Source organism: Pagrus major, chromosome 21, assembly GCF_040436345.1.
Source record: "Pagrus major chromosome 21, Pma_NU_1.0".
Lineage (NCBI taxonomy): Eukaryota > Metazoa > Chordata > Actinopteri > Spariformes > Sparidae > Pagrus > Pagrus major.
The window spans coordinates 22,927,485-22,999,573 of NC_133235.1; the positions used below are offsets into that span (position 1 = coordinate 22,927,485).

Sequence of the window (72,089 nt, forward strand, 5' to 3'; positions counted from 1 at the left end):
CAGAGCGTTTCAGACAGAGGGGGAATACAGTGCTGCAGCACTGGACTGTATGAGGAAAAAAATGTGTTTTTAGAGCAATGAAACATGTAAACATATTCTAGTAGTAACTAAATATAGAATTATGAACCTGAAAATAAGCATCATATGTCTCCTTTACAAAAAACAATTCTCCTTGTCCATAGATCAACAAAAAAAGACAAACTTCCTGTTTTTTTCCTCCTTGCGTCAATCCTAAAATCCTGTGACTATCACTCTACCAACATGCTGCAGAACCAAAACCAACAGAGTGGAAAATAATTTAAGTCCTCCTTCTTAATGAATGATGTCAAGCTTGTCCGATTTGATGACAAGTATTTATTTATTGTTTTACAGATAACATACTTCACAGGGTTACCTTAGAGGTAAAAATCTCCTGACAGAACTCTGTTTCTGACTCGTCGGGAGACAGAGGGGGAAGATGAACATACTTTTTTTTTTTATCAAGCACACATTGTAAACAACTGAGCAATATTTAAGTCTAAATGGCGTACCATAGAATAGGTGAGAGACAACAAAATGTAAGTAAGAAGATGTGCCTCTTGCTTGCAAAGACAAAAAGTTTCATTTTTACAAAACAAATAATGGTCACTGACATATTTTTTCTACTTTTTTTAGTGGCTGAGAGGTAGAATGACGTATTTTCAGTTAAAACCAATGATTGGATTTATTTAATTTATCATATCATTTCATCATTATGAGTGAAAACATTATGAGTGAATAAGTAACCCCAGCCCTCGGAATATAATGTGAAATCTGTACAAACGTCTCCATTGACTGCGGACTTTTATTGTGAAACTTTTTGTTTGTATCCCAAATGTCCAACGTTTATAAGTTTCTTTTTTTTTCTCGTTAGGATTTCACAGTACCTCTCCAAAACTGTGGGACAGATAATTCCTTTGTTTTAATACTGTGAATAGGAAGGTCAGTCCATGTTTTTTTTTTTTTTTCTTTTTCTTTTTGTAGATGAGGCGCAGAGATGGATATATTCAGTTGGAAGTATCCGAATGAACACTCCCGGGTCCTTCTGTGGGCGATGTCACTGACGAAGGAGTCGGAGCATCTTGCCAGCCACCATTTGTCTGTGTGTCGAAAAGACAGGAAATAGTTTAGCGTCATTGGTTACACATTGCACTGCAAGACGCAGTATTGGATTTGTCTTTAAGGATAAAGCTGAAATTATTTCATATTTTTCTTACTAGAGACAAATCCCATGAAAAGACTGAATAAAAATAACTTTAAAAACCGGAACAATTTTAACCTAAATGGCTAATTAAACAACTTCAACGATGACACATTGTAAATAACCCACATCTTAAGGCCACCAATCATCAACACACAAAGCACTGATTTTGAGGCAGCAGTATGGTGCTTTTATGGGAGGTTTAAGGGTTTTATAGTTGTCATTGCAAAATGTGCCAACATGAGTGGCCATCGGGGGCCTCTTTGTACAGATTTCTTTGGCCCGGCTTGCCTCCCCTGATGGTGCGCCTCTGGTCGCTTCATAAAAATGAACTTCTGGGAACAAATGCTTACATTGTGTTTTTGGCTTGTATGTGAAAAAAGAAATAATCTACACCCCAGCTGAACTACAGTATATTTGTATTTACACCTTCAGCCGGAACACATCCTTTGTCAACAATAACAACAATGTAGAATCTCACCAGCTTTATCCTTGACTTAAAATGAATGTAACAGGATATACTGCTTTTTAAAAAATATTCAGAATGTAGAAAACAGCTTCACTTTTAGATATGTAGTAGGTTTATAAAATACTACATATGCACATTCAACAAACTGTCAAACACTGTTTTCGAGAGACTCTTCATTAAAAATATCATTGTGCCTCATTCTCCCTCCGAGCGGCTGACATAATGTGAGATAAACAGAAGAGATGAAACAGAACACGCAGACCTTTCATATATCTCAGAATATACCCCTGAGCAGGCTGGTAAAAGAATAAATTATCACAATAAAAAAAAATATCTCTTTAAAATGGAGGCCCTTCTCAAATCATGATAAAAGGTTGACTAAAGACCATTAAGGACATTAATTGCAATTTCAACGCTATTAGTGAGAGCTGGGGACGTGCTTTGGCAGCCTCTCATTTCCAAACCCTGTTATTTCGCGTAAAGACTGTCTGTCATCTTATTCAGAGGCAAGAGAGGAAAAAAAGAAAGAGAGAGAAAAAAAATAGCATTTCCAGCCTTTTCCAGCAACACCCACCAGCAATTTGAGGGGTGTAATTGCTGTTCAAGGATAAAGAAGGAGAGGTGAACCGCGAGAGTTCAGTCAGTGGATCTTAGAAAAAGTTTTTTATTTATCTGGACTAAATAAACACGAGCAGCAACACTTCATTCACAAGCTTTACTGAAAATACTGCAATTTCTGTTTAAAATGTATTCACCATATAAGAGCTAGAAGAGACTGATTATTATCACCGAAACGGACTGAAACTGAATGTTCCAAAAAACAGAACGTTTTCCTACAAGCGCTGGATAATGTAGCCTAAAATCTATGTCACAGTAAGTGTCACAACTATTAATGTAAAGTGTTTTTGTAATGCATTATTGAATGATATTTTCATTTTCCATTGTGGCTCATTTCTGATTTGTTTCTCCTGATTATTACAGTATAACTGCGGGCTCACTGATTGTTTGAACTTCTGGTTATATGTCACTGGTTGTTGTAGCTCTCCTCAGTTTATTTTATAAATTCAGACAATTTATTATTGAAGAATTACACATTTAGTACATGCAGAAAAAAATCATTCATTAGCCCCAGTTTTTAGCCTCATGTTTTACCATTACATTCAAGTCACAGAGCTAAACATCTGGTACTCTAAATATAAATATCTGGCCATCTTTGGAGAACCAAGAAGGTCGTTTGAAGACACATACTGCTGTTCAGATTGTCTCTCCAATCCTCAAATAGTCTTCTGACTACCTGGATAGACAAAATGATTATTTTTTTAATCTTAACCTGCTTTTCAAGTTGTGCAGCTTTCCTAAGCCAGGTAGCTGGAAACGGCGTACAGTAAGGTCCAAAAGTCTGAGACCACTTGTCAAAATACTTCTACTTGTCATTTGTTTCGAAAGTGTTGCTATGTTTTTTTTCTCATTACAAATGATAATATCAGCTTAACAATAAGAGTAAAAGGTTGAATCTTTAAAATAATGTCCATGAATTTCAGAATATCTTAGTGCACCTTTTGCTTTAATGTCAGAATGCACTCAAGCTGGCGTTTCTTTTATTAAACACAAGCAGGACATTAAATTATTTTTTTAAAGTGTTATTTTGCATGAAACATTAAGATATACAAATACAACTGATAATAAAACATATAATTTTGGTTCATTGCATTATTTGAGCAAGAATAGATGTGATCTCTGGCTAACATTTTGTTTGAATTGGGTAAAAGGGTCAGAAATCTCTTTTTTTATTGTGAGGCAAACCACATTTTTTCACCCAAAAGGTTAGACGAGTCTTTCAGGATTCAAGAATTAGTTTCATAACAGTGGTACCTTTTGTTGAGCAACCTCCTGGCTTTTTTTTTTTAAAGATCATTGGGTATTTAGCTCTGCGACTCCAGTGTGAGGAGAACACATGACAGGGACGCACTGAGGCAAGAGATTCAAGTCAGTAATCAAATAAATGGTAATCAAATAAAAGAGAAAACATGTTGCTCTTTGTAACACAATGTAGATAAAAATTGTCTTGGGTGCGCTACTTTAAAAACTAGAAGCAATCCAGGGACTCCAGATGTCATTAAATGTATCAGAGCAAGGAAATAATAAAAAGCTTTTATTATGGTGAGTAACATATTAAATCTAATCCCAACTTCCTACAAACACAAAGTCTGGAGGTTAGTATTTGCACTTTTTTGCAAAAAGATATCCGTCTAACACACCAGCACAATGCATTGAACACTCGAGCCTGTTGTATGTTGTAACTGGCTCGATGCATCCATGTTCTTATTTTAGCACGAGGGGTGTTGCAGGCTTGGCTGTCAGTGCTGCTGTTCCTGTGGATAAATGATCTGACCAATGTGCTTCGACTGTTAGCCCAAAGCTCCGCTCTTTCTGTCCCTGTGACTGTCGTATTGATTCTGTTCAGCCCTGCGCCGCCTGTCGCTATGGATCTACATGCTAACGCACTGCCTCCAGTGTTGGCTGTCCCGCCCTGCCCAGCCCAGCGAGAAGACCTGGAAAACTGGCCCAGCCTTTGACAGCATAGTTAAAGAGTTATTTTAAGAATTAGCAACTGGGAACTTTTTTTTTTTTGTCTTTTGGAAGGGGTACGACTTGTCCTATGGTGCCAACGCGAGAGCAGCTTTGGGAGGGACGATGACACCTGTGTCCTTGTTCCTGTCGTCTGCAGGTGTCTCACTAACGCTAATGTCCTCTGACAGGCTAGGAGCGTGTCCAGCTTCTCCAGCCTGGTAGCTGCCTCATTGCCTGCCACCCAGGGCAAGGCTGGAGCAGGAGGGGGGGGGCAACTGGCTGGACAACAGCCCAACACCCGCAAACTCTGCTAAGTGGCATACCAGTGTGCACACAGATTACACAACATTATACACATCCTGCAACTGGGGAATCATCGCACAGTCAGACAGCAAAGAAAACATTGAGAAAGGGACAGAAGGAGATTGTTTACAGGTCTTACGTTGATGCCCTGTGGACTGTACATCTGGCTGGCTGCGAGGCTGTCACTGTATCCTCCGGTCTGGCTGATAACATGGCGAAGGGTATCCACCTGGAACAGCGGGGACACACAGACAAAAGGCCTGGTCAGACAAAAGCTCTGGATAACAAAGACAGCCATGCACAGGGAAAGGTCAGTCTGATAGTAAAAGGGTACCGTAAACAGGAAAAGGTTACAAACAGAGAATCTGAATGATTTGGCCGCTATTACAAGCTTGATAACAGATATTTTCAGAAGATGAAAATACAAGAAAAATGACAAGAAGTAACTAATTATGGATGTATTTGTAGTCGTGGTTGAATAAAACATCAAAATCAGACATTACAAAAAAAACTTTACAACTATGCAGACTTTTTTTTTTTTTTTTACAACACATGACACTAAAGCATGTGATGAATGTTCACACAACATGGCTGCCAATAAAAACTATGGTGAAGTCACATCTTGCATTATTTACTTATAAAACCTTCACAGATTCACTGGACCGGTTCAGGGCTCCAGCGTGCAACGGTTTTGGTCGCACATGCACTAAAAGTACTGTAAAGTGCGACTAAACTTTTTTTATCGTCCATATTCACACAGCGGCCATTTCCTCCTCAGGGTGTGAAGATCAACTGTGGTACTGCAATATTCCAGATCGCAAGACGTATAAACATAGTGAATCTGACAAAGATTGATCAGCAACTGAAAAGACAATGGATAGTGAAAATCATGCGGGACATCAGGCCATTTTTTGAGGTAAAACATCATATTTGATTACCCATTAGCTTCTAGTATACAACAGCTAACGTTAGCATCCAACCACTTCCTAGCTAGCATTACTGTTTGATAGCGTTACACAACACAGTAGGAAAGGCATAAATTAAGTTCTAAAATATCGACACATATCTTGGACACATTTATTTAAACTTGGAGGTGAAACACACTGGATGTAATCAAACTGTAATGTTAGCTAGGAAGTGATTAAACGCTAAAGGTAGCTCATGGGTTGTCAAATAAAGTTTTACCTCAAAATATGGCCCGATTATTCCTTTTTATAATCATATACAGAATGTGTAATAAAATAAAAATTTAAATGTATTATTGGGTGCACCTAAATTATGTGCTGGTGCACCGAATTAAAAGTTAGGCGCCAGAGTGCAACCAGTGGAAAAAGTCAGTCTGGAGCCCACCAGGGTTATGCAGGAAAACACACCTGCTGTATGGATTTCACAACAAATAAATCCAATCTACTCAGGAGAACAGTTGAGTGGGAGTTGTACTTTCTCTTTTTCGCTTTCATTTAATTGCGCAGCCCTGAGAGCGAGGCCGTTCTGACAGAAGAAAAAAGAAACATTTTAAAGGAACATGAGTTTCACTAATTAACGGCCGACCCTGAAGACCTCTTTACCTCCTATAAGAGTCGTCCCTTTTACATATTCATGAGTGACCTAAAGCATTCGGAGAGCTGATCTGAATAGAAAGGGCTGCATGCGGGGAGAGAGAGAGAAATGATGCCAAAAGCTCTGAAACCAAATGAGACTATCACCTCGGGTGGTGATTCCTTAATCTATGGTGAGAGATGTAGCACTCAAAAAACAGTGCGCTGGTCATCACTGTCCACTGGGGCAAGGTCAGGGAGCTACAGTACACCAGTGGCTATGTGAACTCTTGTCAGGAGCGCTGATGAGTGTTGCACCGTTTCCAAAACTGTCTGCAGTCGTCTACTCAACTGTGGGTTGACAATGGCTTCCACATTAATGTAAAGCTTCAGGCTAAGTGTAACCTCTGCTTCACGGTGGAGGTCAAGTGGTTGTGGGCTCCTGCACTCCAAGACTGGACACTGGTTGAACAGTTCTACGAGCAGGACGCTACTGGGGCTATTAAATGCACATGTGCTAGCTCAGCTTGACTCGGTTTTATTTGGCGCGTCAGGTTTAACCCCATGAAGGTTTGTCTTTAACTGATGACGCACTCGTCATGAGTTAAAAGCAGCAGCGGGCTGATCCACGGCTGTGACTTGTGGTCGAAGGAGCAGCTGTAAATACTCTTCTTCCCCGCAGTAACCACTGAAGAAGCAACGCTTACAGAGCTGCTAACAGAGAGGTGAAGTTACGAACCTTCTGGTGGACCTCGTGGGACCTTATCTCACAAAAAATATCTATGGTAGAGAAGCAAGAGACAAATAACGTTTTGATCCCGTTTAAATGTGCCATGAATTACATATACTGTACGATGTTTGTCAATTTAAAAGATTATTTTTCAACTTGAGAAAGTTGCAGTTTATCATAAAACTGTAAAAGTGTAAAGACTGTGACGTGACATCTCGTTTAGCACTCACACACATTATACAGTACATTTTAATATCAGATACTTAAAGATTTTTACTCAAGTATTTTTTGTATGAGTGACCCAAGGTAATATTTTACCACAATATCTATAACTTTTGTGTATTCTTCATAACTTTTAGAAAAAACGTCTTTTTCTCTGGTCTCCTGCACGGACATGTATCGCAACACATGTAGACGGGGGGGTTGTCACAGGTTGGCCGCTGTTGTGAGCAGTCACCGCAACCCGTTTGGAGGCGGGTCGGGCACGCTCTGACCCCACACAGCTCGACACAACTCCTTGCATGGTTAAAGTGGTAATGGAAACTCAAATAAGTGCCACATGGTTTGAAACCACATAAACTTGAAGAGGCGCCTACCTGGGATTGTATGTTGGCCCCAACCTGCCCCCCTTGGTACGAGTCCCCATTGAGGGACTGCACACTCATGAACAAGTCTCCGGAGTTTGACATGTTAAAAGAGCCAGCAGAACCTGAGAATACACAGAGGAGGAGGAGGAGGAGGAGGAGGAGAAGAAAGAGAGCGAGGAGAGGAGGACAAAGATAAGAGGAGAGAGAAAAGAGGGAAGAAGAGAGGAACAGAAAAAGGAGTTAAAATGATCATGCATAAGCAAAAGTGCACTGAGTGGGTTAGTTTGGGAGAGCAGCGAGCATCATTTTCTACAAACTGCATGCTACAGATGCAGAACATGCACATTAAAGTATCACTGAAGCATCATTTAAAAGGAAGAATCAGCCAACGAGAACCATGAGACAGATAATCATCATAAAACTGTTTAAGTCCAGTTTAAACGAGCCGTTATGGATTATATTCTAGTTAAACGTCCGTGCTGCTAGTGTTTCATTAAGGAAGTAATAATTGATCTGCAGGAAGACCCAAAGAATCGTCTTCGTCCTTTAATGGACCCCAGCTCCCCAGATGTAAAGAGACCATGGCGTAACTTGATTTCAACACCCGGTCCTAATCCAATACAGTTGCGAAAGTCTCTATATGACAAAAGACTCCGCTTGCCCTCCGAGCAGCTTAATGGCATGCACAAGGTCAACCGGACAAGAGGCAGGAAAAAATTAACGTCCACGAGACCAAGAGGTCAATAACAGGGACAGAGAGAGAGAGAGGAAGAAGATGAGTGAAAGAGACAGACGGCAAAAAGGCAGAGAAGAAAGAGAAAAAACGGAACAAGAGGAGAAAGAAAGCCACTCCATATAACTGGGTTAGTTAAGGAGATTCAGCCTGTTAGTCTGAATGAAACAGCAACAGAGACTGAATGCCTGAGTTGGGGCTCAGGTAGGAGAACGTCTTGGCTATCTGCTCCGGTATAAAAAAAGAGTACTCCATCTACAGAGCTTGTTTCAATGTAATCCGCTGGTCTGGGATCAGCTCACCTGCTGAGTTGGGAGTGGATGGGGAGTTTGCCTGGCTGCCGTGAGCCGACACGCTTGTCGCGTTGACTGCGGTCCTCGCCGCGTACATGTTGGCCTCTTCTTGGAATTTGCCGATGTTTTTCTTGTATCGGATTCTCTTGTTCCCGAACCAGTTTGATACCTGTCGAGATAGCAACGAGAGGATACAGGAGCTGAGTTAGAGCAAATTTAAGATGACACAGATACAAACCAACAAAACAATGAAAGATAAAAATGAACATTGATACTTGACACCTAAGCCTGGATCATGATTTCTGGACAGTCTTTGTGGCTATCAGATCATTGATTTCCTCATTATTATTAGTTTTTGTCATGTGTGACACACGGCTGACTCCTTTATAATGCAAAACGTATATATTTTTAATTGTCATGGATCAGACCATAATATTACTATCATTTTCTTTTTTTTAAAATAAGATTTTATTCAGATTTCTCAAGATACAATGTCCACTTAAACATCTTTGACATCAACAAAACAAAGACCCACAATCTTAACGACAAAGTGAAAACAAACAAAACATATGACAATACACACTTCAATAATATTCTTATAGTTTTGTTTTCCGCCAATCTTATGTAGAATTTTCTTGTATTCCAACGAATTCAAATGACAATGATTAAATGTTCATTGATAGTCATTGATCTACATGGTTTTATTATGTGTGTGCAGAACACTAATCTCTATGAACAGATATCTGCATATGAAAGTTTTTGGTATCGGAAGCATCGTGGTTTCTGTTTGTTTAGGCTTTGGTTGCATGCAGGTCTGTACGGAGAGCCAAAGAGGCTGAATGCACTAACTAAAATGTGTCTTTATTAGCTTTTTAAAATATTATCTGCACTCATACGCAGATGTCTGTCTAAAGATATTAGCGGAGATGTTGTTTCTTGCACCTTAAGTCGCTAATTGGACTGTAAACAATGACAGGCGCATGGAGGAAGAAGTCTTGGCCTGTTTTATCCAGATTAGAGTTCAGCTCGGGGCAAATGTTTCTGTCTGAACATGACATCTGAGACAGTGGTAACCGAGCCTGAACCAAATTCGACAGGCAGTTAAGGTAAGTGTGCTACCCTGTCATGCAGTTGTTACCATGATTACAGACATGTAGGCCGATAATGTAGATGACTGTGAAAAGATATGTTTGGTCTACACACAGATATAAAATTAAATAAAACATATATACACAGATATATACAGACATATACAAACTGAACTCAGTCTCTAAAATTTAGGGATTTATGATAAATTGAAAAAGTAAAAATTCACATAAGAAACGACATAAATGCACCAAAATTTAGTGTTCAACCAGTGTTGGCTCATGACACATTTACCAGCGTTTTGGTATTCAGTGATTAAAAGCTGAGATTTACTTGAGCCAGTGTTGATATTTAATATAAAACTGTCCCTTGTTAATAATACTTAATTCAAGCTACTGGAGGTCACGCTGGACAGACAGCGACCATAACAGCAGCACTGCGAACCCCAAAGGTGGAGTAAAATCTCAAATCCTGCAAGGCCTTGGCTGAGGCTTCAGAGTGACATTTATTACTCCTCACCAAATGATTAACCACACAATCCAAGTAGACTGCAGCTCTGTTTATTCTGCTTACCTGTGACACTGTGATGCTGCATTTCTTGGCCAGCTCTTCTTTGGCCTCCTCGCTGGGATAGGGATTACTGAGGTGGGAGTAGAAGTACTCGTTTAGGATCTCTGTCGCCTGTTTGTTGAAGTTCCTCCTCTTTCGTCTGGAGGGAGGAGAAAGGAAACAGACTGATCAGAATTTGAGAGATACTTGGCGAACAATAACAATAATTCTTCAGTGCTGAAACATTCAAAACACCACTTAAAAATAAAGAACGCTCCGGAGATGAAGATGTTTTAAAACTTAAAAATAGTTGGAGACACACAGACCTGGCGTCGAGGAAGCGTGAGCGCAGGATCATGACGGCCTCGCAGGTGCTCTGTTTCAGCTGCATCTGGATGGAGCTGAACTTGCGGTGGATGATGCCGACCATGCGCTCGATCTCTTTGGGCGAGATGGGTCGTGTTCGAGACTGCTCCCTCAGCAGGTTCATCACATGGGTGGTGAACTCGTTGCACGCCTGGATGCACAGACAGACAGGATTCATAAAAAGAATTACTATCGTGGAGGCATGAAGGCTTCAGACAGAACAAAAAGGATGAAATTGAATTCTGGAGAGGCCACACCTTCGCTGGTAGGCCTTGGCCTCTTAGAAACAGTGCTGGCTGACACTGTAGCAGCGGCAGCGTTGGAGGTAATGGGAACAGTCTAAATTAAAGCGGCAGACGGTGCGACTCCAAACAAATGTGGCGGCGGAGTCGTACAGTGGAGGCAGCAAGACACGCGGTGCTCTCTGAATATTAAAAAGACTTCTCTTCAATGGAAGAGAAAATGTGACAAGTGAAGAGAAATCTAAAATGACAGCAGGCTTTCAGTCCCGTTAACGTTCAAGAGGTTTAAACTGTCTCCCTCTCTTTTCACTCCATCTTTCAGTCTACCTCGTTCTCCCTCTGTCTGAATCAGTCACTGGATATGACTGCATTCAGAGTCAAGGTGTCTGTTGCTTGTCAACACCAGGGTTACGTCAGTCAAAGTGAGGCACCGAGCAGCCGTTCTGCTTGCACACACACGCCAGACACTACTCACTCACACGCGCGTGAGCTGCCGTATGTGGCGCGGTGACACAAAAATGCTCAGGTGTGTGTTGACTGTGACAGTTAGCGATGACTAGCCTTCCTCGCAGAAGATGACAAACCCAGAACGCTTTGACTTTTTCCGAGGGAATGACAAGACGTTACAGTCTTTTGGAAAAGAGCTGGTGTGTGACTGATATAATGGCTGCTTGCCTGCTGAAGATAACATCTCTGAAAGCTTGGCTTGTCATGAGTTGGCCTGTAAGAACTGATTTCAGTGAGTGATATACTTAGTTAAAAAAAAACGCATCATTTATTCCAACTTATTCCTATTTAGCTTCACAGATGGAGCCTGTTCCAGGATGCGTCGGAAAAAGGGCAAGAAAAAAAAACCTTGGACTGAAACATAATATTCACTCTGACATTCCTAACTTTGGGAAATTTAGAGTCTCCAGTTTACCTCAGCGGGATGTTTTTTCACAGCACGAGGACTCAGGAACTAGGGGGAAGTATGAGAACAAGTTTCAATATTTATTTTCTTGCATTTATTCATTTTATTTCTTTTATCCTAGAAGAGAAATTTTAAATTCTCCTTTTGTTAAGTAAATAATAAGGATTCTGAAACCAAGCCCGAGACCAAGACTGAGACTTAAATCGAGGCCGACTAGTTCAGCCTGTCTCCCGGGAAAAAAAAATATAAGAATTAAAGCTCAGGTTGGACTGTGAACAGCTGCCTGCTACTCTCGACTAACTGCGTTCTACATGATGCATTCAGGGGCTGATTGTAAATTCAAAACGCTGTGTGTTTGCGCTTAGTTAATATGTAGACTGGTCTGGAGAAAAGTGTTTTGTATTTATTAACTAGTTTATTTTGTTTACTTATTTTGTGTACGTAATTCAAGTTTTTAAAAATATTTTTTTCATTTTATAAACGAAGCAAAATGCATCGTAAGTCAACACATTACAATAAGTGACTGAAGAACAACTGACAAAGCAAAAAGGAGATAAAAGGGGTCAAATATGTAAATAAGCTAAAATATGACAAAAGTACAGGATAAATGAAGTCGCACATTTTCCTCAAGACAGTAGAAATCTTTTCATTTTCTTACATTAAAAAATTTGACCAATCTGAACCAAACCGTGGATTTTGTTAAACCCTGGCAAATAAAATACAGGAAAAAAAGGGTTTTAAAACAATGCTTGGCTCGTGGACACATCAAATTCCTATTTTAGGGGGGTTAAATTGAGGTTTAGTGGGTGTGATTATGTGGGAATCCTACAGATGCACTTTTGTGTTTGCGGATAAAATACTTCAATAAAATGACAATATGAATATCTGTTGCAAAAGGAGGAACTCAGCTGAATAACTGAGAAAATGAGAGCTGATAGTAAACAACTATATTCCTCCTCCCCACCTGCTCATACTTCTCCAGCTCCGTGTGGTAAATTTGTCGGATCTGAGTCAGCTTGGCCCGGTAGTCCGAGTGCTCTGCTGAGTTGTCGGCGCCGATGCCGCCTGTGGCTGCTGCTGCTGCCGCCGCGGCTGCCGACCCGCCGCCTTTCTCCGGCCCGGCCACGCCCTCCGCCAGCAGCATGTTGTCCAGTCGCATCAGCTGAGGATCTGGAGGCTCCTCCTCCTGGGCGCCACGGATACTGAGCACTGCGGAGGACAGGAGAAGAAGATTTACACGGATGTTCAAAATGACCGAAAAGCGAGAACTTTACTTTGATTAAGAAAGAGTCTTAACTATTTCTCCGAGTGAACTCTCTGAAATATGGCCGTCGTTTAGATAGTTCAAGTCTGAGCCATAAAAACCTGCAGCCTCACAGTGGCTGGCAGCTCGGCAGGACCATAAAACTATAATTTTATCGATTCAGGCTATCATTTCATGTAAAAAAAATTAACACAGCCTTCCACCAGAGTTCATCTTTCATTGCTCTCCTTATGCTCAGACTATGTTTAGTTTCTGGCTGATGGCTTTATTATCTTGTCAGGTGCTGTCTAAACAGAAAAACAAACTAATAACACGCGTTAGACACAGCATATTAATGCAGCGACACCTGGCTCAAATAAATCATGTGTGGAGATTCGAGCTGAATCAAGATGAAGATACACAAATAAAAGGTTAATCATTTCGTTCGTGATCGTTGAAGTTAATTATTTTCACACTCTGAGCAGGAATCAAACAACAACCACTAAATTACCATTTTAACACCACGCCTGCGACACCAGTGCAGCATTCGCAGCGTTTTAATCTTATTTTAGCAGGACTGAGGATGCTCTTACAGCTGACACCGAGGTCGTTTACACACTTGTTTGGGGGTCTGAACCTGCACGCACTCACACACCTACAGGCGCTCGGCACTCGACTGACGCTCAGCTCCCATGGTGTGGAGAGTGAAGTGTAAACACAACAAAGACAGGCCTGCTGGGATGGACAAACAAAAATCCGCCTGACGTGCGCACATAAACAAAAGCAGTCTGGATATTCTGAGAGGTGGCGCAAAAACTACGCTGCTGACTGTGTTCTCGAGAACAAAAACACACACAGATGTTTCACCACGAGTTTTTATTTAAAGATCAGCTGTACTGCCCTGCCTCTTTCTGCCACCAGAAGGCTCCCTCGGTAAGGCAGCAGAGCGTCCTGCCTTTTTCTCAGAGGTGCTGAAAACAGCCGACCAGGTGCAGCCCTCAGCTCCATCCACTGTCTTCAAGGACAAAGACAAAGCTCACGCTGCCGCCACGACATTTTTCACACACACCTTTAATCCACGCATCTATCAAAATGTTTCAGGAGGACGATCTAATACAACATCCTGCAATGTCTCTTCCATGATGACTGTAGACAGTGAGGGTAAATGACAGGCGGTGTGACGGAGCAGTGAAGCCATATTGTAGCCCACAGTCTCCGGTCACAGCGGCGGCTCTTTTGTAATGAGGATGTAAGGCTGAGTCGCCCTGTGACCTTTGCTGGTGAGCAGGGGGGGGGGGTGGACGGTCCAGATGGATTCCCGGGGCCGCAATGGGAGCTTGTCTACCCTGATCCTCCTTTTTTTTCAACCCCCTCCACCTCTCTCTCTCCTGTTTCCTTCCCTCTCTTTTTCTCCTCCAGCAATAACATCATCCATTCCCATCAGCTCCAACACGTGAGCAAGCTCAGCTCAAGAGGCAAATGTCAATGGCTATCAGACGGCTGGAAAAGGTCAGGAGTTCAGATTGGGAGCAGACGCACATGTGTGTGTGTGTGGGCGCATATGCACCATGTGCCGGTAGATGGATATGTGGATATTTTTCATGTGAATCACACCAGCGGGAAATTATAACACTCGCCAATTTAATTCTGACAAAATAGTGGCACATCCCAACCAGAGGGGGAATCTAATGAGCCTAAGAGTGATTTATTCATTCCCTCCGAGTCCCCGAGTGCACAAGTAAAAGCATGAAATGGATTAAATAAATACAATTAATAAGGAAAATCAAACAATTCACTGTGCTGTGGCATAATTACCCTAACCACAGCCATCAGCTTTATTTATTTCTGTTCGGTAATAGCAATGAAATCGATTAGACCTCGATGTGTGCTCTTTGTGAACTCTGCAACCATGGCCTATACATTAACATAATCACCTGACGGAGGGAAGTGACCTCTATTACGGTACATCACACGGAAAAACCTTTTAAATGCACTTTCTAGTCTATTGTAGCGACAAAAGCATCAGTCCATACTGCTCTGCTGCGATTCCCTGATTCCATGGACAGTCACAGATTAGTATCTATAAAAGGAAGATGGCCATCATCTAATCTTGATCATTACCGACAGACTTAATTGAACAATGAGAGGACGCAATTCCCCTCTCTGTCGCTTCCTCCCACCCTCCCTCCCTTCCTCCTCTCTTCTTCCCTCCTCCCCCCATTGTGCACGCTCTTGTATAATTCCTTCCCCGAGATGTGGGGCACTAAACCCAAAAAGGCTGAAAGTGAACACGCGTCATAAAACAATTCCTGAATAATGAATGGAATTCTAAGAATAAGCCTTTGTTTTGCTTATTGACAAAATTAATTTCTGCTGTTTTACTTCCTTAAGAGCTGGCTCATACCCATCGCCACACTGCCTGCTGTTTGCAGACAACGGGAGTGTAAATAAACATGACGATTAAGCCACCCACTCATACAGGGAGAATCAAGGTGCACACACACACACACACACACACAAACACACACACGACGCAAACATACACTTTGTGCATGAATGTAAGCACTCAAACAGGCACACAGGAAAAATACACAGCTATGCACATTGGCAGGCTACCCTGAGCACCCAGGCGGGCGCCCTGCGAGTGCTTTTAAATGAAAACATGTTTAATTAATGATGTTGAAGTATTCTGTCACAATTAGGAAGATTTACGGTCAAACAAGGCAGCAGTGATGTCCCTGACAGCCATGATGAAAGTTTGCCCTGCTTGCCTCTGACTGGCAGCTAGCAGCCAATGCTGGACTGGATCCATTTCCCATCAATACAGTAATGCAATACACTCCTCAGCACTGTAGTGTATATATATGTGTGTGTGTGTGTGTGTGTGTACGTGTGTGTCCTTCCTTGCCTAGCTCTTGTCCGCATCACGTGACCCCGGAGAAGGGCAGGCAGTGGCTGTGCTCTCTATTGATTGTGTGGGCACACGTCATCTAGGGTTTCAGCAGTTAATAAATCAGGCCTGCTTCTGACACAACCGTGTGTGTGTGTGTGTGTGTGTGTGTGTGTGTGTACATCCATGTGTGTGTGGGCCTGTCACAGACCAGTCAGCAGGAGTGAAAGCGACAGCCACATGATAATGTAACATCACCACCATTCATCCCTGCCACACAGCATTCTGAGACAAAACAACAACAACCCAGGAACCTGAAAAAAGCAGCGTGATTTACAGCAGACATGACAAGTATCACTAATACAAATCCTCCCCTCCCCGCTCCTTCAAGGAGTTCAGCATCCTGCTCTCATCTGCATTTGATACAAGCCCAATAAAGCGGCCTTCATAAGACGCTGCGCTGTTACATATTTCATACTGACCCACACGGTAGAGGTAAACTACGGTGCTAAGCAATGCTATTATCATAACTGAGAGCGCTAAATGAATATTATGTTACATTACATCCAATTTACTGTATATGTGGTCGTTTCTGCTGAGCTGAAATAAAGCTGTAAATAAAGCTGTAATAAAGAAAGGAAAGATCATTACGGAGTTACTAATCACACCTCACAATAAAGTCGTAATGCCATGAAAACATTTGCTGTAATCTTAATGTGTTATTTAAAATGTTCTTTACCTAATCTGCTGAAGGCTGGATTTGTGCTGGACTCATGGGACATGTTCCCCGGCCCAAAGAGCTCTCCACAACAAAAGTGTTAAAAGTGTGCTCCGCAAACTCCACCGAACAAAAAAAGGATCGAAATCGATGCAGCAGAACCAGAGATATCGTCTGTTTTATTCCTCTGCACCTCCAGACAGACCTTCAAACTCTACAGTAGTGACAAAAGATGACAAGATACAAAACAAAAAATTCAGATAGGAGGACCCGGGGGCATTCTCTATCTGATGAAAATTTTTGTGATCTTATGACGCAAATGAAGCCTTTTGGAGCGTTTTGCGTCAAAACAACATCTTGTTTCGATAAACAAATAAGTTTTATTGCATTTGGATTCTTTTAATCACAATGTATAACTACAGGCAAGATGGGGCTCAGGATAAACTGGCACACTGCCGATCACACACACACACACAGAGTAGTGAGCACAGAGGCCCAGGAGCAGAAGATGAAGAGGACGAGATCGAGGAGGAATGGAAAAGTAGAGACAGAGGGAGGAAGGGAGAGAAGACATCATGCTTTTTTTTCTTTTCATGTTTTTAGTCTTGAGAATGTTACTTAAGTAAAAGTACACAAGTATTAGCGTCAACATTTGTATTTACGCACAGTGAGAATGCACTTTGTTAGTCCACCACTGGTGACGTAGTCGAGAAACAGCACGGTTGCCTATTGCTAGCTAGTTAATCAAACATTACATATGAGGGAGGTGGCTCTCTATACGTTAAATTGTTCTGTAAGGTAGTCAATACTGGCTGCAGGTCGTCAAACATTCTCTCATAATTCACTTTAGCCTGAGTCGCACTACAGACTTTAAACATGAAAAGAGTAACAATGCACGTTAAAGTATGCTACGAAAATCACCTGGTCGACACTAAAAAGGTATCTAATTTGCTGTTATGCATAATGCAACACGACTGCCCACAGTTTGGTTGGAGATGTGGGTGCGTTGTGCTAGCAGCAGCTGATGTAACCGCTACTAGCAAAGCCGCTAGTCTCAAGTCTCAACTCCAAACCCCACTCATTCGTTACACTTCTCGCATGCTTTCTTTAAAGCCACAAAAGCTTTTTATACAACTTTATGTACATGTGCAGCAGGAAGCAACAGACGACGTGTAAAGTCAGTGTCCGCCTTTATAATGTTGTCCAAACACAAGCAGCTGGACCCAAATAAAGTAAAATTAAGAGTGAACAAGTTCTTACTTTGAGCGCGCACGGACACACCGAGGTGAAGAACAGTGTGGCCTTCAGGTCCATCAGAATTAAAACACATCTCACAACCCTTCACCAGAACGCCACGCTTCATTAACCAGACATTTTCAGCGACCATGAAAGCAAAGTGTTTTATTTTGAAAGGCTGCAACTACAATTTAAACCAGAAACTGCGACTTTAAGAAAAGGGCTTCAACTAACACTTATTTCCATTATTGATTAATCAGCTGATTATTTTCTAGTTAATGCATCAGCCATTTAGTATATAAATTGTAAACAAATTGTTTGATTTGTCCAAACAACAGATCGTGTAATGTCTGGCAATTTTGCAAGAAATTTGCAATAATTCAAATCAATTTATTCTCAACCAACTCAGCACCCAGTGACACTTTTTGTACTGAGTGCTACAGACATTTCAGTTGGTACCAAAAAAGCGTTGAGGTTAAAAACTCAGTCCCCTACTCATAAAGCAATCACCATAAAACGCATCATTGTGCCATATTTCATAAATTGCCACACATAGTAGAAGTTAACTACAGTGCTAAGCAATGCTATTATCATTACTGAGAGCACTAAATGAATATTATGTTGCATTATATCCAATTTACTGTATATGTGGTCATTTCTGCTGAATTGAATCTGGGCCGTAATAAAGAAACACACAATCATTGTGAAATTTCTAACTATAGCTTAAGTCTATGGCGTGAAAGCTACTGTTATATTCTTAATATTGTGTTGTTTACATCGTTTTTAAAATGTTGTGTTTTGTGAGCTGAAAGCTAGATTTGTGATCTATCCCTGAACTCATGGGAAACTTTCTCAGGCCCAAAATGTTCCCTCCATCACCGGATAATGGGAAGCTGTACAGCCTCAGTACACAAGGGCATAGTCATAAAGTACCTCTAAAACAGCTTTATGTTTTATCAGCTATCTCGAGTATCATGTGCAGAAAGGGGGCAGAGCCGGGGTTTTGTATCTGACACCGGTTTGGGGGGGATGGGGGGTGGATACCAAGGACAAGGAAAAACACCAAAGAAATACTGGAGGGACAGGCAGCGACAAGGAGATGTGGATGGTTCAGGCGAGGAGGGAAGAGAGTGATGGAGGGAGAATGAAAGGCGAAAAATAGAAATGGAATAGGAAAGCGAGGTGTCAATTAAAAAAATGAACCCCAGTGCATTTGGGAGGTGACAGCTGGTGGGAGACGAGCTGACAGGCGTCACATTAGGCGGATTTGGTGGCCGCTCCCCTCATCCCCTCCTTTTTTTCCCCTCTGTCTCTCTCTCTCTCTCTGGCTTTCTCCACTGGCGATCGGTAGTTTCTCATGCGGCAGTAGTGGTGGCGGCGAGCGAGGCAAGAACTCAGCTTGGTGTTTTTCAGAACAAGTTCCCCCTGCAGCTACTCCTAATAACGGTAATTATCGTCATCATCTGAGGCTTAAGCAGGCCAGTTTGAGGCCTGAGGGGCTGGCCTGATAATGAGGCAGCCAGCGCCAGAGGAGAAGACCATTCAGAACACCGCCCTGCCACCAACACGGAGCACTCCCATTTAAAAGCCTTCATTAAAATAATTCATTATTCAAAATAGGCAATACATTAGCCCCCTGGCTGTCAGTCTTTCTTAAGGTGTCTTAAAATATATATCTTCTTGATTGAATCAACTCATGCTCAGCCAGTGCAGTTTTAACAGCTCCAGGCTGCACTGGAAACCCGAGTGGCTGAATAACTGAGGAGAAGTCACGAGCTTGTGGAGGAGCAAGCTGCACAGTCGGCCTGCTAGCAGACAGACAAAGACATCTCTATGGAGCCAACACAGTACACACATGACGGGCCACTTTTAATAAAGCCTGGGCAGGGGTGCATATTGTTTTACATGCATTTTTTTAAGGTGTGTTTTGCCTTTATTTCACAGTAGAGATGAACGGAGGAATAAAGCAATAAAGGTCCAGAACATGCAACTCAAGACTGTCCTCCCATAAGAACAACAGCAGTGTTACGTCCCCGAATGGCCAAGGGATGAGGGGAGTAACAATTTAAATTATACCTGGGGTTAAAGAAGAGGGGAACAGAATGTAGGGGCAAAATATAAAAAGGTTATTTACACTTAAAAGCAAAAAGTAATCGTGATAACAAAAAACAAACTTCCTTATAACGAAAAGGCCGGTCTGCCTACAACAGAAGAAAGATTAACTTGTCCTTAAATCAGACAAAGAAGTTACAACGCCTGTAGCAATTACGACCCAAGCAAAGGAGGAGGTCAGGTGAGGGTGTTATAGAGCGACCAAGTCTGCATACAAGGAGGTCGGGGTGAATGGATGGATCAAAAGAATGTACATGTCAACCTTGACAACAAATAATCTGCTAACCTTCACAAAGTGGTCAATTCAACCCGAACCTTAGTGTTTCTGTAACCTTAACAAAGCTAAGCTAACCAAGTCGTGTTTTGCGCCTCAGCCTTAACTTGTATCATCACCATGAAACATAAATCCAATTTTACCCAAAATACGGGACTAGATCAGAAAGTGCATTTATGTGTTGCTCCAGAGGGCATGGACAAACAAGGACCTCTTGTGCAACTACACCATCAGAGTTTTAAGGGGCGAGTTGTTGGTTGACCAATCAGCTCTGGAAACTCCTTTTCACACATTTCTGACATCAAAATTGGAGGAGCTGCGTCCAAAAACTTTACACAGCCGTCAGCCAGGCATGTGGAGGTGGACTTCTCCCTTAATCCGTCTTTTACAGACCTATTTCTGTCACGTTTTCTGTGTATAAAACCCTTTCACTTTCCGACATGGCTGCACAAAACGTGACACGAATTAGTTTTTGTTTAAAGCATACCCTGGCCTCTAAAGGCCCAAGAGCCACCATGAGACCACTTGTTTCAAATCTCTTCATACTAGTGGCAATATAATGACGGAGTTTTGGTTTGGATACCAAATTTTAAAAAGCCTGTGGAGCATAAAATTGATTTAGTACAGAACCTTTAATCACTTAACCATAACTGCCTAAATCAGTGCACTGTTTCTAAAAATGCAGTCTAAACTTAGCAAAGCTTTATTTAGATTTGATGAAAGAATAAGTAAGCAAGACTCTGACACAACAAGTTTTCTACAAGAGATTCCAGAGGAACATTTCAGTCATTGCTCAACAAGTTTTACAGTTTAAAGCTAGACAGGTTAGTATTAGTAGTATTTAGTCTATTTGCTATAAAACAACTTAAAATTTTACAACATCTTACAACATTTCATGAACGTCTCAAATTTGTCATCTACTTTTCAGCAAATAAATGCCAGCTACTAATGAAATGACAGCCAGCATAGTGTTGCTGTCCCGGTCACCAGTTGGTGAGGAGGTGACGTGTGAAGCATCCGGAGCCAGGAGGAGATGGTCCATGACAGTTAGCATCCTGCCCTAACTGTTGGCCTACAAGCCCTCCCTACGCACCAGGACAAGTCATGAAACAAGAGGTCCAGCAACACAATCCTCCTCAAGTCCCCGCGGTGTGTGTTCCTGTGCATGGCACATTTCATAAGGCTCCGCTCTTTGACTGGTGATGAGTTTATGCGAAGGTAATTAACAGTAATTAATCCTTAATTACAGCAATTAGCAGAGTCGCAGTAAATTAAGCCACATCTGGAGGCACGGAGCAGGGCTAGACAAGTAGGGGTGGGCTTTTTGACAAGGGGGAGTCACAGAGACGACGTGACAGAGGTTGTTCGGGTCTACCTGGGACGTCCGGGTCGCCATCCTTGCTCTGGCGGGACCGGCGACACACTGAGTGATCTCAGAGGTGGGTGATGGGGCAGGGTCTGATGAACACGAATGGCTGAGAGAGGAGGTTCATTTCTGAACAAAATTGTTTCATCTCAGGGAGAAAGGCTCCCTAAAGCTACCACGCAAGGACACCCACCATATGGCCGCTTATAGACAATAGTGCTGCTGGTTCTGCTTCGCTGTGCTCGGCTTCACTCGACAACATGTGAACATGCATTTTGCACAACGTCGCTAGAAAAGAAACCTGGCTCGCAGTTTGTGAACAAAATTACTCCCACGATGTTGCGGGATGAAACACAGAGACACACGGAGACGCTGCTCCTTCATTATTATTATCATGGAGTCCATTCAGAGTCACATGGCTCAGCCTGTACTATACTATTAAAAAAGATTCTGAGTGGTTACTTAGATTATCCCATGATGCATTGCATCTCCACTGGGAGCAATATCGTCCATGATGACAATGCTCCTCTCCATAAAGCACAAGTGGTCACTGAGTGCTTTGAATGGCATGATAATAATGTTAGCCATATGCCAATGCCTCTTCTGTAAATAGATATGATCCCATTGTCTTTTCTATATATAGATACCATCCAAACTGAGCATCTATGTATAAGTAGATGTGAGTAAATATCCCTCCAGATGAGCAACATGAGTTTAATTGACAGGTAATGTCAGCTGTGATAAATGTTAATCTTGTGTTCTTCTCAGCTGCTCAGGAGTTGGTTGGTTGAGCAGTGACGTTCCTGCACTGTTCCTTCATTTTGGAGAGTAACTCCGGGAAGATAACTGGCAGATTCTTGAGCTTCCCTCATGGCTGTCACACAGCAGAAGCCCTGCAGCCTCCCACAAGTTCAGATCACACTCCCACAAAACTACAAAGGGCACTTTTGTTGTCCCATGACAAACCATGGAAAAGCTAAAAATATCAGCCACTGTGGTGGGTCTCTGCAGAATGACATTCCAGGAAGAAAAAAAAATAGAGCTGCAAATGTTTATTGCTTTGATTTGATTATTGATAAATCCCCAAATATTCGTATAGGATTATTGAATTCCATTTATTCAATTACTGGTAAATCTGCAAATTACCATCTCAAAATATGAATTATTTTGTCTTTAAAATGTCAAAGCCTATCCTTTTTCCTTTTCTTTTTTGCTTCTGTTTACAGTTTCATGTGTAAAGTTGGTTCTCTTGCTTCCTGAATTTTGCATTTGGCTGGTATTGTGCTCTATTGTTGACACAGTGTAACTTTGTTTATTGTCTTTTTATTGCCCTTGTTTTGACCCCACCTAACACTTCAACACAGCTCATGGAGATCTGCTAAAATAAAAAAAGAGTTATAATTGCTCAGAGCCCAGTGTGACATAGTTAAACTGCTTGTTTTATCCAACAGAAAAGTCCACAGCACAAAGATATTAGGTTTACTATCATATATGACACAGAAAAGTATCAAATCATCACGTTTAAGAAGAACAGAAGAACAACTCAGACTTAAATTCACCAATAATTTAGGCTCCAGTTTTGTTACGTTGTGAGAAAATAAAAAATATATAGCCACCATAATAAAGATATTCTAGTTTTAAGGATGCCATGCAGAGAAAAGCAACAAATCCTCACATTTCTGCAGGTGGGACCAGCGAATGTTTTGGGCATTAAGTTAAACGATCAATCAAGTAATCAAGTAGTAATCCAGGTTAAAATATTCCAGATTAAATCCACACTTGTCATGTACTGGACACCCAAACACAAGCCAAAAGCGGCTCCTAACATCAGCACAAAGTTGCAGCGTAGAATCTGGCAGGTGGACCGCTGCCATCCAAATGCTTGATAGGCTTTGAGGGCCCATTAATATTGTAGCACTTGAGAGATTTGCTCCTGGAGGAAATACAGTCTCTCCCTGCATTTATCAGGGAGCTTCCCATCCCCATCAAGGCACGCTAAGTCAAAACGACTTTGTTTTGCTGCGTGTGCACTTTGTTCGGACGCTGTCACAACTGTACGGAAATCCCTGCGAGGTTTTACTGTTTTGCTCAGAAGACGAGTGATGCTCAGTGTGCCCCTAGCTGTCAGGAGAGAAAAACAACGTGAGGGATCACTGTTCATTAGTGAGACCAGCTCTGATTCAGACACTACAGAGATATGTCTTGGTCGGACATCTTTGTTTTCCCAGATAGGTGACGTTTGTCACGGATAAAAAAACAACTGTGCCAGAAATTTTACATAAACAAAAGAGAGCACTTAAAAACACCACTGAGACCGACCTAATGCGCAAATGATGCAAATAAAATTTGACTATCACTTGTAATAAGAAGCTGCAGCATCATGAGGGCAAAAGCAAAAAGTTCACAGTGACGCTGTATGAATGCATGCATGTGTGTGTGTGTGTGTGTTGGAGGGGGGTCAGCTTGGGACAAAGATTTAGAGCTGTACCAATGAATATGACAATGCAACGCCTGAGGGCAGAGAGAGAGCGCCATAGAGAAACACAGAGGCAGAGAAAGAGAGAGTGTGTTTACAGCAGAGGTAGTGGTCCAGGCAGTCTAAGTGGCCTGGCTGGCAGGCCTACCACACCACTAGCGGATAAAGCCTAGTCATTAATCACAGGCCTGTGGGATCGTCCCACTGTAGCAGAATACTGGGTCAGCTGGAGCTCCTGCTGTCAATCAATGCTCAAATGTGTGTCTGTGTGTCTGAGCGGAGTGGGACTGCGAGCGGGGGAGTAGTGTGTGTTTTTGATGAGAATGTGTCATTTTGCCTCCAGCTAAAAAAAGCATATAGTACTGAGGAATTAATGCATTAATGCAAACACCAAGTGCTAGACGTCATTTACATGAAAAGCATATCGAGTCATCCGTTGGGGAATGAAAGCAGCATTTTCTGCCCTAAAAGCTGAAGCTTGATCTTGAAAAATAAAGACAAGGCAGCTCTCTGTAACGCTGAATACTACTATACTATGCAGACAGCCCTGTGGCATCAGCAGCACATGCCAGAAACACTAATACCCCATTCAAATAAGAGAACCGTGTGGGACTACTGAGCACATGTTCAACCAATCAATCAACCAACGTGTGACCCATTTTTTTTTACTGCTTCTGTCACAGGTTAATACACTGTTCACTTGAGTCTGCAGTTGTAGCTCTATAGATTTCACTTCACAAAAGCACAGGCTGACCCATTCAGGTCAAAAATCAATGTGGGTTTAACCCGGGTCACTGTGACAAAACCCTTATCTGAAAGGGTGATAAGGTGACAGTCATCTCTCACACTGCACGTGGTCACTTCAAACACACAACTGCTGAAACAGGCCAAACTCATAGTGTCTTTACTGACAAACTCTACATTCGGTTCATTCTGGTATGTGTTTTCAAGAATCAGGGGATACTTCTGTACTCTTTGCTCTTCTGCAGGTGGCAGCCATCTAGTTTATCCAACATGAGAGCTCATTTCAACCAATGTAAAGACATGTGGCACTTGCATCAAAGCTGTGGTCAGCTCTGTCAATATGGTGAATAATGCAGAGGCAGGGATGCACCTGTCCCACTGTGTTGAAAGATCAATAAAATATATGCCGCACGTTCATAAGAACAAGTCTTTGAAACCGCAAATATGATCAAACCGCAACATTACCAGACGAAATCACCTTAAATGTACGACAATGTGTTTAAACAGCTGATTCTTTACAAATACTCTAACCTTAGTGTCATCACAGTAACCCATACTCTCCATACCACTGTACACTGATGAAAACAGTGGTGGAAGAAGTATTCAGATCCTTTACTTGAGTAAAAGTGCTGACACCATACTTGAGTACATATAATGTACATAGTTCCATTCTTCCACTGGATTTTAATACGCACTTATAAATAATAAAAAATGTTTAATATTTTCAGTCATTTGTTCAAGTTGTTCCATGTTGAGTTTATGTTTTAAACCTGTGCAGATGACACTGAGATACTGAACGGACGAAGACAAAGACGAAGTAGAAGAAGAAGAAGAAGAAGCAGAAGAAGAAGAAAAAGAAGAAACCATGGAAACAGTGTCAAACGTACCAGGATTCTCCTCCGTTCATTTTCCACCAAGGATGGAAAAAAAAACTAAATACTATAGGTTTGTGTTTATCTTTATCTTGGGTTATTACTTACTTAGTGTCGTTGTAGTCCGTATTCATACAATTTCAATTATTATTATTATTTTCCACTTTAGTACATTAGGACAGAGCAACAAGTCTGAGGCAAACTCATTTTAAATAGCATAAAGAAATGTTTTTGACAAGGCAGAGAGGTTTTCTTTTGTAACATTGCAGATCCTTTCATTTCCGAACAAAAGATGCGGTTACATAGATTTATTTTCGGTCCTTTTTTTGTTTCATCTGATGACAAAGAAGCACGCTATGCATTCACATTTTTCATCAGTCATGTGGGAAGGATTTTTTGGGGGGGTTGTACAAAACTATTAAACTGTGGTTTTCCATGGTATTTCAGTATTATCATATATATATATATACATTTTTATAATAATGTTGAAGTTCTTCACTTTCCGAGGTGGATGGAGCTGCAGCCCCACAGCCTCTCCTTCCTCCCCGGCCCCCTGGGTGAGACAGCAGTCGTATTCTGTCGGTCAGCCTCTACACACCTGCATCCCCAGCTGGACCTCTAATCCACCCCCACCCCCCTCCACCCCTCCCTGCTCTACAGTGCTCTACTCCCAGCTGCCTGGGCTATTTATAGGCCCTGTTTCATTTCCACACCTGCAGGGAGGCAGAGTTGTCACACTGGGCCCACAGAGCCTCTCTGGAATACTGCATGGGAATGAAAATGCACCTTGCTGATGCAGGAACTTATTCTTGTCACTCTCTCCCGGCGGACTCGCATGACACTATTTTGTTGAGGATGTGCGGTGCAGTATGTGGTGCACAGATAACGCGTTAAAAAGGAATCCGTGTAAATACGATTCCTGTGAGGAGTGAGGAGTGTGAGGTATATTGACATGGATTACACTTTCTGAATAATCACGTGCATGCAGTCACACACACAACCACACACACGCACATTCAGACACACACACACCAGCTGGATATGTTATCAGTACATTTCCTCAGAATTTCCTGCACGGACATTACTCCTTGATAAACTAGAGCCAGCGATGTAATGCTCAGGAAGCGCAACAACACATGAAAGTTCCTATTTTCCTTCTACATTTGGTTTTTTTCCTGTCATGCTTTTCTCTCTGGATGTAGTGGGCTGTAGGATCCAGTCAGCGGATTACATTATCAGTCTGACCTAGTTGCCAGCTATCTCCTGAGACCTGAGGAGCCAGGCTTTCTGCACAGCCTTCCGCTGCTACAACACGCACACTGTGTAACTTTAATTTATCAGGGGGAAGAGGAGGGAGAAATGTGACAGGTTGACAGTTCTCTTTGCCTGCCACTCCGAGCTCTCCCTCTCCCCACAGCGTGCCGGTTAAGGGTCCTCGCTATGGAACAGTGCATTACCGAGGGTGACTTTTATTCAGCGCGCTGGAAACTCATCAGCAAGGTTGGAACCTTCTTATTAACGTGGACCTTTAAGGAGACTTGTAGGGAATTATGTGATTCAGGATGTGGGCAAGCAGCTGTATTTCACTCTTTCTTCCACATTTTAAAACCAAAAGAAGCAAATACGCTTCATTTTCAAAGTCATCTCCAGTGGTGGAAGATACAATCAAATTATTCATTTAAACCTTGACTCTTGCCAAATGTGTTCACACCATGCTAATTAAGCCCATCACCGCCACACAAATCTCTCTGTATTTTGCAAGATATCAGAGATTTTATGATCTGGAGTGTGTCGTGATTTCCCTGCACTGGTACACTAGTAGCAATGCATTTGAAGCACTGACTGTATAAAACATGGACATAGTCATCATCACATCTCCAATAGGTTTTTCTTAATCAAAATCAAAATTGTAGATAATCGTGACACTCCTAAAAGACTGTGAATCTGAGTGTGGTGGCTCTGGCCATCGCCAACTTGGAATAGCCCGACTTCGTCTAACTCCAAAGACCTGGGGCTGAGGCGGGACGAATAAAGCCTGGTTGCTGACAGCTAGCTTGACATCAAGCAACCAGCTGTCACTTAAAGGCCACACACTTAGTTATGTATGTATGACTTCAAGCTTAATATCATTTAAACAAGTATAAAAATCAACCCTCTACACAGTTATTATAAACGTGAAAATTAGCTGTCGAAACAAAAACATTTTTTGCTCAAGGCTGTAAACATGTTTATTTCCTCTGCTGAGGAGGGTAAAAACTCAGATGGTGCCTTGGCCCAAAATGGACCCAATTAACTCTTGGTGCAGATCCAGGATTTCTGTCTTTAACATTGCAAGACTTTGGACATTTTTGTTGATTTGTCAGGGAATAATACATGGATCTTCATGAAAAAATCTGGTATATTTGGGTGGCTGGTATCTATGAGTGAGTACAGTGTGGTGCGGATCCAAATAATAATCCTGATCTAGTGGATTTAAATGTTTTGTTTTTTCTGACATTGGATTAGGCCACGCACCTGAGAGGTTGCCACTTAGTTTTACGTCAACCAACAAAGATTGGTTTGCCAGAGCTGAATGTGGGAGGAATCGTAGCGATGGAGTAGGCTTCAGCAACAAGGTGCCAGGCGGAGATTAAGGCGCCAAAAGCACACATCGACATCGTTGTGTAACTATTCTCATCGTCTGGAGAAGACAAAAGTTCCACACTGAAGATTTAAAGGCACAATTTATTAGATTTGTTTTGTTGAGTCTCAACTTGTCAAAGTCCTCCTCATGCAGAATGGCTCCTGCAGTGTCATATTACTGTTTCATTGGATCATTATTATTGATGCATTATAATTTACAGGTAGAGCTAATTTTAACTGCGTCTTAATACTGTTTGGTAGTTAAATCTACGACAACGCATCAGATTTTTATCACTACATGCAGTTGAGTAGAGATATAAAGTAGCTTTAAATGGAAATACTTAAAGAGAAGTACCTCAAAATTTTCTACAACTTTCCACCAGCGGTCATCTGACACAAAACTTAAGTCACATTAGTAGAATTACTTTGAAGTGTTCCAGCGTACACCAGTCGGATTTCTTCATATTTTCTGAATAATACGGCCTCCATACTGGGCAACAAGTGCTAATAAATTCATAAAATCAATCATGTAGCAATTACTGAAGGAAAGGCATAATTTAGGCGCTCTGAAGAAACAATTCGGAAAGCACAAAGGACTTAAAATCACAAAGCAGTTTGCAGTGGCAGAATTAAAATCATCACACACTCAGTCATGTGAAAGGCGGCACGATGGCAATATACAGCGAGAACAAAAGACTGAACTAATCAGCCTTTAGATTTAAAAATGAAAGTGGAGCTCTGTAACAAAGGGAACACTGACGTCCAGAGAAGGGGAGGAAAGGTGAGTGTAGAAGTGATTCTGTACAACTCAACGAAAAAGTGGGAAGAAGAGGAAACGGTACAGTATTTATGTTCCACACTGAGGATATGGTGATGGATGGATCATCCAAAACAGCCAAACAAGCTGGACTAATTTTACACCTGTTAACATTCACAATCTGAGTTATCCTCACATAACTCACGTCTAAATTGACAGCTTAACAACCAGAGATATAGGTGAAACACTCAAGTCTTTTTGGGTCATCATGACTGTTTCCCCCCGGTTGGAGAAAAAAATAGCCAATATGGTTTTTCTGTGAAAATTTCGGGGAGGGTGGAGGTGGGGAGAGATGTGCTGCTGCCAGATTAGGCTCCAGCCTGTGCCAAGGTTATAAACAGGCTGTTATCAGGCCTCCAAACAGAATAATCCTCCCTGTATCAGCGCCCAAACATATGGGGCCACACAAAGCAGCAGCAGCCCCTGACAGACACCCCCTTTTAATTACACAGAGGAGGGGGGCAGGACCTTTCTCCCCGCTCCCTTCCCTGCTTCAGTTTCTCTCTGTCTGCCTGTCGAGGAAATACATGTGATTTGAAAGGAGGAAGCTCACGTGTGGCGTTAAATAAAGCTTGGAGCTAAACTGTAGCGACCTTTTATCACCTTTACATTACAGACGGAGGTGAGACGATTGGCCGATTCATCTTTTAGGAAAAAAAAGCTATTGTTTTGATCAGTTGTTCATCAAGAAAGACCAATTTCAGCTTCTATATTTGAAGGATTTGCCTCTTTTCTTTCTCTTGCATGGTAGTGAACTGAATATCTTTAGTTTTGGACTGTTTTTCGGACAAAACACGACATTTAAGGAAATTGTGATGGACGCATTTCACTATTTTCTCTAATTTCATAGACCAACAGATGAAAAATAACCAGCAAATTAATCAATAATGACAATAATTGAGTCCTACATTTGGGTTTTGGACTGTTAGTAAGACAAAGACAATCGATGTGAAGATGTCACCTTGGGCTGTGGTAAATTGTGCCGTGTCTTTTTCCAATTTGAAGACCAAACAATGAATTGATTAATTGACTGCAAGCTTAATCAATAATGATTTGTTTCAGCCCTACTTTTGATCATTCTCAAAGACCCTGCACACTGACAGTATGTATGTGATGTTTTAAGAGACTGTGAGGGAGGTTTTCACTATTTTTCTGATATCTTTTGGACATTTTAGAGAGAAAATCGCAGAATAATTGATAATGAAAAAAGCTGTTAGATGCAGCCCTATAATAAATGACAAAAAATATTAAGAAAAATGCAAGAATCTATACTTTCTTTAACAAAACCTTGTCAATCTGCTCCACTCGTGCCTCAAACGTTGGGGGACTCTCCTCCCATCTGAAAGAAATAAATTCCTCGATCTTTTATATACTGCCTACAGATTTTAAAGTCTCGTTCAATAAAGTTTAAATGTCACAGAGGTGTAATAACGGCGATCATATAAACGCTGGGCTTGGAAAAGCTATGCAAAAACGACGGCGTCTCTTTCCTGCTTGTGCAATAAAGTTTTATTTGGCTGAATCGGCCAATAAAAGTGGGTTTTGAAGGTTGTCAATGGGGAGTAATTGGTCCGTTTTACAGGAGCGATCATATTTCTCAGAGGCTTTTTTTCATACGGTGAGAATGAGTCTTGACAGCGACACAAGGAGGATCATCTTGTTCGAGACATGTCGCCAACCTACAGCTATAACTGAAGGACGTATAAAAAAATCCCCCAAACATCTGGAAAACCAGTACAGTGCAGGTAAATGACACCACGAGATGAGTATGCAGGCCTGGTTGTCTGTGCTGCGAGCCCTTCTTTGAGATTTCACATGCACGATGGACATACACAATAACAGTCCATGCTTTTGGCAGCAGCAGAGCCCATTTCACACACCCCCAGACAGCAGAAAGAGTGTGGACCCTAATGACGTCCAATCTTCTCTGTCACGCCGGGCTGGAGGCTCACCAGGGCAAAAATCGACCGACAGCTCAAAGTGCTGTTAACCGTTTTTTGGACTCCTCGCTGATGCACAAAGCACACCTTTATTTCTAGCATGGCCTCACGAGAAAGCCACCATCTTTCCGTACAATTAAAGTTTAGACATTCATGCTGCATACAGAGAAAGATCCCCAAACATTGTTGGTGTGAAGCTTGAAACACAGCTTTTCAGAATAAGGTTTGGTTTGAAGCTTTTGATAAAAACTTGCAGTTTATAATGCGTTTCATCGTACCTACTGTAGTGAGACATAAATGTCAGCCACTGTAATGATTTGTAAGCCAAACAAACACAGACCAAAGCTGACGATAACCTCGAGGAAAATAAAAGAAGGTATCTTTATTTTGCCATAGACATTCGCTTTGAGATCTGAAGGCTTTTTTTTGTCTGCATGCTTTTCAAACTATCTCTGTCTGAAGTCAATCTCTCTTTTGATTATGAACTGAGTCTTGAACTATAAAGATATGTGTTACGTTGCAGCTTGTAACATAAAATGTACGACGACGGCTGTGATCTTTTTAATTAATCAAAGTCAAAAGTAACCCCTTGATGAAACAAAGTTTTCACCTTAAGATCTTTTAAACCAAAAACAGAATAAATGCCAGATTAAATAAAAGCAAAGGAGAAGTCAAGAAGTTTTGTTTTTGTCATCAGCTCCGGCCTCGCTCTTTGATTCGACTTCACAGCTGGAGAAGCATTTGGTAAGGAAATATCTGAGTGCAGCTGTAAGCCAAAGTGTCAGCGTCTATCCATTCCGGTACGAACGGCCCAAAATAATAATCAAACACTCTTGCCTCTTTGGAGCAACGCTGTCTGCCAGCACCACAGCAAACAGACAAACGCAATGAGTGTCTCCACATCCCTGCTCTGACAGGAGACGCTGGCAGAGTCGGGGTAAACGGACGGCGCGGTGCGGCACGGCGGCCCCTAATGATCTCCCCTCTGTTTCAGCGGACTGAGAAAAGCCATTACCTCCCGCCACATTACCCTGCCATCCCTCACATGGTGGATGGCTCCTCTCTCCCATGAGCACCTTGCTCCAGTTATGGCTGGCAGTGCTCACCTCCTTACCGCCTCCACCTCCTCCTCCGTCCACCCTCCTCCCTCTGAAACCCCCAGCTCTATACATCACATTTAACACTTTGACACTAACAGTCTATAATGTTTCTATTCTACAAAATCACTCTGCCAACTCCAGGATAGCAGAGCAGAGTCTGAGGAAAATAAATACCACTCTCAGCCGCTGGCATTAAATTCTAAAAGGAGAAAAGAAAAAGTACAAAAAGAGCCTCTTATACACTCCTCGCCCCGGCACCTGAGAGGTCCTCCGGCTGCGGTGGAAGTGAGGGATAATTTCAATCGATACACATTACAGCTGCTACTGACAGCGGCCGCTCACACTTTACATGGAGGATTGTCCGCGCCGCACAAAGAAGCCATATAACCACATTTTCAGGGGACGTCAACACTCCTTTGCGAGCACTTTATAGCCATATGAAAGAAACATTTCACTGCATTAAATTATTAAAATCAAAAAGTGGCATGAATAAATAAAACCGGCCTGAATAAGTGATGTGACAAGACAGACTTTTGAGACGTGACCTTTTGAAAGTGTCTCAATGTGTCAGCGGACGCAAACGAGCCCAAAAGAGGCTGAGAAAGAAAATTAAAAACAATAAATGAAACTTGTCAGGAAATATGAGCCTACTCAGAAGCAGAGAAGAAACAATAAACATAGAAAGCGCCCACACCTCATTGCATTACAATTGTTCCTTTTGCCTCTCCCTTTAATATAAGTGTTTACTTGGGCGAAATCCAATCATTTCATTCTCTCCGAGCGTATTTCATGTATATAAACAAACATTTGCTCGACCTCGCCGGAGTATTAGCTTTAATGTATCGTCAGCAAGCCTGGCTTTGAGAGGGCATTAATTTCAATTCGCCGATTTAAACACTCCAGTTTGTCGCAATCCTTCATCGCAGTACGCCACCAAGTCAACACACACAATGGGCCTATTTTTCAATCTAATGGCAGAGCTTACTTGCCATTAGTAAAAAAGAAAAAAAAAAACCTGCCTTTTTCCTTTGAACAAGCCACTCAAAATGTAACCCTGCGTTTCAAAATGAATTTGAATAATTAATCGCAAGCTAAAACAGACGTGAACCCCAAGAAACGAGGCAGGGGGAAAGGAGGGAAGCTGGAAATATATTTTTTTGCCCCGAGGCCAGAGAGATCTCTCATCTTAGAAAGCTGGAAAATCTAGTCTTTGAGGATAGAGTGTGTAATCTCCAGTGAATCTAATGAAACAAAGTAAAAGATAACGCCACATTTCATCACATCGGAGACAGAGTGCTTCCTCCGGCTTGCCCTTGAGGTGGCAGGAATCCATAATCTGAGGAAATCATTCTTTTTATGTAGTTGAGGTATCGCGAGCCCCTGTTTGACCCGACTCTCAAGACAATTGATTTACGAGCAGACTTGAAGCCAAAAGCCTACACCTCTCCCGCAAATTATTTATTTATTTAGGACTTTCTGTAAAAAAAAACAAAAAAATGAAATACTAACCACTCGCAAAAAGCTATTTAGAGGGAAAATGGCTTCCTTTTTGACCCAATAAATAGATATATTAACCATTAATGTACATTTGGTGATGGATACGACATTTGTTATTGCACTGTTGAATATTTATCGCGCTACATCCTCATATATGTCAACACGAGACATTTAGAGAAGCCACTTCTCCTTTCTGACTCGTCCTTGGCCCATTCCTTTGCAGTGAGCTTGTCTTTATTATTTAATTAAGCCACTACGGCCGTTACATTAATAATTGAGTGTGAGAGGAGACCCAGGGCAGCCGCAGGCTCTGGCGCATTGGGCTTCCTGGTGAGGAGTGTATTAAAAATGTGTGTGTTTATGTCCCCAGGGCGTCTGTCCTGGCTGCATAAAATTGAATTGGTTATATCTAATATATCATCCCCTAAGGGTGGTTGGGTGGGTGGGGAGGAAGGAGGAGGAGGGGAGGGGTTGAGATGGTCGCATCCTGCCAGCAGGGAATGAGTCGGGTCTTAGAGATTCAGAGAGAGAGAGACGCATGAGGCCGTGACGTTAATGTCCCTCAGAATCAAATCGATGGCTGTCCGAATCCTCAATGTGCATGGCCTTAAGCTAGGAGCACAAGACAAGCCCAGAACCAGATTAAACCCACTCGTTACCGCAGTCTTTGTTCACTTCTGGTGTCTGGTGATGCATTCAGTGCATGAGCGAGGATGGGTGGAGGATTTCTTATGAGAACGGATTACAACAAGATACCAAGAGAGAAAAAAAAAAGCTTATGGTATTCATATAGATACTAAGAGGATGAATGTTGGTGACAATGTGAGCATCTGAATGTAGAAGCGGGAAAAACATCACTCATGATCCCCCCTTTCACACACCGACTGCAAATACACTCTCCCCTCTCCGTCTTCCTCCACCTCTCCTCCTCTTATCTGCTTCTCCCACCATCCCCCACTCCCACCTCCACATCCGAAGCCCAGCGTCGTGGCTTTATCCAACTCTGCACCTTTAAGGCCTCCAGACTCCAGAGGAATGAGCGTTTTAACACCACCATTAAGGTCAGGGCCTAAATTATTGATCTGCCACCTCTATCAGCATAACGGTCACGTAGCCAGTATCACAATCTAACCCTGCCGCCCTCGGCCAGCTCGCTGCAGCTCCCTCAATTAGGGAGAGATTCTCATTACAAAGAGAGACAGCGAGAGCGAGAGTGAAAGAGAGCAAGGTGGAGGGAAAAAAGAGAAAGAGAGAGAGGTCCATTTCAGACAGGGGGGAAAAAAAAGGGGGACAGCAGGCATTCTTTACACCCACCCTCCTCTCTTCCCCTCCCATCCACCTCCTCCTCCCCCTTGAAGTCTCCCATCAGCTCCCCAGACAAGACCCAAAGATGACAGGTCTTATCCTCACCAAAATGCGGGCGATAAGGCAGCTGTAAAAGAATAATAAAAGAATAATGCATGGAGGATGAAAGAGGAAGGCAGACAGGGAGTGAGGCAGGGAGAGAGAAAGAGAGAGAGAGAGGGAGAGAGGCAGGCCAGGGAGGGGGCAGCAACATAAATAAAGATGCAGCACAGTTGTGCTGGATCTCCTAATGAATTCGGAAGGTCCTGGATCAATAACATCAGCGCGCTGACGACACATCACAAATGCCAAAGGAGCTCTGCGCTTTGAGCCCAGCCCGAAGAAAAACAGACATTTTGCAGTAAATGTCTGTCCTTCCGCTCCACGAAAAAGGACTGAAAAATGACCTAACGCATCAAAAATCGTCTTTGCAGATTGAGTAAAACGAGTGTGTTTGTGCGTGCATGTGTGTGTGTGATGCTGCTGCTGCCGCGGGGTGCATCAGGAAGCAGGAAGCAGCCTTGATGCTTGGTAATGGGGATGATTTCCACCTAGGAGATGCCGTGATAGTGGCCGTGCTATCAGTGCTATTAGTGATGCCGATGACAGATGGTTTCTTTGTCTCTATTCGGATTTATTTTCGCAGCCGTCAGAGAAAAAAAAAACACAAAAAAAACCCACAGCAAGTACATCATTACCCAGTACAAATAGCCTGGAATGAAACACCCCCTGACATGACGGTCACACTGAAGATCTATGAGGGAAAAAACGACAGAATGTGCTGGAAAATGTTTTGGCAAAGAGTCTCCTAGAAGTGGATCAAAGCAGACATTGACTCGGGTCTGTGAAAATGTGCCCTCTCTCCCCGTCCGCTCATACACAATCATGGCCTAATGGCATACCATTAACATAATTGCCAACATAACTAGTGTTCCGTGTCTGAGAGCCATTCCCCAACTACACGGATTAAAAAATAAAAAAAATAAAAAAAACAGAAAGATGAGAGGAGATGAAATCGAGCCAAACTGGGAGCATCCCCAAAAAACATATTGTGGGTGTTCAAGCTGGATCCCCTTCCTTCCCCCTGCCCTCCTCCTCCTCCTCCTCCTCGCCCGCTTTTCAAAGCTACAGCCTTTTGTGGAGACCCCCTGGGAAGGCTCTGGCATCTCAAGGAATGTGATGCCAGAGCGTGTGTGTGTGTGTGTTTGAGGGCACACGCGTACATGTTTGTATGCAGCACAGATAGCAGGTGGAAGAGCAGAGCTTCCTTCACATGTTGGTTGCAGCCTCGGCGTTCAAAGATTGGGCCCCGGCGCACGCTTCACACCAAACACAACCTGCCAGGCGAAATGAAATTCCCATTATTTTTAATTAATCCCTAATTAAAATATATTACTCCACAGATTCCACAAATCTCTCTTAATATGCAAATGTGGCCAATTCAAGGATATTTACATATCATTAATTAAGGCAGGCACATTCTCTTAGTCTAATGAGCTGTGGCCTGGGTCTGCCAAGGAAAACTAAACGCCGGGCTCAGGAGTGAGTAAGCACAGCCACGGGGGGATGCCGGCTCTCTGTTGAGTCAGGACTATCAACCGTTAACGCCGGGTGAAGTAGACAACAACAACTCTGCTCGGCTCAAAGGAGAAATCCACCCCGAAACACTTTAACATCATTAAAAACTGCCACCGGCGACGTAGCCCGCATCTTCTTCGCGCCTATCGGGCCGGGCGGTGTGTTTTTCTCATTTCTGAGAATCAGCAGCCAAACGGAGAGGATGTGACATCACATTGAGACGTTTCCTGCAGAACTACAAAGGCGTCCGATATGTTATCACTGTCACTACCACTATTGCTCTGCTAATGCCCTCCTCGCTGGAGACTGTCGACACGACTTCTGAGGACAGAAGGAAGTCAGATGAGGTAAGCTGAGGTCAACTTCTCCCCTTATGTTTCCCCTGAAGCACCTTTAATTCTGGAAAATTCATCTCATTCCACCTGACAGTAACATACATATTCTGTAACAGTTTGTTCCATCTCTAAATTGAAGTTATATGATTATAATGATGAACCCATCTTTCATACGGCTTGTCACGGCTGCACTGTTTTAACAATTTAAAATATTCTTCATGTCTTCTGCATCATTTATTCACATTTTCCCCAAATCCTAGCAGACATGTTTGGTATCTTTGACAAGTTTGTGACCTCAGCTCGAACTGAAAATCATGTTTTGTGGGTTAGAAGTGAGACTGGAGCACCGGTTGTTCAGCTGGATGGGAAATTACAAAATTATATCACTTAATTTATAAAGGCAGCATTTAACGATGATTTTCACTGCCAATAAATCTGTCGATTTCTTTCTTAATAAATCGATTAGTTGTTTGATCCATTAAATGTCAGAAGATGGTCAAAAATGTCTACCAGTGTTTCGCCAAGATGAAGTCCAAGATGACATCAAATGTCTTTTTACTACATTTTAATCAGTTTACTGTTTGCCAGAATTTTCTTAGAAGCTGGAATTTGACAATTTTGACTATTTTCCTTCAAAAATGACTCAAATCAATTAATCGATTATCAAAATAGTTGCCAATTAATTTAATAGCTGACAACTAATCGATTAGTCATTGCAGCTCGACACGAAATTCACTAAAAATCACAGAAAGTAACTTCACTGTAAAATCTGTGATCGAGGAAACAGATTACCTCAAAATAACAAAGTAAAGTAGACTTATAATTTGAAGTTGTTGAAACTTTTTAGCTCTACTTTATTTATTCTATCGGTTGTCGGTAAAGGTTTCCTGACCTTCTTCAACTAAATTCAACTTTTTAAATTTACAGTGTACTCAAGTACTATTCTGAGCTACTTCTACAGTACTTGAGTATTTCAATATACATATTCTGTTACATTCATGCTGCACTGCATTTTAATATTGCTAATATCATAAATGTCCATTCTGCCACATTTAGCATGACACCTATAGTTACTAGTTACTTTGCACATAAAGCTTTAACCAGCATGTTAAATATAATACACTGTTGTACAGCAGGTCAATGGTAAGAGTCACAGGATAACCTTAAAGGGTCCTGAGATGATACATGTGATAAAAAAAAGCTGCATAATTGTACATTCATTTATACTGATGCTTCTCTAATCTATTTTGTGAAACACTGACCATACATACTAACGAATCTCTCTTTAGTTGAAGTGCATAAGCAACATGTGTCAAAGGAAGAAGAAGTCACATTCTTCATTTTAAAGGTTACAAGCCGAGAAAGGCTGAGAACAAATTCAGTTGTACGGCAGTATATAAATAAAAGAGATAAAATTAGCTCCAACTCGACCAGCTGCAACATGTAATTGCTGCTTACATATTTATCCACCAGTAACTAGAGTGCATACCTCCGCCAAGACCAAACAATCCCCTTTAATTCAATCAAGCCTTATCCAGTATCAAATAAATCATCTTTAAATCTGCTTGATACAGATTCTGATTGTCAGCAAATCGTACTCACTCATCATCACAGATACCAGCCACCTAAATCGCCTAATTTTTTTTAAATCAAGATCCAATGCGATATTCCCTGAGAAATTAACAAAATGTCGAGAAACGCCCTAGCGTGCAACATTAAAGAAAGTGAGAAAAAAAATTTGGGATCCATGCCTTTCCGCACCAACAGTTATTCGGGTCTATTCTGCACCGAGACCCATCCTCCATCCAAGTTTTGTGGAAATCCATTCAGTAGTTTTTCCGTAATTCTGCTGACAAACCAACCAACCAACGGAATGGAAACATAACTTACAACATACTTGACTGAGTACCTTTGTAGTGCAGTATTGGTACTTGAGTAAAAGATGCTGTACTGTAGTGAAAGTACCTGATGGTAATCCTTTCTTCAACTCTGTTTTCAGTGCACATCACCGTAAGAGTAACAATTTATAATCTGCAGCTACTTAATCATGAAAGTGCATCCCACCATCTTTGCATAGTTGTTACATGGATACTATTCATGAATACCGTGTTATATGAGGTGCTTTGAAGGAGAGTGAGGAAATGAGGGTGGGGGTGAGATGTACCTTGTCCATCTCCGTGTTCTCCCCTTTTTCCAGCTGCTCTAATTTGACACCTTGAGCACTGGAGGTGGGGGGAGGTAGGGTTAACTAGGTGGGGGAGTGCAAAGACACAGTGGAATTCATTAAGAATAGCAACCCCTGTCTCCCTTCAGCCTCCCTCCAACGCTAATGACATCAGAGGTTAGCGGGGAGCAGACTAGCCGCGAGATTGGAGGAGGAGGAGGAGGAGGAGAGAAGAAGAAGAAGAAGAAAGAGAGAAAGGAGGGGGTTGCATCAAATCTGAAATAATTAAAAGAACTATTTTTTCAATGGAAGCGTCGAATGGTCCGACGCGCTGCAGCTCGTAGGCACAATCTCACGAGGCCTTGTTTCCCCTCGAAATCTGAGTGTATTTCTGCATCCTTTTAACATTCACACGAAATGAAAGGTTTCAAAAAAACTGCCATTTTGCCTCTGACAGTCCTAATGCACTATGATGACACACCAACAACCAACTGCAGACCTTCGAAAAACCCATTTAAGCCACACTTTGTAGGTTGGATGGAGTGCAATCAGACCTTTTTCAACATTGTGATTACTACGTACTGGCACAGTAATCTGTGGCTGAGGAATTGGCTGGCTAATGGCAGTTTCACATCAGCCATCTATAGGGACCTTGCAGACAGGTAAAGTGGTAGTTCCAAGATATTGAAATGGCCAGTGCCACCTGGAATGAAAGGCCTTTAAAAAAAAGTATTAAGAACTTGTTTTTTTTTTTCTCTCTAGAAGCAGCGGCACTGTGCGTAAGATGAGCAGCTTTATCTTTGCAGTCACTTAAAGCATCAAACACCTTGCTTCTCCCGCTCACAGCCACTCTGAAGCTTGATTTGAACCTGGAGGGAAAATGATTGAGGGGCAAGATAGAGAAAAAAAAGGTTTCTGAAAACCTTGCTGAAACACTGTCCCAAGACCTTTCAAATGCTCATTTCCATTTATCCACCAGTGGCATTTTTCATGACGTACTCTCTGGCAAACTATCTGACTCATAAATCCAATTCAAGCCTATTACTGAAGAACTTTTAAAGCTATCCTTCATTAATGTTAATGGGGTTTTTTAGTGGAGGCCAGTGGTGGTTAGGACTACATGGCTGCTTTCCCAAGCTTGTTTAACAGGCTCCAGACAGAGATGGATGCTCCTTGCAGTCCGATAGGCTCTCGGAGCCATCTATCACCCAGGAGGACCCACCCACAGAGCTGGCGTTCCATAACAAAGGGCAGCCAGGAAAGCTCCTGATTGACAGCTTTATGTGTGTGGTGGCTAGAGAAGAGACACGGTATCTGTTTCTGGCCTCGGTGCTGGCCCCCTCTCTGAAAATGAGTTGTGAAGAACAGAACAAAATAATGAGTGAGCGGGGGAATCAATCAATATGCCGACACATGAGATAAATGAGAGAATCAAACGCACACACACTCGCATAAAAAAAACATCCCTAATGCTGCTGAGTAGGTACAAAACCAATCAGGCAAATGAAGCTGCCCGAGCAACGTAAACCGTGAATGGAGAGCGGTGTTAAGGCATAAACAGTTATTATCATAAAGATTATTACCCTCACACCTCCAGACTCACTAATTAGCGCAATAAACAGCCATATTCTAAAATGCATGTGCAATAAAACCGGCTGCAACATGTAAATACAGATAGCGCGTGCACACACAGACACAAATAAAAAGGATAACACACTGTCCCGCAGTCACTAAATTCCTGCTCCAAAACATTAAAATCTGCACAAACACATGTACGAGCGTAAAGTGCTTTGCTGCTGCCACAGCTGTAATCATTTTACGAGAGGCCACAGTTCCTCTCGGGGCTCTATATATTCTTGAAATGCAGACAAAAAGGAAGAGAGAGGAGGTGGGGGGGGAGGATGTTTCAGAAGAGACACACTAAATTTGGACAGTAAGTAGTATCACCCCGTCGGCGCGGTACACCGCACATTCGCAACGCCCCATTTAACCGCACACGGCGCTTCCCTCTACTGCCTTCATTTGCATACTTCAGCGGGGCCCTGACGGATGAAGACGGATGGGGCAAAATCAGCCTCACTGAAACAACTGTTTTATCAAGGTTAAACTATCCAAGAAGCTCTTAACCTCCGCGCCTTTATCACACTGCAGCTCTCCCAATATCAATCTATCAATATGATCTTATCAGCAGGGAGGGGAGCCGAAGACGCTCTTCATAAACTCAAGTAATAGGAACATAAAGGAATTTTATGTGTTTAGGGGAGGAGACTGCTAAACATGGTGCTGAAGGACATGTCCAATAAAACAGGCTACAAGGTGGTGCCAGCAAGCCAAATAAAATATAATAGAAGAAGAAGAAGAAGCTCGCCCGGAGGCGCGAGAGGCATGTGTGAAGTCATGAGGTCATCGTTTCAAATCTCATGAACGACTGGCGGGAGCGTGAATAAGAGAGACTAATTTTAAAAGGCTCAAAGTGAACTTGACACAGACACACTGCTGCTCGAGTGAAGGTGCCTTTTATATAAGAGCAAAAAAATAAACTGGACATCTGCCATTTTAACAACAGGCGTGCTGCACGTCTGCTCAGTCTATCTCTATAAATAAAAGACGATACATAAAGATCTCTCGGGAAAAAAAATACATTTTTCAATCTTAGATCAAATCACGACGCAGGAGAGTCGATACTTTAATATAATAACAATTTAAAACCCAATTCTTCTTCGACATTATGATCGCGGCTACTAATTTTATATACCAGACTGTAGGTTTCCTTCCGCTGAACAAACTGTTTGGTGTATCATAATGTAATGCTGGGCAGTGCATCCATATTAAATCAGTATCGTGATAAGAGAATACATCTTTATATTAGAGCCTGTCCGATACTCAATAATTTGTTGCTAATACCGATATTAGGGAGTAAAAAATTCAGATTTCAATATTTCTGCCAAATATTCGACAATGATCCCTCGAATGAGGTCATGAAGCACTTGTGACAAAGACAAGTAACAGACGCAGGATGTTTTTCAGTTTAACAATAAACTTTATTGTCCAAAATGACATCAGTGCAATGACACAGTGAACTTCACAGAACAATGTAATAATTATAAATTACCACATGTATCTTTTTCTGCATTACAATCTCTTAAAAGAAAGTTTTCATATTGTCTGTGATAGGCCAACATCAGCCGTTAATATCAGCAAACCAATATATCGTTAGGACTCTACGTAAGAAAGTCATTTTCTGACTGTTCTACTTGTTCTAATACTTCTCTCTACCCACTTAGTCATTATATCCACATCACTGATGATTATTTATCAAAAATCTAATTGTGGTAATATTTTGTGAAAGTACAAACTGTTATCGCAAGAATTTTGTCGCAATATCAATATCGCGATTTTCAATTATTGAGATATATATCACGTATCGCGATGTAAGCTGAATATGTTTACGCTCCTAATGGCCGAACAAACATGTGTTTACATTCTATGTTTGGCTACTTCTTGAGTTACAAATACAGTATGTTTTAAAAGTGATGAGTGAGAAAAGACAAATTGTGTATACAAATCAAAATCTTAGAGATTAATCAATTTTACACTGACTGTAAAATGACAGTTGTGTTGTGTCAGTCTAAACTAACACTTTCCTGTGGTGAGTACAGTAAAATATAGCAGTTAAATACTTCAACTAATTGTACCTCCGGGTGCAGGCGACCACAGAGTACATCCTTATGTTTGTGTCACAGATGTTCAAATCATAAAAAAGAAAGTTCTTTACAAAACTTCACGCAGAATTTAAATTGAATTAAACCGAGCCATTTCCATGTGCAACCTCGCGCTTCTTCTTTGTCAGTGAGTTACTGCCTATTCACACATTCACACACATACAGCACATATACACACATAAACATGCTGAGTGATTACAGGGGATATAATCCAGCATAAAATTGAAGATAAAAATGACAGCAATAAACAGAATAAAAAAATTGGACCATGCTTTGGAGAGGATTCCTGCATTTTCTTTTATCTTAAAATAGTGTCTTTGTTCATTTGTCTATATTCATTCGGTAAATAAATCATAAATTAGAGAAATAAGTCTTCTTAAAACATCATGCCACAAAAATGGCCTCTAAAGACATCTCTGACACAATGGCAGCAAAAACCTACAGTCATTTTTGCTGTAAGCTCTCTGAGTGCTAGCAATCATACACCCAATATCTAAAAAGGATATAAATACCCCAATTACAGTGCTGAGTTGTGACATTTTCTTTCAACCTGACATTATACATCCACCAGGATTTTTGTGGACACAACGTTAAGAGTATAACAACCAAACTATCACACAAAAACTCTTAGTGACTTACATTTGTGCACATAAACCCACACGTATACACAAATCATAAGAGCAAACTACCTCCTAACTTTTGATCTCTGAAGGGTAAAAACTCTGTTAAAAGTGGCTCGGTAATAAATGAACAGAAGTATATAATTTGCTGATTATGCTCAAGTAGAAAAAAGAAAATGACAGCAATTAACATAATTTCAGTTGGAGTTAACTGTCCAGAACTAACACCGCCAAAGGCAAGCTGGCAGACAGACGGCAGAGAGGAAACCCACAGCTTTCGCTCTTTGGGTTCGGATACTGAGATCTACAGTGGAGGGAACCAGCGAGGAGGCATCGCTGCGTTATCAATCCTCATTGTTGTTACTGTGAGAAATAGTTTACATATTTTTACCTTGTTAGATGCCAGAAATTAGACTATTATTCCAAATTTGGCTCGTTTTCACACTGAAAGACATAATAGTTGAATGTATACTAGATTTTCCATCATACATCATCCAACAACAACTCAAACCAACTGAGAGCTGCAGCAATTAATCAATGAATCATTAAAGGATTGTCAACTAAGATATTTATCACCAGCTATTTTGATAATAGATTAATTGGTTTGAGTACTTTTTTAAAGAAACAGGTTAAATTCTCTGATAGTTGCAGCCTCTTAAACGTACATATTTTCTGGTTTCTTTACTCTTCTATGGCAATAAACCGAATATCTTTATGTTATTGACAAAGCAAGACATCTTAGGAGGTCATCTCGAGCTTTGAGACACACCGATTGCAATTCTGCACTGTTTTCTGGACCAAAACAAATAATCGATTAGATCAATCAGATTAATCGACGATGAAAATAACCGGTAGTTGCAGCCCTAGTTGAGAAAATCTAAAATTCCTGATCCAGTTTTAGTTTAATGAGAATTTCCATGATGAAAGTTACAATAATTTCTTTATTTCTTTTAAAATTTACTGGGTTGTATTAGAAAAAAATGATACTATCGGACCCACATGGCAGTTTTTACTTGCTGCTTGTTCTTCTTTTACACTACAGATCGACATTATAGTGAATTTTGTGGTTTTTGTCTCCATCAACACATGCTGAGGGTTTCCGTTTCGCCTCAAAGAGCCCTCACTACTTCAGGAGCTCATTTAAGGGCCCTTATCTGCCTCTCTGAGATGGGTCTTTCTGGTGCCAGGCAGCCAGGCCAAGTGCTGACCTCTGCTAACGCTCGTGCTCTTGCCCCACTGTGCTAAACGCTACCTGTGGTGTCACATCTGCCCCCGGGAAGTGATCCAAAACTGCAGCACCCCGTGTCTCTATGGAGATTCCCCATGGAATTAGCAGCAACAATCCCGAGAGACAGCCTGCCTGCCTATTTCTGCCCCCCCCCCCCCCCCCACACACACACACAGAAACAGTAGATACCACACACCACAGTGAAGATTGCCAGCGTGAGGCTGTTTGATTTTGCAGCCACAAAAACAACTCTTTGTGTGGCTAAATTTATCATCGCTCTCCGCCACAGTATTTGTGTCTTTTCTCTACAGTTCAGTATCTCTTCTCTCTCTTTTTCTCTCTGACTGTGTGTGTGTGTGTGTCTGCATTGTTCTTTGTCTGCGCCTTTCCTTCCAGTGAAGGTGCCGAGGTTACCAAGGCTCATCTGTGGCCCCTTTGTCTCTCACAGCAACAGCAAGGTTTATTAACATAAATTAGAATAGCTCACCGAGAGAGTACCTTGTCGCTATGCGTTACCCAAGGCAACCTCTCCTCCACTCTCAATCCACCTGAGCGTGTGTGTCTGTGCATGTGTGTGTGTCTGTGCATGTGTGTGAAATAAAGAAAGAGAGAGCGAGAGAGAGGGAGAAAGAGAGAGAGAGAGCGAGCACACTCCCCTGCATCTAAATGTGAAAGTACTCTGAAACGAGGGAGACACATCCACACCCATCTCTCCCCCTGTCCTGATTAAAATAAATGGTGCTATCTGCACTGCATGACTCACTACACCATGGCATTACTATCAGTAATTGAAACATCCAATCACTACTGAGCCATCAGCCTCACTGCTCTTCCCCATCTGACTTTGTGGCACCTGATTGAACACCCCACTGTATGGGAAGTAATACAGGATATGCCTACCAGTTTATATGAAGAAATGCTGAGGAGAGGAGCAAAGATACTGCATCGACCAGGGTGCAAGTCATGGTTTTTTTGCATGATACCTGTGCCTAAATGTATACGTGTCTGCGTGTGCGGGATACAGTTAAAGACACCGTTTGTAATTTCTGCCACTAGGGGTCGATCAGAACGATAACGAAAGACGTAGTTTGATGACGTTGAGTTGTTGTCTACGTAACTCAGACGAGGTAATGTATTAAAAGTTTTATTCACGTTACATTTAGTCACGTTCGCCGACTTCCTTCCTCCCTATCTAACGCAGGGTTTCCGTTATCCGGTAATTACCGTTTTGTTTACCCAAAGTTCGACATATTTAAATCTCTCCAGTCATAAAATTTACACTGAAAATAGTTCCCTCTAAGCATAATTTGTATTTAAGGAGGAATAAGCAGTTCTGGAGAAAGATATTCGATTGTGGATTCAAGGGCTGAACAATTAATTGAAATATTATCAAAATTGCAATATGGCCAAGTGAAATATCCATCTCGAAGGAGCTGTAATTTTTTGTTGAATGTAAAATGTGTCACAACATTACATTATAAATGAAGCACTGTGCTGCTACATGAGCTATGTTTACATGGACAATATTTCTTTATTATGATTGAAGATTTCGGGTCAGGCGCTGGTGTTTACATACAACAACGATTTAATGACTGACAGAATTTTTGCAAACCCTGCTCTGACTTTTCTTGTCCAGACTAACTTCTTCCCGACAAATTTAAGGAGCACCAGCACAAAATGTAGGAGTTTCACTTAAATTTTTATGAACCACAATACATTTGCATTCTTACCATCTTAATGGTATTACTGATCAGTCCTTTGGTAACAAATAAACAATTTATGGAAATAACAATGTTCTGTTCTCTTGTAAAGGAAAAAGTCATAAAGTGAGGTAGTGCTTTAGGAGAAAGTAGTTTTCCATGACTTTTTATAGGGAGGCAGCAGCACCTCTTAAATCAGATATTTTTAAACCATCAATTGGTAACTAATAGCTTAAACAACATTTACATAATGTTACAACCCCTCTTTTGTGGTTGTTCTATTGCTGTAGAGGTCATAATGATGAGGAGGGGGGTAATTTAAAAAAAACAAAATCATGGGGGACTACATTGTCGCGGTCTGGAGCCCAGATATGGTGTTTCCTGTGTTTCCCCTGAAGTAAAAGCAACTAGAGGACGTAAAGGAGATATGACGCCATTAACAAAGAGAACAAGATTAAACGCACTGTTATCTTGACTAAAATTCAGTTTTTCTCTGGGTTGAACACATTTGGGATTATATAGATTTAGTACACAAAAACGATGCATTTAACATAGGTGTAGTTGTTTTAACACATTTTAATGCTGAAACCTTGCATATTATACCTTTAAGTGTGTGTGTATGTGTGCATGTGTGTGTGTGTGTCCCACTCAGCATCCTAAGCAGATATCCAGGGAGAGTCGGGTAGCCTCATTGATTGGTGTTGATTCCATCTGGGCAGCGAGCAGCGACTGACAGTGGATCTAAGCCGCTGCGAAAGGCAACCATTAATCTTGGTCCCGTTTAAGCAGCATGTATTAATTTATGTCATTTTTACTAAGTCAGCCAGGGAAGAGCGCTTGCCATTTTATGTTTGACTGTTCATCGAAGTCAGGGGGGTTCCTTTGTACAACCCCAGCATGCTGCCAACACGCCACTTACATCGTAGTGGCAGGGTGCCAGAGAAATGAGATCCCACACCTCGAATTAAAGGTTATCAACTGCCAGGGCAACCACCTCCATCAAAGAGCCCAAGAAATCCTGAATGTGTGAGTTACATTTTTATTATATGAAAGTCAAACAGAGGAGGGAAAGAAGGTGACGTGTAACCAAACAGATTTATGAAAAAAGAAAAACAAAACAGTGTAATTCAGAGGTAGTTGTAGCACACAGTTGGAGCCCCATGAACATATCAGTAATAAGATCTGCAGGTGTTTCAACGGCAACAATATGAGGATATACGCGTCCGGCGGTCCTACTGCGTGAGGCAATTCCTCGAGACTGCGGAAAATCCAATCAAATCCAAACAGCACCAATAAGAAAAACAATGGCTGAGGCAATTGCAACTGCAATAATGTCACCAGAGCTGTTTTGTAGACACTAAAAGCTGCTCCAGAGACAAACATCTGATAAAAAAAGAAACTCCACTCTGCCACAGAGCAAATTTCCTCTCTAAAGCAATTTTATATTCGATAAGTGGGAAGGCATTCTTAGCGTAATGGATCCGAATATGATCTCTGTCAGAAAACTAAGAACACAGCCTTTGTATAAAAGCCCCGGTTTGCAGAATGGCCAGAACTGCTGCATCAGATAAGCAGATTGAGGAGCGACGGAAACAAGCTATAGATAGAGATGCATTCACATTCCTCGTGAAGAGGTGAGCTGATGGATCTCTGTTCCTCTGTCCTTCTTGCTGCTTCCCATGAAGGTGAAATGTGGAAAAATGGATGCAGGGGAAAAATAGTTCTCCGAAACATCGAACACTTACTCGCATCTATGTCAACATTTTTAATTTGTTTAAAGGCTTAAAGAGATGGAAAATAGCTGCCATGACTGCCAAGACCTACCTATGCCCTCACAAACACAGGCAAACGCACACACACGCACTCCCTCGCCATACGTCGACACGCAGAATATGACCATTCTACAGCCAGATCTGTTATCACGGCTAATTACAACTCCCACCTCAGATATACAGGGCTGTAATTAGCCTCTTAAAACATGATTAACATGTCTCAATTAAGCCAGTCAACATTTGCATAATATATTAGCTGTCCTAATTGCGAGTGAGTTTACATCAGAGGACAGGGAACAGCAAAAAAAAATACACGCTGTTGCTTCTGAAGTGCACCGGTAATGTAGTGAATATAAACATGACTATAGAGGAAATGTCAGTGGGTAAAGTGGAATCTAGACTATTTATGTTTAAAAGATAAACTCAGAATCACCACATCTCTGCTCGACTCGTAAAAATATATTGCATGTTTGTTATTATTCACTTAGAGGAACGTTTCTGGTTAAGTGGAGGAAGAGTTTCCTATAAACTCGCAAATCAAAGCTCGGCAACATTTTCTCAGGAAAAACTTCAGGTTCCTTTTTGAAGTTATTTATTTGAAGTCATTTATGGGGAGAACAGACAGAGTCCTGTTCGGCCTTATTTCCGTGGAAACTAAAACATGGGGGGATAAACTGCTGCTTCGGCACTTCCAAGTCGGGGACAGATATACAGTCTCCCAGCTAGCGCGGGGAAAACCAAGGACATAGCCATTAGTTTCAGGACAGCGCCACATTGGAGACTAATGCCTCCATCTGTCACTGGAGATGAGAGGAGAGTAACAAAGAGAGGCAACACTAACCCCTGAACTCATCATGGACAGCCATGTCAATTAAATACTGAAAAACAGCAGCACTGGGAGCCATAGTGACCAGTCTATCCGCTGCTTCATGGGAGCTCGACTAGCACCTCCGTCAACGTTTAATGTTAATGTCGCAAAATATACCATAAATTGTAATTTGACATTTTATCACCTTTCCTTTTTTTTTTTTCAAGCCTACCGACTACAGCAGTGAATTAATGGATTAAAGAGCTGTCAAATGAATTCACAGCTACTTTAAAGTGGCACTATGTAGCTTTGGAGAAGAAATACCCAGAAATTTCATATCTACAATATAATAATGAGGTAATAATACTGAAATATGTATTTTTTCCATGACTGAATAAACAAGCTGTTCTCAGAGGAAAAAAAGGTCCACGGGACACAGTTTGAAGCTAGAAAGGTGGCAAATATAAACAAAATAAAACAGTATTAAATTGTGTTTTCCTTTCAGGTCAGTTTGTTTATTCAGTTTATTCATCCATGAAAACAAATAGTTTGTTAATTTAGTTTGTTTAGGCATAAAAAAACAAATCAGTCAAAGAAATTCTTTCACTTCTGATTCAAATTTCTTCAACAAAAAATACATTTTAGGCAAAAAAAGCGCAACATATTTTGTTTCCAGCTTCTCCGGTGTGAGGATTCACTGCTTCTCTCTGGTTTCTATCACCGCAAATTCAACATGTTTGCATTTTGAGCTGCTGATCAGATAAAACAAGACATCTGAAGATGTAACTCTGACCACTGTTTCACCTTCTTCAAACACAATTACTCATTTAAACAAGAACGTAATCAGATTAATTAATAATGAATGTATCTGTTAGCTGCAGCCCTACTTCAATCACTGCACTTTAATGATGAAAACCACTTAAAAGTGACCACATCAACACCACTGTGAATATCTAAAACCTGTGTACATGTCTAATTAGCAGTTAGCGGGACCGACTGATTCAGCAGGTCTCCAGCTTTGATAAGTTCAAGCGGTGTAATGCATTATCCGTCTGATCACATTAGTCATGCAGGAGCTCTCCATCTGACCCGAGCCTGCGAGGGGGTAATGTGAGGCTGCTGACACAGAGTGGCCTGACGAAACAGTCCCATGCAGGCCCACTGATAGAGAGACACAGAGCCGGAGAGAGAGCGAGAGAGAGAGAGAGAGAGAGAGAGGGCCTGAAATCTGACACCCAGAAACACTGACTTGGTGTCTGGCTTCTCTTACTTAGTCAACCTGTACGTGCCAGCTTCCATCGCCGTAATGGTTCCACACAAACAAAGACGCTCTCCAAACTCTCTTCACAGGATGTGAAGCAAACACAGGAAAACTAATGCTAAGTGCTCTCAGGAACTGTAGAAACAATGATGACAGTTTAAAAAAGAAAAAAGTGGGGGCCGGCAGTCGGGGGCAAACATTTTCGTGAAACACAACACCGGCGGCCAGAAGGAACGTCTGTGAGAGGTAACACAAGCCTCCGCCGTTCGTTTCTCATAACCCAGCATGCAAACCTGAGCTTGTTTAAGCTTGCTAAATACTCTCCCGGCGCGACACGAGCTCGACCCCGGCACAAATATACAGGCAGAGGGGTGGGGCGGGGTCATCAGTTAAGGCCTGCTCTGTCCGGCTACTGGCATGCACTCCCGCCTTGTTTGTCAGCTGCTTGCCAATGGACACCTCGCTGCTGCAATGTCCCATATTACTGCTGTCAACACTCGCACGCCTGTGATATTCCACGAAGAGGACGCACATGTGAATAACTACATGCAACACATGATATACGATCTCAAGAAATGTTTCCTCCCTTCAGCAAAAGGTCGAGGAGAAGGGCTGCTTCGAGTCTGAACCGCCGTGCTCGTCTCCTCCTGCTAAAAGACACTCTGACTGCAACAATGTAGGAAAAGCGAGGAGAAGCTGACTCTTTATAAAGAATATAAAAAAGGACCTGACAAATTACAGGCTGTACTCCGCGCGCATACACTGCACTCAGCACATTTGGCTGTAAATGCCATGGTGAAGGTTTGAGTCATTTTCTCTGTCACTGCAGTGAAAGGATTTTCAGTTTCGTCTGCACAAACCTCCTATGGGCGAAGATGAGCCGCAGCTCAGCTCTTCAAACGCAGACAGGGAGGACACAGCGAGGCAGCCATTAAGACTCGATTCTCACACAAATTGTTTTGGGGTTATTCTTAACTTTTAAATGCCCTGTCTGTCTTCGCAAAAACAATGCAGCCGTTTAGAGCATGCTGATTTGTGGTTTTGGAGCATGTTTTTCAGCCACACTTTGGGTAAAAATAACTGAATCAATAGATTTTTTTTAAAAAAGAGAAAATATAAACTGCGTTGAATTATGTTCATTTCCAAACTTGGTCCTGAACCGAGGGGAAGGAGATTTCGCAGGCCGAGGGGGGAGCCTCTCTCTCTCGTCAGAAGCTCTGTGAAATGCCGGTTGCCAAGAACGGTGGGAAGAGAGGAGAGGCAGGGGGGAAAAGCCAGGAAAAGGTCCAAGTCACTTTGTTCTTCTTTTTGGAAACGAACTCTGGTTGAACCCAGGGAGACGCCAGACAGTTTACAAAGAGCCAGGCATTACTCTCTCACTTTTCCAAGCCTTGCAATTTAGAAACAGGGCCCCAACCTACTATAGCTTCCTCCTCACAGACCACACTCTTTAACCTTTTGTCAAATCTGGTGAAATTCCCTAAGTGTCTGCTGCTTCCTTCTATTTCCTTTTTTTTTTGCAAAAACCTGTGCCAAACACTGACTCATACATATGAAATGTCGGCGAATAACAGTTCATGTAAAAAAATCAAGGAAAGCGGTATTGCCTCCACGCAAAGCCCTCTGTTTATTTTCACCTGTCATGGCTGTGAATGCAGCAACGACCGGACAAAGTGACAAGGGCTCTCTCAAATAATCTCAAAGACAGCTTCAAAGTTGTGTTCACAGATAAGGTTATATTGGATCTTTTGTTTTATTTCCTTCCCTCGACAAAAGCCGCCTGTTCGACAAGCGCTCTGCCACCTCCCTCAGAGGATATTCACAGGCTTTCATCATGTGAGCCCCTCTTCTTTTTAATCTGCTGTTACAGTGAGTAATAATTCACACATTCCTTTTCATGACTTTGACCCTTGTTGCAAACATAAACAGAAAATCCCTCTGACCTGCCTGTGCGTTTAAAACAGCTCGCTTCGGCCAAGGAAAACAGACAGAGAGGGGTGAGAAAGCCCAGCCCCTGAAAGGCCCAAACGTCGGCATGAAAACACTCCAGTCCAGTGACAGCACCTCATCTGGGGCCAGTGGTGTTCACATGCAGGGTGTGTGATGTTTGTCAGGCAGAACATCAGGGAGTCACAAATCATTAAAGAAAAAGACGGGGAATATCACAGCGATCTGTGCTTTGTAGAGAGATTTTCGAAAAATAAAGAAACAAAGTGATGCTCAGAGACGAGACCATGAAATGGACAATAATCTCATCAGCGTCTGTAGCCCAGCGAGGACGAGACAAGAGACCCAGCAAACAAAAGAAAGTCTAAAACCAGAACTTACCTGTTTTCTCCTTTATTTCACACAAGACGTTGAAGAGGGCAGGTTTCATTCTGTGGCAGTTCAGTGCATGTTTCCTACGGAGAGGACAGGACACCACTTTGCATCAGTACTCAAACAAGTGGCAACACTAACAAAGCCACGTAAATCACAAAATGTCACCGAATTCTCCCCGGATTTTCCACACAAGAAGATGAGATTACAAAACACGCAGGCGGCGACGCAAAAAGAAAAACACTGGCGATATTTACACTGAAATCTGCTTTTTAAATTTCCACATTTGTGTCACATGAAAACAAAAAAAAAGCCATATTTTTCTAATTATAGCAACACAATCCTGCATGTTACCCCACAACTGTGACATGCCTCAAATGTAATCCCCATCATATATTTCATTATGAGTCATGATACCTATAGGAGAGGCTCTGCAACACGTTATTACAGCACAGGATTACAATATAAGCTCCTTTTGTAAAGGAGGAAGAAGTGTATGTGAAACTGCTCCACAGTTACACAAACCTCTCAGCAGATCATCCCCGATCTACAATAATCAAACATTAATTAACAGTTTGGGATTTAAAATATTCACTCCGAAGTTGTCTGAAATGATGAAATGTGAAGTTTTTAGCGGTCTTTTTTGTCGCTTTCGCGCAGTCACGGCACTTCAGTGGGCGTAATTGCTTTCATTTAGAGGCAGTCTTGATACAAACCAGTGTTATTATCTCCCCCTCCATCACCAACAACGCTGCCTAATATTTCCGCTCTCCCGATTATTAATACAAGTGTGTGTTTTTTTTGTCCTCTTTCTTCACAGCCTCACCTCGCCTGTGCTTCGTCTAAGCTTTGGTCTGTGATGGTCATTATTTGCTGTAATATGTCTCCGATGTCCTGCTTCCTTCCCTCTCCGTCCGTCCCCGCCGTGCCATCCTGCATATGCTGCGCCAGGCCGGGGTGTCCGGCCATGCCTACCCCGTGGGAGTGCATCAACCGAGGCTGCTCGTCCATCCTTGACCACGGTTTTTCCTTTTTTCGCTGCCTCGCCTCCAACTTTTAAAAAATCTTTTTGATATCAAGAAAGCGGCGGGAGGGAGAGAAAAAATAAAGAAAGGGAAGAAAAAAATATCCTCGGAAATTCCTCTGGATTCCTCTGCGTCTCTCTCCCTCTCTCTCTCTCTCTCAGCCCCGACACTCCTCCTTTTTTCCTTGGTAAGATTTTCTGGATTTGGGAGGAGGGAGACTGACAAACCCTCTCTCTGCTCTGCTCTCTCTCTCTCTCTCTCTCTCTCTCTCTCCCTCTCTCTCTCTCGGTGTCTCTCCCAGCTGGTTTAGGTGAAATCTGATCTGAATCGCTGCTTTTGGCTTTGGCCACTCCTGCACCGCTACTGTAGGGAAGGAGACGAAGAAGAAGAAGAAGAAGAAGAAGAAAAAAGACACAGGATTGAACATTAAAGGCTCCTAATCTGATTAAAAGTGGAGCGCGTTGAGCTCCTCTTATGAAACCTTCCGAGAGCTTTGACGCGCTGGAGGGAGGAAAATACAGAAGAAAAAAAAAACCGCGCTAAAGACTTCAACTTGCCTGTGAAGGGGGTTTTTGGCCACAAAGTAACCACCAACTGTTATTGTTTCGCTTATGTCTGGTAACTGACTCATAATCAGAGTATGGATGGGAAAGCCTCCGCCCCCCTCGAGCCACGATTGGAGAAGAGGGCGCGCGCAAGTCCCACCTCGGTTCCTCTCCGAGCACGTCAATCATCCTCCTCGAGGAAGGTGGGACACTGTAATAAACATAAAGAGATGTGACCGGACCGGGTGGCCGTACAGTGATGGATAGAGAGTGAATATGTAGCCTAATAAATAATTGTGAGTGGCAGTGGAGCTCTGACCCAACAGGACAGCATGGTGGTGCTTGGGGAAAGACACGCTGTCACCCCCCTGACTATATATTTCACCGCTGAATATTTACATCCGTGTAATCAGTCAAAGGAATAATAAATCAAGATGAATTTATTGGAACGTGCAGCAGTTTGTGGGGAGTGCTTTTTACAAGCCCTGTGTCCCACAACAGTTGTTATAACAAATGTAGCCGAGCCAGCCTTAACATTTAAACGTCCGGACGCCCCTTCAGTCCTCACGTTTATATAATTTTCTTTAGTCAATTGACAGAAAATTAATAAGCAGTTATTTTGATAATTGATTGAACAGGACTTTTAAAGCTCTATGTCGCCATCTGTCCGTACTCTGCGTTCATTTTTTCTGCGTTCCTGCGCGTTTTCTTGAAACCTTACGGATAAGCGCCAGCGGAGCAGTACCATCGGTAGCCAGTGTGGCCAACAGTTCAAGTAAGACACAACCACTGGACGAGAGGAAGAACTTTTTTAAAAAGGCGGCAAGCCCCCAGGAAGAGCGGCAGGTTTTCAAGCAAGTTTCCGCTGAGGCCAATTACATCGTCACGTGATGCACCGCAGCCCAAAAACACTTTTTCCCCATAAGCTTACATTGCGAAAGGATGGAAGCATGTGGGCAGTGACAGTTTTTGAAATACGTCTCTATTTTAGTACTTAAAGGGAGCATAAATTAGCTTTTACAAGCCTTTCAAGCAGCCTGAAATCTGATGACTCACCTCAAGTGATGTCACTTGAGTCAGCATCAGTTGGCGCCAAAAAGCGAGCTTACCAGATCTTTGTAGCCCGTCCTCCATTATCATCGCTGTTTGAGGCTAGCTGCGTGAGGCAACGTTAGCCGCTACTAGCATAACATACCTTAAAGATATCCAGGAGTATTCTGGGGATGTCACCAGTCTTTCACAATTTGACCTGAGGCAGTATTCGACACAAACACTACGTACTATCTGCACAAATACTTCTTTCAAGGTTAACGTTACGAAATTAACGTAACATAGCTGGCTAAGAAGTAACAAAGCACCATTATAACTGACACGCCAGCAGCACTTTCAAGGCTTTAGAAGCATTAGCTTCGGCTAAGCAAGTCGGCTAAGCAATAATAACAGTGCTAGTTAACCTAGATCTTCATGAATAAATGACACGACATACCAGTTGCTCTACGAACAGGGATTAGGGTCCTGTTACCATGGAAAACACTGGTTCCGGTTAAGCGGCAGGATGCGCCGGAGTTGCACCCATAATTCAATAAAGGTATCATGTCGGCTAGGAACCCAAACCCAAAGAATTCTGCATTTTATTTAGTTGCTTCTTGCTATAACCTCCAGGGAAACATCGGATGATATGCCAAGGAAGGACATTTCTGCCTGAGTCTTGAAGACAGACTTTTAACAGCGATGGTGGTTTAACAATACAGGCAACAACTCCCATCGAAGCGTTATTATTGTTTAAATCAAGAGACCTCTACCAGCAGAAGTTACATACTGTGGGTTTAATCTCAAACTGAACTGTCGGTGGTTGAGTTTCCTTCGTCGGTAATGTAGGCGCCAGGTTTTGACACGAAGGCATGGAGTAAAAAAAGACGATATCTCTGGTTCTGCTGAATCGATTTAGATCCGTTTTGTAAAAAGAAACAGTCCAGCAGAAGTCGACTGCTCCATGAGCAAATACGCAGTTCCATCAGGTAAAATGTGAATATCTGCACGTTTTCTTCTTCTTCGTCTACATTGGCAATAAAAAGAATCATTTGTTGTTGTTTTTTAACGGTTGTTCTGTCAAAACAAGCAATTTCAATATGTCAACTAGGGCTTTGGGAAATTGTCACAAGGGCTAATCAATAATGAAAATAATTGCTTGTTGCAGACCTAGACCAGACCTTAACTTAAGTATCTTACCACTCTCTGCATCAACATTGTAATATTTGTCATTGCATGGCATTTATCTCCCATCAAACACCTAAAGAAATTATAAATGATGATATGTATATGCTGCAGTTCTGTCCCTCAGAGTCCGGGCTGTGCTACATCCAAATGCTTCCTTCCCCTCTTTTACTGGCTGGACAGAAATCGATCAGTCAGTTTTCTCATTACGTGCTGAATAGGGAGGTAGGGCAGTAATTGTCACAAGGGGCAGGGTGAGGTTGAGGGTAGTGGTGGTGATAATGTCTGACACTCAGGAGCTGCAAGACTGCACAGCACAGCCCTGAAATGGAAGTCTGCAGTCCAACAGCCATTCTGCTTGATTTTATTCCCTATTTAACAGGGTCATAATGACGGAGGATTATCTTTGTGTTGTAGACCTTACAAAGGCTACGATGGTTCAGTCGTAAACATGCATGCTCGAAAACTAGTCAGCAGGCATGACAAATATAAGGTTTTTCTACAAAACAATGAGTATTTAGTCAAACTCTGATGTCAGGTTGGTCCTTCAAATCCCGATCCACACCTCCCACGCATCAGTCTTCTTAGGTCTGATTTAAAAATCAAAGGCTGCATTGATTAGTGTGAAATATGATCTGAAGAGCTCATTCTTCGTGCTTTAAATTCAAATTTATTCCACTATAAGCCAATAGACAGAAATGACCTTATTGCTTGTGGTTTGCTTTCGGGAAAGTAAACTCTGAATAGAATAAATAAGACCTTGTTTGTGGTTCTGATTGCTGTAGTTTACAAAAAGCGGCATTTGCAGCCGTAATGAGAGGAGAAAAATAAAAATCATCTGACATTGCATATTTTCCCTCCATTAAAACCAAATGTGTTGTTGCAGCATTAATAATCCTGCAAAAAACGGAGTAAGTGGGATTTGATTATAATTGCAAATGAATTCTGATGTAAAAATATTCTTATAAATAGTAGATGTTTTTCTCCCGAAGTTGCAGCAGAGTTGTTTTTCAGAGGCTAAAAATGTTAATGCCAAGCATGTCGGTATTCCCAGCAGAAATATGAACTAGTTGAATTTGTTGAGTTGTGTTTACCATCATCCAGTGAGGCTGCTCTGATAAATATGGAACGAGACAGAATGTACCGTAGATTATCATACATTTGTGAGTGGGAAATGGCAGGATTTGTCTCAAGTTTGAGCCAAAACTTTAAAAAATAACTCCTCATATACGATGTTTGGATGGTTTCTACCAAATAAGACGATTGTACACAGATATCCATATTTGGTAAAACTTAAATTTAACCTCCTTCCATATTTAAAGATGCAATATGTAAGAATTGTCCAACTGTCATACTCAAAACAATACAGTTACCGCTACCTCTTGTCAACTGTAGCTGCAGTTAGCTAGTTAGCTCAGTTAGCAGTCCAGCTAGGCGTTCGGACTGGGAGCTCAGGGGCCAGGGGACTGTTAGTGTTTACATCACTAGCACAGGCGCTTTGGACAGGATGGGTTAGGGCTAGCATGCTAATTAGCATGCTAACTTTATAAGATCACTCATAGCAACACAATACACATGAATTATAATGTCAAAACTACAAATTATTTATATTCTGGTCATAATTTTAGTTGTTTTTTTTACGTTTTCAACAAAAATTCTTACATATCAACATTAAATAGTTGTCTATAAATATTAGGGTTGGGTATCGTTCATTTTTGAACTGATACCGGTACCTGGAATTCAGTACTGGCACCCAACAGTACCTTTTTTTTTTTTTTTGTATTTTAGTTTCTGTAAAAAAAATGTAATTTCAGTGGTAAGTTGCTTCAAAGGAGGAAGCAGTTCAAAAACCTGGAAGCAGCTGGAGAAACAGTTTTTTACTCTTTCCTCAATATAACTGGACTAAAATGAAGAAACTGATCCAAAGAAGGGACGAGGGCATTGTATGTTATGTTGATGTTGTTGTCACCACAGCAGTGCTTACACACTGTAATATTTTCACATAAATACTGTGCAATTCACATACTATTGGTTTCATACTAAGGTTTCTGACATACGTAAAAACCTCTTGTTTGTTTTAGTGTACTAAAGATGTTGACATGGTGGTAAGGAATTTTCGGACGCAGCAGGAGGCTGAGTTTTGGCTAACGCAAGTAAAAAATGCTAAGATACATGTATGCATATGCCAAAAATTCCCAGTTTCACAGTCAAACTGTTGATAAATGTGCTCATGAACACATCATAGCATATATTAATTGTAATGTGCTATATTATCAAGCATTCATTAACTATGTATGGATGCTTTATAAGAGGAGTTGTTGTCAAAATAAATTATTAAACACCTCAAACGTCCTTATGTCTGCTACAGCATTGTTAATAAGCTGCTTAGAAATGTAATTGCTGGCAGATATCTCATAATCAAACCGTGCAAAGCAACCCTCGATATTCAAAGCTTCATAACAAACTCATGCTGACTCCACAGCACATGTTCTCCTATCTGGACCAGGGTCAAACAACTCCTCCCAGAGAGAGAGCTGCGGGTCAGAGCAGGGTAAGTTATGTATGAGCTAGGAGCGCACTGAGAGAGAAAGCAGCAACTGCATGGCACATCTCTCCAGGAAGTAACCTTGATGAAAAATTCAGTTGTTTGCAGCTCACGGTGTCCCTCAGGCATGAATAAAGTGAGGCCCAGACAGAGAGAAAAGACCTGGGCTCAGCTTGAAACTACTCACCGACCCACTGCTGGGGAGCACACGCATCGGCCAGCATTAGGAGATGGGCGCGAATTAAACTTTAATCGCACCTCAAATAGATTAAACGACAGGAGCCGAGTCAGCATTTCCTAGCCCTTGCTCTGCCTCTGTTGACCATCCTCTTTTGAACTCCTGCTAAATTAAATACCCACAGGTTCCAGTTTCTGTGCACCTCAGATTAGCTTTTAAGCAAAAAGAGCGAGTTGAAACAAACCTGAGGTAGAAAGCAAAACATGGCAAAGCTGCCCAGTCATTAATGTGACATTATATATAAATCATCTCATTAAAGGGCTGCTCCAGAGATTTAGTATTGCACATCCATAAAGTTGGGGGCAGTTGCGAGAGACATATTCAATGATAACAGTGATGCAGCACATGTCGAGATAATCCTTCCAGTTCTACACGCTTCATGTTATTATTCCTTAATGTAGGTCAAAGTGCAAATATGCTGGATCCAACAAAAAACCCTTTTTCATAAAATAATTTAATGATACGGCCTTCTAGACATTGTATTGAACTAAATCAAACAACTTATGATGAATAGAGCTGCAAAGATTTGGTCAGTTAATCAATTTGTCGATTGAAAGACAATTAGTTGCCAACTATTTTCATAATCTATTCATTGTTGACATTTTAGAGACTAATCGATAAATCGTGAAAACAATAATTGCAGCTCTACTGATAACAAATAGAGTTCTGGATATATATTCCTCATTTTAAACTCATTCTCTTTGTGCGCTCCACATTATTTTTGCAATACCAAATGTGACCACTACGTCCAAATTGCGTCACAGTTCCAGTTCCTCGATGGCGGCTTGCTGGCATACCTGAATAGAACCGAAGCCATAATTATTATCGTGTAGTGTAGTGAAGTCAAAATGTCTTCTATAAAAAAATGCCTATTTCTATAATGAGACTCTCTCATGAGACCTTCTCCACCTCACAGGCTTTTTGCTAAAATAATTAGCTTCCGAGCTGTAAACATTATACAACACATTTCACAGGCTGAGTTGTTTTCTTCACGATGAATAACTTTACTGGGGCTGTTTTGATTCAGATACCAGAATCGGAAACGCCTCTGATACGGCCTATAAAATGCTGGATTACTGAATACGAGTATCCATAACCATGAAGTGACTTGTTGAACTTCGAGCACAAGTCAGCAAACTTACATTTGTTGATGTTTCTGTTCTGTTTCAGTTCGTTATTGTCGTTATTGGGAAGGAAAATATGGTATCTGAACATTTCTTATCTTTACATGTAAAATTGGTGTAGTGCCCCTTTTATGTAGGTGGATGTATTTAAGCATAATGAGTGTTTTCTCAGTTACCATTTGCAAATGAAGCTTATTGCTTCTTTTCCTAAACTTTTTTTTTTAAATAAGATATTTCTTTCTTGAAAACAGGTGAACTTATGTTGCTCCTGTTTATGCGCCAACATTTAGGGAAATTCAATTCGAGGGACTCAAGAACAGTCTGGTTAAAATGGAGATTTTATGCAGTGTTTCCTTGTTAGTTTGAGTAAACAGCCTCCTGCCTTTAACCCAGCAGGATTCGCCTGCTATCTCGCAGCTAATGATCATTTTTAGTGTCGAAGAGCTGGATGTGTCTTTGTGCAGCTGAGGCTGGGTCAGGGTGAAGGATGACTGATATGAAGAGGTTGACCTGTCACATAGCATTTGACTTACTATCCTTGGAACGGGATAAAAGGGAAGCCAAATGTCAAGTGATACAAGTGACGCATCCTCACACACACGTACACACACACACACACACACGGAGAGAGAGAGGATTGAGGAGATGAATGTTTTATAATAAAAACCTAAAACCCACCAGCTATTCTGTGGATGGCATGTAAAAACAGTAAGCTTATCATTTTCATGAAAATAATAGTCACCGGTGGCACTCGCAGTGTGTGTCAGCCACAGGATTTCCATGCCCTTTTCTATGAGTGTGTCTGTTCTTGCTGTAGGGCCCCTGTAAGCCCTTAGACCTCTTGGCAAGGCGTGGGTTGTGCCTGGTGGGGGGAGACGTGACGGATGCCGGAGCCTCGGAGCCCGCTAGCTGCTCTGTGAATTTTCCCAGACTCATTTGCATTCATAAAGAGCCTACCCCTTGTCACAGAGCGTTTTCTTTTTTAGTCTGCCTCCAAAAATCCAGTGCGACTCCTGGTGGGAGTGCGCCGGGAAAATCCGACTGTCAAAGACGACAAGACGAATGAATCCCTGTGTCAGACAAGTGTGGCTTCAACGATGACAGATGGAGGAGAGCTGTCCCTCCGTCGATCCGCAGGCTTCATTTTGGAATAAATAAATCTGAATTTCACCCCCTCCCATAATTACAAGTGTTGCTTTATTTGACAGCTCTCTGTGTTTGTTGATGGGAGTGTGTCTGTTGATGTGACTGTGTGTGTGTGTGCGGTGGGTGGTGGCACTGACCAGGTGACAGCTTGATTTAATTCCACATGGGAGCGAGCGCGCTGTGATGCAGCGGTTTTCAATTCCGACTTCTCGTTCTGGCTTTTTAATCAAGCGCCGTAGTAAACTTGCAACAGCAGGTGAATGTAAACACGCAATTAAACGCAATTAATTTCCTCCTCTCCTCATGCGTCTGCCCTGCTGAAGTGTCCTTGAGCAAAACGTCGCATCCCTTCCACCATCGGGGGAAGTTACTCTGTATTCATCCCTGTGCTCTGACCTCTTGTGGAAGAAGGCCAGGGACATCGCAAGGAATACTGGCCCCTCCTGAAGGAAATTTTACAGCGGGTCCCCACCTCTTTACTAAATTAATCCTTGTGGAGTGTTTGTGTGTTTTTCCAGCTGTGGTTCTTCGGCATCATCGCCTCATTTCACCTCACGAGCAACCAGCGCTCCAACGGACTCAACTAAAAAGATATTTCCCGATAAAGGAACTATGAGCATGTTCTGATTTTCTGTTCATGTACTCGAACTCTGTCCAAAGCATGCAAACGAACCCACAAAGAATTATTACCTTAATCTGTAGCTCCCCTCAGCTTTACAGACCTTAACAGTGAGTTTCAGCTCATTGTATAGCTGTCTGACCCACAACTTTACGGTTCACTCTCGTTGCTCTCGTACTATAGCGTCATTTTTGGCCACAGCAGGTAGCTGATTTCAAAGGCAAAGCTATAAAAAAAACCACTGTACACTACCTGTCTACGCACAATAGTTAATGACCAGCGTTTCAACACAAAGGAGGTTTTAGCGTCTCAAGAGCCACATATTTCCCTCAATAGTTGGTAGAGCTCTGACACCGTGGCCTATATGCACGAGCGAGCGTCAGAAACAAAATCAGCTTGATTTCACTGTTTTCTATTGGAGTGGTCTGAATGGTACCTGATGAGCCCAACACCCTGCTTTCATGAAATTGAAATGAGGAGTTATCTTTACCTGAAACCTAAATAAGGAGCCAACGCTCTGGAGCGAGATCACCAGAGAGAAAGGTTCTGGTAAGAAAACATCTCCACTTGCTGTTGGCTTTATCATCTGCCATTTCCAGTCAAGAAAAATCCAAATATCACAGAATCAAATATTTGTTTTCTGTTTAAAAAGTACAAACGTAGGAAGACGGCTATCGTAGCAAACTCACCCATCTTTTAGTTGATTGGTTAAGTCTTGCGTGGTTGTGCTCTAATTTCTTAATTTCTGCCACATCTTTCTCCGCCGCCAGTTTGTTTTTGTGTTTGTTAGGATTCTCAGAAGACACACCGCCTTTTGAGCAAACCGATCAAATCTGAAGGATTTTGAATTAAATAATATGAGCTGAAAATGGCATTAAACAAATTCCCTTTAATGTTGTTTTTATAGATTTTCATTGAGTTTGGTATAATGGCTCAAATGGGTGGAGATTAGCATTATTAACTGTATTATATCGCATATAGCGTAATGTAAGTTTAATTTGTTGATTTTACTCCAAGAAGAGTTGCTGTTGCCAGCATAATTACTGACGGGTCTCCAAATAAACAATAAAATATTACCAGTTTACACCAGTGCGAGGCACATTACATGAAGGAATGATAATATAATGATAATATAATTAACCCTATCATTATTTTTTCCTAAAAAATCAAACTACTGGACGATGAACTGCTGCTACCAGAGGACCCCTAAATATTCATTTCGAAGATTTTTATGTAAAGATGAAAAAAGAGAAGCTTTGAAGAGCTTGTCGTGTTTCCACAGAGCTGCAGGAAACAACAGAGCAAGTTGAATGAGAGCGACACAGATTCCCTAAACCTCAAAGAACACGGTGCAAGTGGAGGATGATAAAAAAGGAGAACATCTGGTGAGCCGAGCACAGTGCCAGGACAAGACAAAGCCATGTGTCTGGCAAACACATACCTACTACAGTACACACATACCTAAACACACACACACACCAAAACATTTATTCATGCATGCACACTGCACACTGCCTGCCCCCGAACTTGCGAACAAGCAAAAAAAAAAAAAAAAAATCCCCCCCCCACACACACACAGACTTACAATCACACACACACACGTACGTTACACTCATTGTGGCGGCCCTCACGCACAGCAGGGTGCAGTTAGAGAGAAAGAAAAAAGAAAAAGCAAAAGTAGGATGTGATTGGAGGGTCCACTGTTCAGACAAGACTAATCTGCATACTCAGAGGCTTAGAAGTGAATATGCATGAGGGAATAAAAACGATATGCCTCCAAGCAGACCACCCGCTCTCTTTGGATTACTGTACCCACCTCCGAGCCTTTTATCTTCTTGTTGGCATGCAATCAAGCTGATTTAGTGTGCACTGGCTGATGGTTTCACACAATGGAGCGGACTTTAAGAGATGTTAACCTGTTGAGAGAGAAAAAAACACTGTCACTGAGGCAAAGAGGAAAATATGGAAAAAGGGTTTATGTTTTTAAAATTTTTCGCCAAAATGTGCAGCAGAAACATCCTTCAAGGTGTTTTTTGTGCATATTTTCCCGGCCTGATAAGGTAAGAAGTGAGCTGAGGACAAGAGAGAAGCAAAAGAGAGAGAGAATGTGTATTTGGAAGAACGGCGCAGTATTAGACACAGAGCTCTGATGACCCATCAAATATTGAAGAAATGTCTGCTGGAACCATGAATTCATATTTCAGACAGACTTCCTCTAAGACTGTCCTCGCCAATGAATGAATATTTCATCTCAGAAAATAGAGTGGCCCTGAAAGGCACCATTACCAAATCCTAATGTCAGGGGGAAAACATTCTCCACATTTAGTTGAAAGTTAGGGTGAAATGATAAGAGCCGTCCATGCGTAACACAATCTGATGGGGTAATGCATTGGCATCACATTAGCATGACTGTGTTTGACTGCGTGGCAGCGTGTGTGTGTGTGTGTGTAGGTTTTCCCAAATGACTCAAATGAAAAACTGGGGAACTCGGAGCATGAGGGTTTTCAATTTATCATCTCGCTCATCTGGTGAGAGGGAACAAAAGTCAAAAATGTTTAAAAACTCAGCTACACACAGTCAGTGCATTAACATGTAGAGCTGTAATCTGACACTTCATGCTAGTGATCTTATTTTAGGGCATTAAAGGTGGGTAGTTCCTTCCTTTTTCAGACTAAGGGTATCCCAGTTAGCACCGCTGGATACATGCTGGACAAACCTGATTATTTGGCAGAATATTACAAGTTTTTCAAGTGTGCAGACATGCATGGAAAAAGGCTCTTGATTCACAATGCAACAACATTATTATAACAAATAAACAATTTAAAAGGTATAGGTTTGATGTCAGGGACACAAGTGGTGGAAAGACATTTATTTAGATGCCATGCAGATGGCTCGGTTGCCAGACAGGCCTTTGCTAGCTAACGTTAGTTACCGCTAAATGAGGGGAAGCAACTTGGTAGATTAGCAGCAATGTTAGCTAGCTCAACAGTAGCCTATGTTGAACAGAAGACAACAAAATAAACGTCTATAATGTTCATAAAGAACGCAAAAAGGTGGCACAAAAGACACAAGTCAATGCAAATTATCTCTACAGGAGGAAGACACAAATTCAGGCAAAGACAAAGAAAACTGAAAACTAAGAAGTGATAAATTTGCACTGTTAGCTAGCTAACTTCTGCATAGTTCAGCTGCTAAACAGAAACAGAAAGACAAACTTTTCCAAAATCCCGCTAAAATAGATTTGTGGGTTCTGTAAATCTGTATGTATTTATTTTGTAGGATTACAGCTATACAATTACACTATTTATCCATCATTCATTGGTTAGACATGCTAGCAAGGCAGCTATGCAAACAAAAAAAATGCAACAAAGACAAGCAACAATGTGACTCATTCACATGAGTCACTTTATGTATGGGCAGTGAGTGAACACACCTACTCTATGCTAGTCTACAACATACATATCAAATAAGACTGAACTACTAGGATTATTTGTTTAAGCTCTGTGATTACCTGCCATAACGCTGTTTGGGATACATTTAGCCTGTGTGAAATTCGGTTTTCGGGTTCACATCAATATCATGCTTACAGAAATCTTCACCTATAAGCAGCAAAAATTACATGTTGGTGAAGAAACATCCTTTTTTTGGGAGTATTGGAAGAAATCTGATTATCGACCACACTGCGAGTAAACTGGTGTTTTTAGTGTAATTAGACAAATGCGACACATTCAAACGCTTCATTCGATTTCCTTCCTTCAATCAGTTTGTTGTGTGTGCGTTTAAACACAGGTCATACTGCACAGTCTATACCTAGGACGGCAGGAAAGGTCACCCCGGAGAAACAACACCTGCAAAGTCTCCCTGCTAAGAAAGACAGATAAGGAGAGGGCGAGAGCTACAGACAGAGATGTCCGTGGTGTGGAAATAGTTAAAGCCATAAAGACGTACAGTACCTCAGCCATGACCCCGTGCCCTCCTAGGTATCCCCCTGCGCAGAATTCTTATTCCCTACCAAACTGACAAAGTGTTTTTAATCTTTTCTTTCCCTCTCTCCTGGAGATTGGGGAAACAAAAATCAATAGCTCCTGGCAGGCGATCTAGCAGGCTGGTGAATTACAGGGTCTGCGCTGCAACCAGAGCGCTGCATCACAGGGGCCTTGGAATGAGAGACCTTGGGAGAGGCATCAGAGACATGGAGGTTGCAGGGTCACTGTGGGTCCGCAGTCTGAGGAGTGGGGTATTTACTGCCTCGGCCGAGCTCGCCGCGATGAAAAATAACTGCCACGCGGGCGCAGAGAGAGAGGGATGGCCGGGGTGAGAAAGATGGCGAGAAAGACGGATAAGACAGACAAGAAAGAAGGAGGGTGAGGCTGAGAGGTCGGTGGTGCATATACGAGCAAGTCTTGGGAGAGTTTGCTGTGATTTGTGTGCGCTCCCGTCATGGGCTGTGTGCAGTACAGGTATGATGTCAAGCAGAAGACTAATGCTTTTTTCCTTCTCTCTCCCAAATGGGAAATGATTCATTAGCGTTTGGTTATTTAGAACGTGGCAGCGCTGGCCGATCAATATGCATGGGCCCATCTGTCAATACGTGATTTCTGCTGGTAATTAGCTGATGTGGGCCAGTGGTTGTGAATATTGCCTGGCAACTGACAGCCTGGTTGTTTCTGTCATCACTGGGGGGGTGCACAGGTGGTAGTAGCTCACAGCCGATCGATAAAATACTGTGCTTCAAGGCCCGAACCAGGTTCATAAAGACATCCTCCGTGATAAAATATGGAGTTAAGAGGCTTTTCTAAATTTTTCATTCATTTCAGTATGAAGGAAGGTTTGGATTTATGCTCGAAAACCAAACTCGTTAAATCATAAAATCATACATTTTTTACAATGAAAGTCAATTTCATACAAAAACTTTCGACAGCCGTTTCTGCGAACATACATTTTGCTCCAGAGGTGGAGGCTGCATCTCATTGTGAAAATGTGCCAGATCACTCAATTATAACAACTGGAGACAGCTGGCAGAGAGACAATTAGGAGTGTGAGAATGATAATGATGTTTATGATGAACAAAATTTTTAATTGCTTCGCTTTCAGAGCGAGCAGATATTTGAAGGCTAGTGTGCAACTAGTCTGAGGGCTAACGCGAATGAAAGAATAAATCATCCACGTGTGATGAGCAATAACGTGTCCCCAAATCTTTTATATTTTTCAGAAAAACTGAAATGTTACGTTTTTCTTTTCTCTTACCTCTAAAGCAAACAAACGATTTAAAGGTCCCATTTTATGCTCATTTTCAGGTTCATTCTTTTATTTTCGGTAACAACTATAAATTGTTTACGCGCTTTAAAAGGTCTACAGAGTTTGTAGAAAAATGCAAAATAAAAGTATCTTTTTTCCTCTAAAACATTAACGTTGTGAATCAATAATGTAAAAATAAAGGTAAAAATGCCGTAAAAATTAGTTTGAATGTTAACGTTAGCTAGTGTTAGCAACGTTAACATTAGCTAGCTATCATTAGCACCGTTTACATTTACTAGCTACCGTTAGCGACATGAGCTAGTACAACCAACTGGCAACCACTTGCGGGGGCAGTTAAGTTCCTGTCTCTTTAAGGCCCCGTTCTTAAAAAGCCCAGTCTGCTCTGATTGGTCAGCTCTCACAGGCCTGAGCAGACACTGCCCACCCATGTTTCCGCATCGGTTTCGCCAGTGTTTTTGCAACCACAGCCTTATCACAAGCCCTGATGGCTCTTTAAAGGCACAGTTTAACTAAGTGGGTCTAAGAAGGTTACTAGAGACTGGGTTTGAAGTCGATCGGACAAATACATAGAAAAGCAAACTGACCACAAAAAGACACCATTGCTATTATCCACTCATACTGGAAACGTTTGAATCTTTGAGCTTCTTACATTTAATCAACTAAACCCAGATTCCAAATGAGATGTATTGACTTTGTTTTGGCTCCGATTTCCTTCCTAAGCGCTACAAATAGTTTATCGAGCCGCATTATCTCGTGTCAATAAAACAATGCCGTTCATTCAACTCTGCCTTTGCTCTTTAACAATGTCTCCTCGGTGCTGCACCTGAGCTGTTACATGTGTCATATTCCTTAATTATACCCTCACAAAATGTGTCCAAGTTCATAAGTTCAGTGAAAAAGAAAAAGCCAACAGGCAGAGGTGGTGTAAGCCCTGCAGAAGGATGCCTCTCTGTCTCTCATTGGCATTTGCATATTAGAGTGTTTTCTGGGGAAAATGAGCTGTAGAAATTAATTCAGGATTAATTGGTGCCTTTATCTCGTTAGGACAATCTAATTTAGGGGATGATGGAATTGTTTAGACTCCCTTTTGCATAATTGGATTGCGCTGAATGGCTGTCATTACCGTCTTTTTAGCATCGTCTGTGGGCCCCCTCTCTCTCTTGCAGGCCCCAGCCTCATAAAGAGCGATGATGTGTTACGCCAGTGTTTTGCTAACCCCTGAAACACACCAAGCATGCTGCAAGAGGCGAGCATGTGGCTAACCACGCAGCAGTGATTAACTCTCTTCTCAGAGCCATTAGCGGTACGGCGAGCAGCACGCTGTTGTGGAGATTTCACATGAACACATACTAAGCATGTGGCTAACAACACGGCGATCATCGGCTGTTAGAGACGGCGATTAGTTTTTTAGTCTCCGCCGCTGTCACGCTTTGTGGTTTGCGGTTCTGAGGGAGCTGGACATGACATCTCTAAATCTCTCAATGCTTTTTTTTCCTTTTCTTTTCTCTTCTTGTCCGGCACATTTCCGACACATTTCGCCCTTTCATTACTTCCACAATATCTCTGAGACAGTTTGCAGCGGGCTGTTTTTATTTATTTATTTATTTTTTTTATTTTCTCAACGTGGGATGAAAATCAATAGGAGAGGGAGCATGTAAAGGATCACTCACTGGAATACCTGATCTTCTCACTTCAACAACATTGATGTAACTATGGAAACAAGTTCCCAAGATGAGCGGGGATATGCCTATCTCCTGACAAAAGGCTTTCTTATATCTCTCCCAGCCTGTTACGCTATACCACAACAGAGGAAGAAGCTTATATCTGCTACTCCCCGCCATGATACCATCATCATTTTTCTGTATGCACAAATTGTATAGATATTATTCTGCAGCCGCTCTCTGGTAAACAAGGCAGAGTGAAATCTAATCTATGGTGCTGATACTCAGGCTGTGCCAGGCTAATTGAGTTGATGTAGTCCGTCCCTGGAGGAGCTGGACATACAGTAAAGACAGACTCTATCAAGTCATATAGCTCACGTAGTGTACTTACTGGAAGTGACTTTGGTTTATATTGTCAGAGTTGTCAACAGTCGGCATGCACGTGAAACTACAGCTTTTTTACTCGAGCGCAATCTGATTACTCGCACGCTGTTATGAGGAATAAACTGCAGAAAAGAAACAGCATGCTGTTGTGTCTTTCCTCATGTCTGCCGTCATTCCCCGCGCTCTCCCTCCCCGTGTTCGTGATGCACACTGTGTCATGCTTTTGATGCATTTCGGCCCCCCTCTCCTCGTCTAGTGCCATTTCCATTCTTTGCATAAATGCAGTCTAACAGTATTAAGTATTCATGCGTGTTGGGGAAGGTGGTGCCTGTCCTTCAGGGTAAGTGTCAGGCCTGCGTGCGGCACAAGAAAAGCCCCGGGGAGAGGAGAACATTAGGATCCATCAGCCTGACAGACAAATCATTCTCTCATGTAAACATAAATATGAGGGTATGTTTCCACCGCCATCCCACTATCTGTTGCTAGGCTACCTTGCATTAAGCAGTGTAGCTGTCCCTGTTCATTTTGCTCCAGGGATTCCAGCAATACCATCATATAACCTGCTGAGTCTTAATGAGAAGGCCTGCTCATATGAGTGGATATGAACATGGTGAGATGTGAAATTTATTCAAAACACTGGAATTCAGCTGTCTGTCAGCGTGGAGCAGCAGCATGGAAATGTTTATGAATCTGAAGTGTTTTGGAAAAGAAGCTTTGAGGGAAATGTTTCTCTGCCTGTGCACAAACACACCTGACACAAGAAAAGGTCACAATGGATCAACACACACGCGCGCGCACACATGCGTTTACGCGCCGAGGCTTACACACTCGCTTAGGCACACACACGCACGATAAACAATATGTGACGCCGAGCTCCATAAAGGTCATTTGTTGTTGAGAAATCACTGATCCCCAAATGCATTAACAAAGTCAATTAACTATTCTCCGACGAAGAAGAAAGGAGCCCATCTCCAATAAAAATAGAGCGCGGAGCGTCGTCCAAGCGCCCCCACAATTACAACAACTCTGCGTCCCCAGATAATTACGTGAGCCATAAATGGGGAGAGAAAGACAGTAGAAGGCAATGGTCACTGAGAAGAAAGAGCGGCGAGATGAGGGAAAGGAGCGCCAACAGCTGGTTTGAATAGATTGTGTGTGGGATGAATTAAAAAGTTGAACCTTTCCCTGGCCGTATTCAGATGTCTGCCTCTGGGTGATTAATCATGGCCGTCAGGACCTGTAATCCTTTTCAATGGGAAACAAATGCAGCCACTGTCCTCTCTTCTCCAAAGCGCCCAGGGCCCAGGGCCACCAGCCCGCCTGCCTGGTCACAATACCTGAGCCACAGAGAAGGCACCCTGGGGAGCGGGGATGTGTGGACACACTGTAATCTGCTCCAAACATGATGGGATGAACAAAAACGCCGGATCTCAACAAAATTGCATGGCACCCTTTATTGGTTTTGTACATCCTTTTTGTATCTCGCAGTCAATAGTTGAGGCAGGTGGCACGACTGCAGGTCCAACTGGTGAAACATAAATGGGAGCAGCTATAAAAAAAACAAAACAAACACACCTTTTGAGCTGCGGGATCTTTTAAAGCAGCCAGTGAATGGATTTCAGATGACAGAGGAGTATTCTCTCTGACTCTCCCGCTTGCAGCTGCTTTAGTCAGTGAACTTCATGTCACGTTCCGACATGGTGGTAAACAGCTGATCTAGTTCAGAAAAGACAGTGAGAAAGTCTAGAGCCAGCAACATTGAGAGCCCGGGAGAAGAAAGTATGTCATCAGCATAAAAATAGAAGCCCGCTAACGAATTCCTAATCATATCCCCCCATTTCCTCGAGGGGCTATGCTAAAGAGGTTAAAACACCAGCCGGTGGATGAGAATATGTGGCACAATAGCTCTAGAGATTATTCCAAAAGCTTTTCACTGTTTTTGATTGCTAAATTCACCATTACCTCCCCAGAACTACAAAACACAACTATTCTCTGTTGCAGCCCTGAATCCTTTCTGCAAAAAGTTAAAAGTCCAGTAATGGAAAAAGTGGAACACTTGTGCTGGTATCGGGGCTGGTTTGGACCTACTTTGTCAATCTATCAAGTGAAAATAATATCTTAAAAGCAGAATGCACCACTTACACATCAAAGGCGGTGGAAAAGCATCAATCTTGACTTAAGCTCGACTGAATCAAGTAATGCCTGTGTAGCTTTTACGAGTGAATAAATTGAATGCCCTTCAAAAGAGAGCTCCCATACTGCTTCTAATGGTGTATATGGCCTCAGAGTAATCACCTAAAGAAACGTAGTATTAAAAAATCCTTTGTATCCAACAAAAAGCAAATGTCAGAGTTCCCACTGGGTGAAAGAGTGCCTTTATATGTGTGAAAGGTTGTGAGGGTAGTAATTCAGCGCGGCTGCAGAAGGTGGTGTATGTTGGCAGCATGGCAGACTGTGGAGAATGGGCCACGGCCAGCCGTTTCCAGAGCCTTTGTGTGTCTCTGTTTGACCAGGCGTCTCCTGGTCCACAGGAGCACAGCTTCGACACATCTAGCAAAGGAACAAAGCAGCCATTATCAGCCCTATCTCATCCCCACCCTGCCTCGACTCACTGACACCCAGGGACAAACAGTGGCAGGGCTCAGCCGCGCTGCTTTAGCTGGGGGACTCTGAAGCGAACACTGAAGCGGACTGGGAGGTCCATTAAACACATAGGCGACACCTTAGCTGTGGACAAACATCAACACAATAGCATGCGGCGCTGGTTGCCACAGAGATGGGAGAAAACAGAGTACAGCGCCAGCGGTGACAAAGAAAGGGAGGGGTCAGGCATCATGGGCCACTGGCAACTGAAAAGCCTCTGCAAACTGCCCTGCGAAACACAACACCCTTTTTATTTAGCATACGTGAAGCATCCATTCAGTTACATGTAAAGAATGTCATTATCAACAAGTCGGCTGCATACAGGATCT

General features: G+C 42.1%; 1 protein-coding gene across 1 annotated transcript; it reads right to left on the reverse strand.

The window, feature by feature from the left end:
• Positions 1–356: 356 nt before the first annotated feature.
• On the reverse strand, positions 357–53,566 carry pbx1a (pre-B-cell leukemia homeobox 1a). The gene is made up of 9 exons (XM_073491336.1): positions 53,184–53,566; positions 52,367–52,440; positions 12,564–12,808; positions 10,405–10,595; positions 10,103–10,238; positions 8,453–8,612; positions 7,427–7,539; positions 4,702–4,791; positions 357–1,118 (listed from the first exon to the last, which is right to left on the reverse strand). The coding sequence occupies exons 1-9, from the start codon at positions 53,366–53,368 to the stop codon at positions 1,026–1,028; spliced, it is 1,287 nt and encodes a 428-aa protein (XP_073347437.1). The 5' UTR covers positions 53,369–53,566; the 3' UTR covers positions 357–1,025.
• Positions 53,567–72,089: the final 18,523 nt, after the last annotated feature.

Excerpts from the sequence above, each read along its gene's own strand:
- pbx1a (XM_073491336.1), bottom strand. The coding sequence starts at position 53,368 with ATGGACGAGCAGCCTCGGTTGATGCACTCCCACGGGGTAGGCATGGCC. Across the intron at positions 52,441-53,183 it reads TTAGACGAAGCACAGGCGAG|GAAACATGCACTGAACTGCC; the intron begins GTGAGGCTGTGA and ends TCCTCTCCGTAG. Across the intron at positions 1,119-4,701 it reads ACAGTCCACAGGGCATCAAC|ACAAATGGTGGCTGGCAAGA; the intron begins GTAAGACCTGTA and ends TTCGACACACAG.